Genomic DNA, 72,089 nt, shown 5'->3' with positions numbered 1-72,089 from the left:
ATCACAATCCTCCTCCTCTTCCTCATCCACGCCACTGATGCAGCGCCATCTCCAGATGCTGCACTGCAGCAAGCAGTGCCCCCATGTCCATGACTACAACAATGAGCAGCAGCAATGTTTATGTTTGGGTGTGTTTTTGGGATGTGTGTGGGCCTTTAGTAGTGTCCCTGTATGTATTGGGTGGACCTGGGTGGATTGAGTGCACCTCTGGCCTTATTTCCCCCACCTGGCCCTGTTTTTCAACTGCTACGTGGTGCCGATGTTTCCTGCATGGATTTGCCTGTACTTCTGCCATTTTTCTTCTTGTGTTGCTGGCAGCTCCATGTTCGTAATGTGATTGTGCTTGTGTAGTGAATTACCAGCAGAAGCCAGGGAGGTGCTGTTGCTACAGTTGCTTGTGTTACCAGCACAGGTAGCATAGTGTATGTTGCTGCCGGTGCTGGAGTTACCGACAGCGTGACTCAGGATATGCCTGTCTGGTAATAGTGCCGGCATACAGTGTTATCAACACTTTATTACCCAACCAGCACACCTATAATGTCCCCCTTTGTGTCTTGTTTACAACAGTCTGGAGGTTCAACCTACAGCAGTAGCAGCAGTCAGAATTATAAGCATCTCAAAAAGACCCAGGACTATGAGAGTTATTTGCAGGGTTATGCTCTGGTGAAAGATGCAGAATGCTTGGCTGAATTCCGGGTAAACAATCATCTGAAAGTGCTTTAGTTCTTAGAGTGGAAAAAGCCACAGCAGCCCCCATGCTACCTATTTATTTATTTATTGAATATTTATAGGGCGCTTACACAGCAAGACAGTGTTTCAAAGCGCCACAAGGCAAAAGGAAAGGGAAAAAGGGAGAAAATAAACATTGAATATTGAGAATGAATAAATAGAAACAAAAAAGCGGTCCTACTTGGCCTTTTGACCTTTAGAGCGTGCAAGTGCAGTGAAAAGAAAAAAGGGAGGTGGGTTGGTGGTAAGTGCTATTAGAATCCCCTGGGGGGCAGAGGAAGTGCCTGGGTTGCCTGTTTGGGAGAAAACATGTATGTGCATGGGCAGTAATGTTTCAAGCGAAATGGGGAGGTCTACCGCCCAACAGGTAAGTGCACAGCAGAGGCAAACCACCTGACAGGCGGGTGTCGGCCCAGATGGCAGAGCAAGGGGGAGATGCTGGTGGCGATTGGGCAAGGCCGGATCCTATTGGACACATGAGGGAGCAGGCCACCAATCTCAGTGACAGAGGGGACGGTTAGCACAGGAGTGGGAGGGGGAAGGAGGAGTAGAAGAGATAGGTCTTGAGTTGTTTGTGGATCATGAGATGGTCCGAGTCCAAGACAGAGAGAGACGGGGAGACTGTTCCATAGGAGGGAGCTAGCTGAGTAGAGGGATCTGCCCTCGGCTCTCTGCTTGGAGAAAATTTTGACCAGCAGATTTGGATAGGGAGGATTGAAGGGATCTGGAAGGAGAGTATTTAGTAGGATGGAGCTGCAGATACTGTGGTCCCAGGCCCCAGACATTCTTGTGGATGATGCAAAGGTTCTTGAATTTGATCCTTGACGCAACTGGGAACCAGTGGAGAGATTTTAGAGCTGGAGAGATACAGTCCATGGGCTTGAGGCCAAGCATATGTCTCGCAACCCTATTCTGGATTAGTTAAGGAGGATGGAGTGAAGAAAGAGGCAAGTTGAGGAAGAAGCTGTTACCGTAAACCAGCCCAGAGAGGACCAGAAGGCTGGAGACATTGAGCTTCTTAGGGAATGTGAGGAAAGGGAGAATGTCTCTAAGGAGTTAAAGTTGAAATTGGGTTTTCTTGGCAAAGTCCAAGATGTGAAGAGTAAAGGGGAGGGAGGAGTCAAAGATGACCCCAATGTTTCTGGCTTCAGTGGAAGAAGAGGCAGGTGAGCCCATAGAGGGCGGCAAGAGAGCAAGAGAGAAATGGGAAACAGGTGTCCTGATAGGAAGAATATCGGTCTTACTGGCATTTAGAGAGAGATCATTGGGGGCTCACCAAGATTGAATAGCAGACAGGCACTCAGGGATAATAGAGGAGGAAGAGGAGGAGGACAACAGGAACTTGAAAAAGAGTTGTGTGTCATCTGCGTAACTCTGGAAATGAGGAGAGAAGGCAGAGATCAGGTGAGCAAGAGGTGCAAGGTAGATGTTGAAAAGCCAAGGTGAAAGGATGGAGACCTAGGATAAAAAGTCAGTGTCCCACACATGGACCACATTAGGGATGCACAGAGCATGCATCACAGTTCAATGTATTTTCAATGACTGCCTGTCACACTGACTGTTACAGGATTGGCTAAGCGGCAGGCAAAAAAGTGATCTCTAAGCCCACATATAAGGATATGCTTTCAAATATGACTCCTGAATGGCACAATTATTGCAAAACACATGCTTACTGGTTTCAGTGGTATAACGTCACTGAAAATGACTAATTTGGCTTCTTCTGATGCATGATGCAAGCATTACCAGCTGTCATGCTCTCGCAAAAATATGTAAGAGCTCTGAAGAAGCACACTTTTTTTCTTTGATTTCTGAAAGATTTTCAAATATTTCATTGTCCCTGTATGAACTAAAGGAATTCCATATAAACCAGATAATTTTACACAGAGCAATGTGGACACAACGATCTAGGCTGATTAAGAAGGGGTTATTGCGAGGGTTAAACCAGCAGTTCTATAGAGTGGTTAAGGGGACAATTGACACTCTTACTTAGCAAAAAAGGCCATTGTCTACCTGCTCATTATTGATACCTATGACATTTCTTGTGTTGTTTAAAGGAAATTGCCTAATTTCCTTGGATTTCTTAAATGAAAAAAGTAGCTTCATTTTTCAACAGCATATAAACCCTCCCCCACAATGAAGTCTCCCCATAGAGACTTTATTCTGAAATAAAGTCTACCTGAGAGAATTTATTCTGAAATGGAATCCCCCCAATGAAATAAATTCTTCCCCATGATAAGAAATTAATGTCCTCTCGTTTTGAACCCTTCATCATCTGGCATTTGTTTAAACTGAGTCTTTACTTTTCTAGGATTTGTTTGGGAAAAGTCCAGTCAGGTAAGGGAAGTCTCTGTTTTTAAATATTTTTGAGCCTTCATCTTGACGGGGAGAGACTCTGTAGAAGAATAAACTCTCCCCCTTGAAAGGGGAGAATCTGTAGCAGCATAATCTCCCCCCTTGTAGGCATGAGGGGCTCTGAAGCAGAATAAACTCTCTGCCTTGATTGGAGAGGCTCTCTACCAGAGTCAACTCTACCCTTTAAGGGGAGCCAGAGTATCAGAATAAACTCTACTTCTTGAAGAGGAGAATCTGTAACAGAGTAACCGCCCCCCACCCGCATTGATGGAGGAGACTCTGTAGCAGAATACACTCTCCACTCGAGGCGAGAATCTGTATCAGAATAAACTCTACCTCTTGAAGAGGAGAATCTGTAACAGAGTAACACCCCCCCCCCCTTGATGGAGAGGACTCTGTAGCAGAATACACTGTCCCCCTTGAGGGTAGAATGTGTATCGGAATAAACTGTAGAGAAAGAGCCAAATGCCACCACAGGAAGTCCCACCCCTCTGTTACCTGTGTGCTGGAAACCAGAGGTCGTGCCACGTTTGATACCAGTAACTGTGACTATTCCAAGGAAGGTCTTTGAAACAAGGTATCCATTAAGAAGACCATATACGATGTACCCCCGAAAGAGATGATGATCTAATGGAAGCAGTACCTGAAGGAATATGAAAATAAGGGTGAAAGAGGCTGGTGACGTCACAAGAAATAAGCATGACGCACTGAGAAGAATGGTCGAAGGAGAAGACGTATAGAATATGTGGAAACTGATGTTGAAATAAAGAATCGAATGGGCTTTCATATGTAGAATGAAGATTGCACATGTGAAGCACACTGCAGAAAACACAAGTCAATTTACAATTATACAGATGCAGTAATGCATATAGAAAAAAGTAATCATAAGCCTAGCTACACATAGGGCCTCATTACACGGTAGGCGGTGAGCCATGGCGAAATTAGCGCCATGGCTCATGCCGGTAAAATGCCGGCACCGCCTTGGTGGAAAGGGGATTTACCGCCCCATTCCAAGGTTGGAGGGGCGCTAAATCCCCCTTCCACCATTGCCCTTTCCCATTCCCATTTCTGCCCCATAGGGCTCTATGGGAATGGGGAAGGCGCTAATTACGGCACCGCAATTTTGCGGTGCCGTAATTAGCTCTGAGGTCCCTTTGCGGGTTGGGTTTTAACGCCTGCAAAAAGCAGGCGATAAATCCCCCAACCCGCAAAGGGACCTCGTAGTAAGGCGGTAAGGATTTACCGGTACCGGTATTTTACCGGTACCGGTAAATCCTTACCGCCATCCGTGTAATGAGGCCCATAGTGTATAGACTGCAGGCAGTGCCGACATTGTATATAGAATTTTGGACATTGAAGGTCACAATCTTAGTAAGCTCGACTCCATGAAGAAGAAGGAATGACAGCTGTGCGTGTGTCGCAGAAAATAATAAGTTAGAATTCAAAGCAAGACCAAAAAAGGCTATCTGACTTGGTTTGAAAGACTAGAAGCAGCCAACAATTGGTTATCAGTTCTTGAAGAACAGTGAACGTGAGAACCCGAGGTATCCCTTGTTAAGTTGCAAAGAAGGAACTCCATAGTTGCCAAGTTTGTTCATTTAAGACAATTAAATGCTATAATATGGGCCAATTTTTATGGCAGAAGGCTTGAGCGATGAGAGATATGGGGCTAATTGGGTGGGGAGACATGGTCAAGGATACCCACTGGCACCTGGGGTACCAGCTTATGTGCTATTACTGAATCGAATGTTTCAAAAGGGTACAAGTGTGCCAACCAATTGTAGAAGGCTGTATAATGAAGGGCCTTATAGTTTGAAAGCCAATGATATGTTGTGTATCTTATAACTAATGAAGATGACTTGCACTAGGGGTGGGTATAAATTGTCCACCTGATTATAGAAACACAATCACAATCCATCCCTATATAGAAAGTATCCTTAGATGTTCCCCTTGAACCAATCACAATCCCCTGTAGGTTTTCTTAGTTTGCCAAGTAGTATGACGTCACGTATGACAAGGTTTTGCTATAAAAGTGTTGTTTTTTTCTGTGAAATGCTTTAAGAATGCTGTGCGGTGTCTGTTGTAACTCCCTGTTTTAGATCCGTCAACCTGTAAAATTCCAGAGCTTCGCATAATCGTCCATCCTTCACCATCTAGCCGGAAGATCGTGGGGTTTCCTGTGGAGAGCGGCCGATATAGAATTCTTGCAAGAAAATCGAGACAGTGGGTCCCTCTTTGATGAAATCCCTACCGGGCTTCTGCACGCGCTTTGCAGACGGAAGGCAAAGTGGACGATTTGACTCGAGCGAAACACGCGAATGGTGAGTAGACTAAGGGGAATGGCAAATTGAATGGATGAGATTGTGGTAATTTAGCAAGTAACAGGAAATAATAAACATAATGGGGAAAGTAATGGGAAATACTTAAAGTAACTAGAGATTTCAAAATGATCAAGGTGGGTTTCAGAATGCACAGAACGAGAATCAGAATGTGCAAGAAGGATTTAACCAAGGTAGACTAGTTAGACGGACGCTTCCTATATGTTGGACTTGTGCAAGGGTAGGACACATTGCACGCTCATGCAGGAGTCAAGGGTATTTACAGAATGGGCAATTCTCAAGAGAGGGGACAGCTTATCTTCCATCATATAGCTCACAGGCTAGGAAAGGGTATGACCAAGATCAGGCAGTGGATCAGACACAAGCGCCACAAATGCAACAGACACAGCAGCTGCAGCAAGTACCATTGAAGTACCATTGAATCCACCACAAGGGCAGCCATAGCATGCCCCCAAGCAAATACAGCATAATGCAAACACAGGACAGTTGTTGACACCTAGAATAGGAGGTGTCACTGTAGTGGGAGGGAATCATTTCACAGGTACAGGGGTATGTATGTATCCACAATAGGACAGCTCACAGGGTGACTTGATGTGTAGGGGATCCCCGGCCAAATGTTTGCATGAGAAATGCACAAACCACAAAAGGTTGGTACATTTCTCATGCAAACACACGTTCAAAACCCCTACATACCCACACCCACAACACACCTGCCACCTACACCTTCAACACACACCCAACATAAACATACCCCACTTACCTTCTCTTCACGCTGAGACCCTGTGGTGCCAGTTCCATTTCACTTCCGTGATCGGGAACCAGCAACGCAAGGTCCTTGTTATGCTCACCTGGTCTCTGCGGAGGTGGTGGGGCACAGTTGCAGCCCTCCCTGAACTTGAATCACCCACTTCAGGCCTCTCCCTCAGAAGAAATGCTGTGAGCGGTGGTATGTGGTGATACTGTTCCTGTGTGGAGAAAAGAGTGTGTGAGTGCGCCAATCTGTGATTGATGTACCTCTCAAACCCTTTACCCCAAAGTACGGTTTCTGTGAGCATACGCCGGCCCATAAAGCTCACCTGTGAATGATGGAAGATAAGCTCTCCATCCTGCTACTTCTGGTATGGGCGCGTCAAATGGAATATAGTTCCTTCACTGATCCCTGAAAAGGAATGTTCAAGGTTAATGCATCTGAAGTGCTATGTCCATAATAAAAACTTTCTGATGTTAAATGGATGTCCTTGTTTACATTTGTTCATGACCCTGGTGCCAAAGGCACCAGGACAGTGTCCACCCAGGTCTCCTGTGCATGCGACCCCTGCATGCCTGTGCCCCTGACTTCATGACCATGACAGCCCTTTTCTTCTTTTTATTTATTTATTTTTATTCATTTTTCGGGATCTGCAGGAGTTTGCCCCACAGACCCCGCTCACTATACTCTAAAGTATAGTGAGTGGGGTGTTGCGGTGGATGCCCCCGCAGCCCCTTTTTTTTTTTTTGCTTTTTGTTTTTATTTTTTTTTTTTTCGGGAGCTGCAGTGGTTTCCCCCATAACCCCTGCTCCCTATACTGAAAGTATAGTGAGCAGGGTGTTGTGAGGGACACCCCCGCAGCCTCCACAGTCTTTGTTTTATATACTTACCTGCAATGCTACCACCAAAGGTTCGACTTTTGATGTTCGAACATTTGGTGGTAGCATTTTTCAGACTTTTTGTACGGTTGGACCTTTTTTTTCAGTCCGATCATAGAATTCCTTTCAGTACTATCTGTGACATCAGACCCCCAATAGGAACCAGGGGTCGAAGTGATGATAGGAGGCAAATCTTTTTCATTGCTAGTTGACACTGGAGCTACTGGTTCATGTATACGAGAGGGAAAATATTCAATGTCGGGAATTGCCAAGAATGCTCAAGGGTTCTTTGGAGCTCCAAGTTGAGTTCCTTTTACTGATGAATTACAAGTCTCTGTAGGAGAATGTGACATGTCTGTTCCAATATTGTATTCTCGACAGGTGCCAGTTAATATTTTGGGATGAGACTTAATGACAAAACTTAACATGACAATTTATTTCACTGACAAAGGGATAGTGTGTTCTACTCCTGGCATACATTATTTGAATGTAGGCAAATTAATGTTGTCATTTACAGGCAAATGGCTCTGCGAGGTGTCCCATTGGAAACAGAGGTTTTTCTTTATGGGGTGAGCATTCTTGTAACATGGCTACCTGGGTTAGTAGGAAAAAGGATGAGAATACCTGATGAATTTTTGTTCAGGCCACATATACCGATGGATGAAGAGTGGTGACAGAAAATCCCTCTAGAATTAGATGCAGTCATAGTACGAGGGCAGATGGCAATGCTCGAAGGTACAGATGATGAGAGTAGGCCATGGAGAACAGTAATTGCCATTGGGTAGGGGATAGATTGACGGGCGTCACTGATAATGATATGTTTAGAGATGACCCAACAAATGACGAAGTAGTATTTTTTATGAGCATTACATATTGGATCAGAATAGAAAAAAGGGAGATCCCACTGCATATGACGATACTGCTGCAGTGTCCAACATTTTATAATGAAGACTTGAAGAAAGTACCAAGCACTTTATGGACTACGAGACTTTATGATGTAGTCCTACTGAAAGGAATAGGAGAGCAAAACAGTGCCCAATGTCTTGTGAAACAGGTGAGGGTATTTTTAAGACTGTCTCAGCACTGATGGAACAAGGGATTCTTTTCCCTTCAGAATCATTGTGCAATACTGCAGTGTAATCTATTAAGAAATCAAAGGGAGGGACATGGAGATTCATACAAGATATGAGACTGATTAATCAGATTGTAGATGCAGAATTTCCTTTAGTTCCGAACCCAGCCACGATACTTTGCAGTATCCCAGTAGAAGCGCGATATTTTATGGTGATTGATTTGAAGAATGCGTTTTTCTCAATTCTGTTGCACAAGGACTCACAAGATTTGACTTTGTTTACGTTTCGTCAAATCCATATGAAACACACTTGTTTGCCTCAAGGGTACTGTGAGTCTCCATCGATCTTTAATAGGGGCCTTCATATGGACCTAAGCAACATTGATTTGAAAAACGCAGTGATAGAATACGCAGATGATATTTTAATCTGTAGGTCAACAGAAGATGAGTGCAGACAAGATTCAATTCATTCATGACTATCCTAGCAGACAAAGGATATAAGGTAGACAAGGAGAAGTTACAGTATTGTCAAGAAGAAGTGTTATATATAGGACAACTGATCTCACATGAAGGAAAGAAAGTTACACCTGAAAGAGCTGAGGCGATTCTGAACACTGTAAAACCATACACAGTAAAGCAGATGCAGCCGTTTCTGGGACTATGTAATTATGTAAGAGCCTGGGTGTTTGACAATAGTTCATACACAAAACCGCTTTTGCAGGCTTTGAAGAAAGCACAAGCAGACACAATCAACATAGAATGGACTGCGGAAATGGAGGAGGGATTTGAAGAGTTGAAGAAAGCAATTTGTACATCTTCTGTTTTAGGAATTCCCAGTTATGCAGCCACATTTATTTTGTTTTAAAACACGAATGGGACAGTTATGACTGCAGTGCTTACACAGAGAACTACACTAGGGCATACACCCCTGGCGTATTATAGTGGGATTTTAGACCAAGTTATGAAAGGACACTTTCCCTGCGAACAATCATTGGCAGCCACTACATTCACAATTGAGAAATCTGCAAGTATCATAATGGGCTGCTGTAGGACTCTTTTTGTGGAACATGCTTTGTTTGCTATTTTAGAAAAACCCAAAGGCATTTTGACATCCCAGAGAGCTTCTGCTTATGAAGTAATAATCTCAAACCCTTCGATTAAAATTGTTAGATGTAAGATAGTGAATCCTGCAACATTTGTAGCTGAGCCAATAGCTGAAGGTGAGTGTGTGCATGACTGTGAATTATGAAGAGTTCTAGATGACATACTATGCGTTAAGGAGAAAGCGTTGCCAGGAGGAGAGATTCCCTTTATAGATGGTTCTTTGCAAATTGACCAAACTAGTGTAGAGAGGCATTCTGGCACAGCTGTAATAAGATAAACGAGTGAGTTTGAGGTTGTAGCAAGTGCAAGAGTACTGTCTCACGTTTTGGCACAAGCAGCAGAATTAGTAGCGCTTATTCTAGCGCTCGAGAATCATGCAGAACAGGAGGTGACAGTGTACAGTGACTCCGCCTACGTGACATCAACCTGACACGCAGGACTAGCGAGTTGGAAAAGGAGGGGCTACCTCTTTTCGAACGGCACTCCAGTGCAAAACGCATCCCTATTGGACAAGCTTATTAAGGCACCGCAGCTCCCAGTAGCCATAGCATTCTTGAAATGCGCTGTTCATACTAATCGTACAGATTATATCTCTTGCGGGAATTAAACCGTAGATGTAGAGGCAAAGAGGGTTGCATATTCACCAGATATTTCAAGTTTTGATCCTCCAAATGTTAAAGAAAAGACAGTCATGATTATGATAGTGAATGAAAGATTTAATAATTTGTCCAGAAACCAATTGATGGAAATTCAAGGAAGCGCACCACAGGAAGAGTAGGAATTATGGAAACGATGGGGGTGTTCTTTATCCCCGACTGAAGCATTATGTCGACAAGACAGCACTGGAAAGCCGGTGATGCCAGTAGCATTATGAAGGTAGCACTGAACAGCTGCATTACCCTGTGCCTGTAACTAGGGAAAGTCTTTCTGCAACAATTGCGGAATATTGGTTTACACCAAATTTGTTAGAACATGTTGCATTTTATGTAGTAAATTGCATCATCTGTCAAAAGGTTACTGTTGGGCAAACACTGCAAATGATTAGAGGAGTAATTCCTCATCCAAATGGTCCTTTTCAGCATTTACATATCGATTATTTTGACATGCTGCAAGTGTGTAGTGGGTATAGATATCTGATAGTGGTGGTGTGTCATTTCTCTAGGTGGCTCGAAGCAGGTCTGTGTACACACCCTGATACCACTTTCACAGCAAAGTTTTTAGTACTAGAAGTCTTTCCAAGATGGGGTGTGTGTGAAGTGCTGAGATCCGATAATGGGCCACATTTTGTTGATGAAGTATTTAAGCAAATACGTCTGTTATTGAATATTAAACATACGTTTAATTCTGCTTATCACCCACTAGCAAACAAGTTATGTGAGAGATTAAATGCCCTCCTTAAAGAGAGGATTGCAAAGCTTAAGTTAACATTAAAAAAGGGATGGCTATATTGCCTGCCCATCGCTGTGTATACCTCTGAGAAATCAGCCTGGCTCGGACCACCACCTCAAACCCCATGAGCTAGTGACAGGACGGCAAATGAGAATGCCTTTAACTCCTCCATCGAGGAGTAGAAGTGATGCGCAGAATACTGCAGAAATGTTAGGAAATTAGTTATGTGTGTACTTGACATGTATGACTGCTAGTATCTCTGTCATTTCAGCTCAACTCAAGTGTCAGGGGGGTTGGTCTCAGAACACAGATGAAAGCCATTCAGCAACCAAACCTATCGCACTTCTATTGGTACCAACGTTTTTTGTAGGTGACTCTATCCTAATCACAAACTTTACCAGGAAGTGGCATGAGCCACGCTTCAATGGTTATTACATCGTGGAGAATGCCACTCCTTCAGCAGTAAAAGTCCAAGGCAGACGAGCTTCGATTCATCTCAACAACGTTAAGCTCTACATCGGTGAGACCGCAGTACCCCCAACGGTCGATTTTGAAACAAGACAAGAAGAAGAATTTCAGCATGTGCAGACTCGATCATTGACAAAGAAGGAGGATGATAAAGTTCCAGATAAATAAATGCAGATTTGCATTTGGACTGTGATTCCATGTGGACACTCATTATAGATATTATAGCAGGAGTGAAAATCTTTGACAGGGGTTGCAGAAATCATTTACAGTGAACTTCAGAGAAATGTGGACACGTCATAATTATGCTTTAACGACAGCACTTGATTAAGAACTGGAAGCGTGAGCAGTACCATGGTTCATTTTTTACTGAGTGTTTATTTGGCTAGCTCCATGGTCTTGACCAACGGAGATACCCATAGACTTCTATTTGCTGTCTTCATCTTTATTCTCCAAGTTTATCCTATCCTTGTTAGGCAAAATGTGGACATTCATACTTTCTTACATGATCCTCAAAATGCCCTATGATTAAAAGGTTGCTTGTAGAGATATTAGAAGAAATACTGCAACTACAATTATCTACCGTATTTGTCTGATTTAAATTAGTTTTTCCATGCTTAAAAAAAATACAGCAAATATGAGGAATGCTTACAATGGTACAATTTCAGAAAATGAGCAGGTTCAGGAGATTCTGGAGTGGCACAAGGGGTGGGGAATGATCTGTTGGTTCCTAATATATGCGTTCACGATCATGCTTTGTGTCCTTTTATTTCTCATGATTCACCTTCTTTTTTATTTCTCTGGTTCGAGCTAAGCAGAAGTCGCTTTGATTCTCCCCACTAAAGGAATTACTGTTGATGTACCAATTAATAAAGAGGCAAGACCTTTTGTGTTATCCCCCCAGAACAAGGTTTCTTTACAGTTGTTTCCATGGGTTGTGGATGAATTAAGAGGGAGATACAGGAGGAGTGCAGAGGAAGACAATGAGTGGATAAATAATGATTTGTACAGCACAGCAGATTTGGGTCATAACATGTGGTAGCAGCACATGAAACCGGTAGGAGAGAGAACATCCAAGGAGGGTTGTTACGTGTGTGCTCTCTTACCTTATGCCATGAGTGCTGCCCAAACTTTAATTGCCTTACAAAATCCAGAGTATGATGCCGGATGCCTTTTTCACCTTGCTGCATGTATGACTCGAGGACAGTTCCAAGAAAATTGGGCCACTTTGTGAAGGAGATCGAAGTTGTAATTTCCCTTTCAAGATGATTATATAAAGACTATACAGATGGAGAGGGAGCCTGTGTGGAAAAGCAAGATGCTCACCTATCCTAGGGCAGGACAAGATGAAGTGGTTGTAAAAGACTGTCCGGACAAAATAGAGACACCTTGGGCACCTTGATGTTGGGAACGGTCTCAGATGCTAGTCTGTGGATGAGTGAAAACCAAGAAGGGATGGGAAGAAGGGCTGATGTCATGTGCAGCTCACCAGTTGAAGTTAGACTGCGTGCAAGAAGTACAAAAAGTGAATGGTGAATGTTTAAAGTCATGGGCTGAACACGCCAAGCTGCTGGCATGGGTAGAAGATGAATCAGGTCCACTGATTCTGATCAAATTAAGAAATGCAAAACTGTGCTTCTGGAGAGAGGGAAAGAAGCATGTGGGAACTAATATAGGTTACAAGACCAGATCATGTTTCCAAACTGGGAGCAGGAACAGCTGTCTTGATGTATCCATACTGGGCCTGTGGACCGCAAGCTTACAAGAAGCTGCTTACGGATTGGGGAGGAACTTGTTCTTTAGTGATTATTCATGTTCCATCATTAGTGATGCCTCAAAGTGACCTGAACATTGGTGAATTTCCAAAGTCAAACACCCATCTAAGGAAGAGATCACTCGAGTTTCTCAATCAAACAAGGAGAGAGAACTACTTTTCAGCTAAATCAATAGAAGCCGTTGATGCTGTTCCGTATGAGAGCAGACTGTTCAGCTGAAACTGCTTCATTCTTTACGGGTTATCTTCATGCCTGGGATCCAGATGATGGCAAACGCAAAGTAGTTGCAAATCACTCGCTGGGAGCTCCTGCAAACGATCAATACAATACTACCATAAAGGGATTCAATACTGTCAGAGAACAATTGAGAGCCATAAGACTGATGACTCTCCAGAACAGATATGTCCTTGTTATGATCACTGCGATGGAAGGAGGAGTTTGCACCAAAATCGGGCCATCATATTGCACATTCATACCTTCTCATCATTGGACCTTGACAGAGGCCATAACGTTGCTGACGAACTTGCATAATAAAATGCGAGTTGAGGTAGAAGACATTGCAGACAACAGTTGCTTTGCATCCATTTTTTAATGGATGCCACACTGGATGGCAAGTATCTTCAAGATTCTTGGAGCAATCTTGGTGATGATCATGTTTTGATTCTGTATGATAAGGATAATAATCACACAGTGTAAAAAGGCAACAAAGAAGGCAGTAGGAATGAAGATCATGATCAATGTCGAATCAGGAGTCAGACCCAAGGAATTGACAGATGAAGAAATCCAAGAGTACATAAAGACCAGTATCGTAGGACAAGAGGGAACAAAGTTCCTGCAGCCAAGAAGCCGCAAAAAGTATGTGGGACGATGGGTCTATTGTAATCTGAATGGCCAGTGCAGCTACATGACCTGGAGTATTGATTAGCATGTAAAATCAGCAGGATCCATGAAAGGAGTAGTGAAGATCTGTATCCAAAGAAACACTTCTTCAAGAGAAGATGTCTAGATATGGAGACCGGTGAAGATGTGGTTGATGGATCAACCAGAGTGGGGAGTGTAGAGGAGCCAAATGCCTCCACAGGAAGTCCCACCCTTCTGCTACCCATGTGCTGGAAATCATAGATTGTGCCAAGTTTGATACCAGTAACTGTGACTATTCCGAGGAAGGTCTTTGAAACAAGGTATCCATTAAGAAGACCTTATATGATGTACCCCGAAGAGATGACCATCTAATGGAAGGAGTACCCGAAGGAACATGAAAATAAGAGAGAAAGAGGCTGGTGACATTACAAGAAATAAGCATGACGCACTGAGAAGAATGGTCGAAGGTGAAGACGTATAGACTATTTGGAAACTGATGTCGAAATAAAGAATCAAGTGGGCATTCATATGCAGAATGAAGATTGCATGTGTGAAGAACACTGCCGAAAACACAAGTCATTTTACAATTGTACAGACGCAATAACGCAAGTAGATGAAATAATCATAAGGCTGGCTATCTGTAGTGAATAGACTGCAGGCGGTGCCGTATTTACATAGAGAATTCTGGACATTTGAGTTCACAATTTTAGTAAGCTTGATTCCATGAAGAAAGAAAGATTGGTAGCTGGGTGTGTGTCACAGCAAAGAATAAGCTAGAATTCGAGGCAAGACCGAAAAAGCTATCTGGCTTGGTGTCAAGGGCTAGAAGCAGCTAAGAATTGTCCTTGAAGAACAGAGAACGTGAGAAGCCGAGTAATTCCTTGTTAGGTTGCGAAGAAGGAACACCATGAGTGCCTAGTTTCCTCATTTAATACAATGAAATGCTTTAATATGGTTCGATTCACGGTCTCCAGTCACGTGAGCTGTGGATGAAAATAGATGGAGAGCATGGTGCAGTGCACCAGTCTGAAGATAGCGTATGCTCACACTCCCTTATATTCCCAGAAGCAATTGCAAGGTCGAATTCAAAGACAAGTTCATGGCAGAAGGCATGAGCGATGAGAGATATGGGGCTAATTGGGTTGGGAGACATGGTCAAGTCCACCCACTGGCACCTGGGGTACCAGGTTACGTGCTGGTAGTGAATCGAATGTTCCAGAAGGGTACAGGCGTGCCAACCAATTGTAGAAGGACGTATAATGTAGGGCCTTATAGTCTGAAAGCCAATGATATGTTGTGTATCTTATAACTAATGAAGATGACTTGCACTAGGGTGGGTATAAGTTGTGCACCTGACTATAGTAACCCAATCACAATCCGTCCCTATATAGGAAGCATACTTAGATGTTCCCCTTGAACCAATCGCAATTCCCTGTAGGTTTTCTTAGTTTGCCACGTAGTATGATGTCACGCATGACAAGATTTTGCTATAAAAGTGTTGTTTTTTATGAAATGCATTGAGAACGCTGTGCAACATCTGTTGATGTCTGTTGTAACTCCCTGTTTTAGATAACTGAAAATAAAACAGTCTGATGAAGACCTTTTGCCAACTTCCTGAGTCAGTCTTATTATTTGGTGTCAGAGCTATGCTGCATCCCGCGCATCAATCGACGTGTTCCCTAATTTAAGGATCCCCTGCGTTAAAAAACTCTCCCAAATAAAATCGCCTGGGGAGAGTCTGGGGAGAGTCTGTGCACGGGTGGATTCGGCGCCACATACGCTGTATCTTTGAAAAGTATGTTGTTACTCTCTCTGCATTAAGTTATTTCACTCCGTGTCCTAATTCTGAATGTCAAAAAGAAGCTTTACAAGTTAGTAAATGAAGTTTCCTTAAAATATGACAATTGTAAGAAATCAAAGGGAGAATGCGCACAAGCTCTCCAGTTGTTTACACTGCAAGACAAAAGATAATATAGATCCGGCGTTTGTGGAGATGTAAACATAGGCATCTGTGGGAGGGCCCGCTTGAGCAGGCGGGAGGTCTGTTCTGATGAGAGGGCCACTGTAAATGCAAAGTGCCTGTGTCCCTGGGGGTGGAAATCACTTCATGTCCCTCAGCCACATCATTCCAAAGAGAGGAAAAAACACACAAAAAATCACCCGCATTTACATTTTCATTTTTCTCTCGACAAGACAGCGTGGCATGCTTGAAGGTAATAAAACAGCAAAGCCGGTGTCTTTTGGGTGATTGATTCGTGCGCTATTCTTTATGAGTAACATGATATTTCTGCATGCCAATAAAACATGCCTCCCACTCTTTGAACACACAGAGGCTGTTATTAAAATGCCTTTCAGTTGGAATGAGGAATTCACATTTCACTGCCAGAGGAAAACAGGAAATAAACATGTTGCAAGCGAGGAGGGGAAGAGGATCGCCTGGTTAGAGCGGCAGAAGAAAATCTTACTGTATGTATTTATTTATTTATTTATTTAATGCATTTGTATAGCGCACTAAACCCGAAGGTATCAAGGCGCAAAGTCAAATACCAGATACATGCATAATATCACAGTGTAGTGAGGGGGTGATGTAAAATGACACCGCCCTCTATTGTGACCGACTCTTTGTGACAGACAGTACAAAATAAATTCACATGTATATGACAAATGTTGGGATTACTTACCAGTAATCTTCATTACTCCCGGTCCTAATCTTCCTCGTCCCAGTACCTACCTTTGTAAGGCTCCACCTCCCTCCAGAACCCTTTCCAAGCTTCTTTCTTCTTTGCTCCATCCTCACCCCCCACCCACCCTGGGGAGGTATATCCCATGCGGCTGCGGCTTTTCCTCTGCCCCTCCCAGAACACGCCCGGTGCTGCTGCAGGCACCATATAGATATAATGCAGGTTACAATCGGCAAGGGCGTCAATTCATGCTACTTCCGGCAAGTTCTGTGCACATGTCCCCTGATTCACCATGGGGCGATCCATGCAGGAGGAGGGCCGGGTTCAAACACCGAGAGCTTGCGTCCTGCGTCGGTGTCCGGGAAGTGCCAAATACTTTAATAGGCTGCTGCCCTGGGCCGATTGTGAGTGTGGGCAAAAGTGCTCCCTCACCCACATGGCTGCTGGTGCACATCGCCACTTCCTAAAAGAATATAAGCACAACAAGGGCGTTCTATTTAGGTCACATCGAAGTACTCGTGTCACTTTTCTGAGCGCAAAAACCACATCAAAAATAATGTTCTCATGAAGTTTTCAATTTGGAAGTCAGCACGCGCACACAATATGTGCTCATTTCTCCCTCGCATAGGCTCGTGGCATACACAGGTGCGATAACGAGTTAGTCAATTGGGCCAGAGTTCATTCTTTTTATCCAGTGTGCAATACGCTGAGGACCATACAGAGAGAAAAGGCCATTATCCTAAGCAACAATGAGTCCTTCAGAGTTCCATTATGGATATTGCAGCAATAGCAGTATACATGTTGCAGTGCTGGTTGTGAAATAAAAACAAAAACAAATAGTTTAATAGTGAATAAAGTAAACACACAAAATATGTTCATATATTACACGTTGTTTTATCTGGTGCTATTTAAATAGCAAGATTGTCTTAGAAAGGTAAGCTTTGTAATTGTAAACTCAGTTGAACATGTGCTTCAATGGGTGTAAATTCAACTGTTTGATTTCTCTGTACAAAAGTAAATCATTTTCTATTTGTCAGCTTTAACTATGGTGCTTTCAATTTAAATTAGATTGGTGTAGCCTGTGACAATGAAGGTACAGTGAAAAAAAAGATACTTGCTGAGAGCGGAAATTGCATTGCTGATTCTTTAATGTGGAGACATGTGTTCTGCTGCTTTTGTATTTATGAAACATTGCAAAGCTAAAATAAACATATCATTTAAACATGGTGACCTGCAGCTGCGGACAGACACCCGATTTGCATTTCGGTGATGTTGCTGATAACTTATATTTTCATTGATTCTAAAAGAACACATCAAGGGCAAGATTCTCGAATCTGTGCATGTGTGCAAAAAAGCAAAGCAAATGAATTTAACACCACTATTGCTGCTTAGATAATACGGAATGGAGCAACGCGGGTTAGCTCCTATCAGTATTATCCCAACTAAATGTCATCAGGGCAAATTTGGGGCAGGCCTTTTCATTTATACACACACACACCTGAGCTAGCCACCCTGCCTGGGAACCAAACCAGAGGCCTCCACCATGATAACAACCTGGAAATACTCATGCACAACAGACTCTCACTAGAACCACAAGTCAACGCAATAACACAGAAATGCTTCTACCTCCTGTAACTAACGAGAGTGATACTACACTATCTGCTCAACCGGATCCAAATGCTGCTGCTCGCGCAATATTGCGCCCGCCAGCACGCTCGCGTATGGCCCCCTCTCCTGCGTCAGCTACACTGGCTCCCTATTGAACAACGGATCTTATTTGAATCTATGTTCCTTGTTCACCAGGCCTTCTATAAGGCTGGAGCTGAATATTTGCAGGAGAAGTTTATCCACTATGTACCTAACCGCCCTCTGCGCTCCCAGACTGCGCTACTCCTTCTGGTTCCCCGCGTAAAACGCACTCAAACTGGAGGCCGCGTCTTCGCGGTGGCTGCAGCCAAAGCATGGAACCAACTTCTTTGGGCAGTTCGTACAACTGCTTCATCATCTGGTCTTCAGACATGCTCTGAAGACTCTTCTTTTCTAGTAGTCTAAGAATCTTTTTTTTTTTTCATCTGCTACCCCCTAGTGCCAAGATGCCTTCGGCGTATGCTGTGCTTTATAAATCTACATAACATAACATAACATAACATACTCCCCTTCCTCACCTTCCCACACAGAGCCCTAGCAATCATCTACTTACTATTATAAAGACGTGACTATGCAAACAGCCTCGACCTTGGAATGCCAGACGCCTCACAAAAAAACTCCAACACATCCAAAATACTGCAGCAAGACTACTCCTGGGACTAAACAGAAGAGACCACATCACACCAGCCTGAGAAACCTACACTGGCTTGCAGTTAAAAAAGAAAACATTAATTTCAAAGCCCTTTGCATTCCTCACAAATTACTACATGAACAAGGAGCCAAATTTCTCCATGCCAAAATCAACCGCTACCAACCAGGAAGAAACCGAAGATCGGCAATGACCTCCAAATCGAAACACACGCTACGAGAAAAGGACATTTTGAGGAACTGCATTCTCCCATTTGATAAGCAAACTATGGTACATAATACAAAAAGAAATAAGGATGAGAGAAGATCACTTAACCTTCAGACAAAGACTTAAAACCTGGCTATTCAACTCACTGAGACAGGCAAAAAATGGGGGCACCTCCAGCAACCTTTACCCCAGACCCAAGGGGTAGGGCAGCACAATCCTGGAACCAACAAGAAAACAACAGCACCCTACTAACTAAAAAAAAAACCCTGCTTCTCTCTTTGCAACTGCACACCACCCACATACCACATACGCCATTATGGGCTAACCTTGCTAGACACAAGCCACAAGAAGAAACTGCCGCAAATAAGAGATAATCCGACTGGACGTTGCCCCTTCGGACACAATAACCCCAGTACATACAACCCAAGCACACTCAGAAAGCCGACATGGACAGACGTCAGTCACAACCTGTATCCTATCCCTCTTCCCTCATGAACCTACCCCACCCACTTTCTTGCAGAGCCACGTGAGCACATGGACATCATGTAAAGGACAGCGGTGCACAGTATAAGTCAACATAACATTATGCTTGCTGTGTAACATGAAAAGAAATGTAGTGAGTACATGTCTCTTTATTTTATGCAGCAAACATAATACAAAACAAGTCTGATTAACCTTTGCCCCAGTGCAAACATGTGTATATAATTTAGATTGTGACTATTTCTATTTCTATTTGTTATTTATAAAGTGCCGCACACCCAAAGGCTTCATACCTCTAACATGACTCACAAACCGAGAACACCTAAAAGGGAAGCTGCTATATCAGAGACCATATCAGTCTTTGCCTTCATCAAAAAAAAGTCTTCAGACTTGTTTTAAACTGGATCAGAGAAGTCATTTTCAAGGAGGACGACAGTGCATTCCAAAGTAAAGGAACCCTGCATCAAAGCTGGTAGCTCCAAACTTTTTTAGGGTGAACTAACGCCAGTCCAAAAGGGCATCTTTATTGGAGAGCACAATATGCATAATGGGTGCCTTCTTAATTTGTGAGCTGAGGTAACAGGGGGCATCACCAGACAGACATGTATGAGAGGGAGGGCTTCGCGTTGCACACTCTGTTCCACTCGGAGCCAGTGTAAAGTACGGCGGGCCTCAGAGACATGAGCTCGTCTTCCAAGACCACAGACTGCTTATACAGACCCATTCTGGATTACTTGCCGTTTTTGTATGTTCAAATTTGTGATACCAACAAAGGCTGTTGTAGTGATTAAGTTCAGCATTAATAGGGCAGAAGTCACCAATGCCCTATTCTTCTCTGATAAATAGGAGTAGATTTGCCACAGCAGTCTGATCATCAACCTTAGACTTGTGTCACATCTAGACAGAATTGTGTATGTTAGCATGTGCCACACTTAGATGGAATTCTCAACCTTATGTTTGTGTCACATTTAGACAGGATTGTGAATGTTAGCATGTGCCACACTTAGAATCGACAACATTGGCCTGCACCGTATCTAGACAGGATTGTGAATGTTAGCATGTGCCACACTTAGAATCGACAACATTGGCCTGCACCGTATCTAGACAGGATTGTGAATGTTAGCATGTGCCACACTTAGAATCGACAACATTGGCCTGCACTGTATCTAGACAGGATTGTGAATGTTTGCATGTGCCACACTTAGCTGAAAGTCTTAACCTTAGCTTGTGTCGCATCTAGACAGGATTGTGGATGTTAGCATGTGCCACACTTAGATGAAAGTCTTAACCTTAGATTGCGTCGCATCTAGACAGGATTATGAATCTTAGCATGTGCCACACTTAGACAGAGTAGTGATTGAATGCAGGCACCACACCCAGACATAATTGCAAGCACAGCTATGCCAACTAACCAATCCACTAACAATTTCATCCCTCTGCATACACCTCTCAAATGCTAACAAAACACAACCACCAGCCTTAAACGCAGCAAACCGCACAAACTTCACTACACTGCAACAACAAAACAAACCGCACATAGACTTGCACAACAGCAAACGACGACTACCAACCGTAAAACACCCCAAGCCCAGCCAATGGACCCACCGGGCTGAGGCTGCCAACAACACATCACTGCTATCTTGCACTTTTCCAGCTCATTCCCACTAACTCACCTCCCCACTCTCCCTTTTTCAGATCTGCCGGAGCGCCAGGGGACTACTCCGGTGGTGATAGTGTGCAATACAAATATCCTTTAACATTAATATAACATATACTAACAGGATGAGCTAGGATATGCCACGTGCTTGTTAGATGTAAGGTGAGAGTCCAGGAAGACTCCCAGCGTTATAACATGCTGGGCAGCAGAAATAGCTCCACCAGCTATCATAAAGTGGCTATATTGATACCTAAATTCCTCAGCCTGGCCACGGTTATCAACAGGATGTCTGTGGTCTCAACCTCAAGCCCTTCAATAATAGAAATCCTATCTTCAGCATATTGGTCATAGAGTGGCATTTTAAGAATGATATATTTTATTAAAGGCTTAGATCAGAGTGCATTACCATAATATATATATATATATATATATATATATATATATATATATATATATATATATATATATATATATATATATATAATATATATATATATATATATATATATATATATATATATATATATATATATATATATATATATATATATATTACATGGCCACGTTAGTGGCCATGTAGTTATGGTTAAGTTGGTGTTTCCATAGGAAGAGCACTTTTGGGCGGCTTATAACTTTGCTCCCCCTGGACGAATCCTCACAAAACTTTGCAAAAATAGTATATGGCCCACTCTGAATCACTTTGCAAAGTTTGGTGAGGATTCGTCCAGGGGGGAAAAAGTTATAGGGGGGGTCCCAAAATGTATTTTTTTCCCATAGGCTGAATGGGAAAAAAATTTGCTCGCGCCTACAGCCCAAACCGCTGGACGGATTTTTACCAAATTTGGACCAGGAGCAGTGGCTTGTTCCAAAAGCGTGCTTTTACAGATTTGGTGAAAATCCGTCAAGTAGTTTTTTAAAAAAATTACCAAAAAGTAGGTCATAAAAAAATTAGTGTTATCTGTGTTCGGTCCACGGACACACTTCCCTGTTCGCTCCGCGGACAGTGTCCTGATTGGCTGATCGGCTTACGTCATGTCCACAGACATGCGACGTGTTCGCTGATTGGACGGTGTGGAGCATGAAGTGCGTCAGATTTTGGGTGGCGCCCGCCATCTTGGATTCACGGACGTCCGCGGACAGCGCAGTGAAACTTTGTTCAAAATTTGTATTTAGTAGAGTGTGTTGGTGTGTAGGAGTGTTTGGGGAGGGTGGGAGAGTATGAGATAGGTTGAAAGTTGTGTTTTTTCATGTGGTAGACGTTCTTGTTGTGTTCGATTTGTCTGCAGACATCATGGGTGTTCTGAAATTTTTTAAATAAACTGAATGGGGGGTGTTCTGAGGACTCAATATGTGTCCGTTTTGTTTGGAAGCAAGCTGAAACTGTTCTAAGAACACTTGCGGTGTCCTGAAATTTTTGCAAATAAACAAAATGGGGGTGTCCTGAGGACGCTGTCCGTATTGTTCGTTGTCAAGTTGAAAATGTTCTAAGAACTCTCGCGGTGTCCTCAATTCTTCGTAAATAAACAAAATGGGGGTGTTCTGAGAACGCTGTCCGTATTGTTCATTGTCAAGTTGAAAATGTTCTAAGAACTCTCGCGTTGTCCTGAAATGTTCGTATGGGGTGTCCTGAAGACGCTGTCCATATTGTTCGATGGCAAGTTGAATGTGTTCTAAGAACACTCGCTGTGTTCTGAAATGTTCGCAAATAAACAAAATGGGGGTGTCCTGAGGACGCTGTCCGTATTGTTTGTTGTGAAGTTGAAAGTGTTCTAAGAACTTTCGCGTTGTCCTGAAATGTTCATAGGGGGTGTCCTGAAGACACTGTCCGTATTGTTCGATGGCAAGTTGAATGTGTTCTAAGAACACTCGCGGTGTCCTGAAATGTTCGTAGGGGGTGTTCTGAAGACGCTGTCCGTATTGTTCAATAGCAAGTTGAATGTGTTCTAAGAACACTCATGGTGTCCTGAAATGTTCGTAGGGGGTGTTCTGATGATGCTGTCCGTCCTGAGGACGCTGTCCGTATTGTTCTCTGGCAAGTTGAATGTGTTCTAAGAACACTCGCGGTGTCCTGAAATGTTCGCAAATAAACAAAATGGGGGTGTTCTGAGGACGCTGTCCGTATTGTTCTTTGTCAAGTTTATTGTGTTCTAAGAACACTCTTGGTGTCCTGAAATGTTCGCAAATAAACAAAATGGGGGTGTCCTGAGGATGCTGTCCGTATTGTTCGTTGTGAAGTTGAAAGTGTTCTAAGAACTCTCGCGTTGGCCTGAAATGTTCGTAGGGGGTGTCCTGAAGACGCTGTCCGTATTGTTGGATAGTAAGTTGAATGTGTTCTAAGAACACTCATGGTGTCCTAAAATGTTCGTAGGGGGTATTCTGATAATGCTGTCCATCCTGAGGACGCTGTCCATATTGTTCTCTGACAAGTTCAATGTGTTCTAAGAACACTCGCGGTGTCCTGAAATGTTCGCAAATAAACAAAATGGGGGTGTCCTGAGGACGCTGTCCGTATTGTTTGTTGTGAAGTTGAAAGTGTTCTAAGAACTTTCGCGTTGTCCTGAAATGTTCATAGGGGGTGTCCTGAAGACACTGTCCGTATTGTTCGATGGCAAGTTGAATGTGTTCTAAGAACACTCGCGGTGTCCTGAAATGTTCGTAGGGGGTGTTCTGAAGACGCTGTCCGTATTGTTCAATAGCAAGTTGAATGTGTTCTAAGAACACTCATGGTGTCCTGAAATGTTCGTAGGGGGTGTTCTGATGATGCTGTCCGTCCTGAGGACGCTGTCCGTATTGTTCTCTGGCAAGTTGAATGTGTTCTAAGAACACTCGCGGTGTCCTGAAATGTTCGCAAATAAACAAAATGGGGGTGTTCTGAGGACGCTGTCCGTATTGTTCTTTGTCAAGTTGATTGTGTTCTAAGAACACTCTTGGTGTCCTGAAATGTTTGCAAATAAACAAAATGGGGGTGTTCTGAGGACGCTGTCCGTATTGTTCGATGGTAAGGTGAATGTGTTCTAAGAACACTCGTGGTGTCCTGAAATATTCGTAGGGGGTGTCCTGAAGACGCTATCTGTATTGTTCGTTGTCAAGTTGAAAATGTTCTAAGAATTCTCGCAGTGTCCTGAAATGTTCGTAAATAAACAAAATGGGGGTGTTCTGAGGACGCTGTCCATATTGTTCGTTGTCAAGTTGAAAGTGTTCATTTGGCCATGGACCCAACACTCTATGCCCTGGCCACAACCACCGCAGCATATCACACTTATAGTTGCTTATAACTTTGGGTCAAAAACAAATTCATAAGGAACAAAGTTATGAGATACTATGGGAGTGATATGCTGCGATGGTTGTGGCCAGGGCACAGAGTGTATAATATAATTACTGTTTGGTTTAGTAACTGGAGTACATGTATTTCTTGTTAATTTCTGTGATAAAAGAAAATAGCATGTTAGTATTAGTATTTTGTAATGACTTACCGTATCTTCAAAGGTGATGTGTAACACACGGCTGGCTCTTTGGGCTGGACCTCTGTGCACTGTATGTCTGGCTTGAAGGGTAAGATGTCTGCAGATAGAAAATGTGGGATTAATGAACTGGGTTATTGAATGTCTCTCTCTTCTTCCCTTTCTCTTCTCCTGTAGAACCCCAAAGGTTAACGCTCTCACCTTAGGTAAGTGAACGCCGTGCTCTCCATCTGCCTCGAGGCAGGGTGCTGTAACCAGTTTCTTCACTGGATAAGGGGAGCAGGCCTCTTGACTTCAGAGGACTGCTGTCCGTCGTTTACTGCACGAACGGTAAGTTTCGAGTAATTCTAATGTCTTTAAAGTCTCTAGTAATGATGTCTCTTGTTTTGCAGGGTTCCGGCGATGGCGGATGGCGGGCTGAAGTGAGTTGAAGATGGAGCCCGTGTGATGAATAGAAGCGCCTGGAAGCACGTAAGTAAGCGCTTGTTGCCTGCTTCACGATGCGCTCTAACTGTCTTTTTATTTTGCAGGTACAAGTTCGGGGCGGCTGCAGGGTGCCGGAATACCCACTGGGTTAGATGTGGAAAGGGGTAATGGCACGTAAGTATTAAAGTTCCCCAATGTCTTTAAACGCACCTTGTTTTGTCTTTCAGATGCGGGATGCAGCGCCGAGGGCCTCCGGAGCGTGCGAAGAGTTGGTAAGCTTTTGTCTTTCAGATGCCGGAATGCAGTGTGAAGACTTCCGGAGCGCACGAAGAGTAGGTAAGCCTTTGTCTTTCAGATGCCGGAAAGCAGCGCGAGGCGTTGGTGACAGCCGATGGACCAGGTAAGTGAAGAGCTGTCACTGAAGACCGTAATGCTAACCTGTTCTTTCTTGTCTTTATAGGTGTTGCTGAAGACTGAATTCAGAATGGTAAGCCTTTTTCCTTAGGCCCAGGATCAGATGCAGAAGACACGATGAGCGTTCTGCTGCTGAGGATGCAGAATAACGCAAAGCAAGATTCATCCATCGGGTGTGGTTTAAATAGCCTCCTGTAGTGCTTAGGTGTCTCCTTCCACAGCCACGCCTAGGTAAGAAAAGAGTTCCTGCTTTCCAGAAGAGTTCCAGTGTTCTGAATCTAGGGAGTGGCTCCTGCCCCACCCAACAGGAAAAGTAGTTCCAAACAGAAGAGGATCAGAGACTCAACTGGCAGGCAAGTACGCAGCATGGTCTGCTGCAGGTAAGTCCACCCAAGCATTATGAGCCCGGCGCTTCCAGCGCTGGGACTGGGCATATTTATGAGCCTGGTGCCACTGGCGCCAGGACTGGGTCCAAAAGGTCCCAATTGGGACTGGTTGGCACTCGGAACCTGGGTTATGGATCTGCTTCCAAGGGAGTTGGGAAAACCCTGACCTTTTGGAAGCAGAGATCATGACAGTACCCCCCCTCAAGGCCCCTCCCAAACCGGGCTTCTCCGGGGGTTTTGCCTTGTCAGGAAATGTTTGGTGAAATCTTTTGATTAGGCGAGGAGCGTGGACATATTCAGCAGGTTCCCAGGATCTCTCTTGGGGGCCGTAGCCTTTCCAGTCAATTAGGTAGAATAGTTTAGATTTGGAGATCTTGGAGTCCAGAATGCTTTTGACTTCAAACTCGAGTTCTCCATCAACTAGGATAGGTTTTGGAGATTTGGTTAGTCGGGTTTGAGGTTGCACGGGTTTTAATAGAGAGACGTGGAAGACCGGATGTATCTTCATGTGCGGGGGCAAGTCCAACTTGACCGCTACTGGGTTTACTATGGTAGTGATGGAATAGGGACCAAGGTATCTTGGGTTGAATGTGCGTGGCCCTTTTAGAGGTAGATATTTGGTGGATAACCAGACTTGGTCCCCTACTTGATATTGAGGGGCTTCCTTCCGATGTTGATCTGCTCCTTTCTTGTATTGTTCTTTAGCCCTTTGAAGGTGAGAAACAGCTTCCTTAAAGGCTTGGGTGATTGTAGAATGCAGGTAGTCTACTGCTGGTGTTTCAAGATCTTGGAGGGGATCCAACTCCGAGGTTCGAGGGTGACTGCCGTACAAAAGAAAAAACGGGGTTTTCCCAGTTCCCGAATGGACAGAGTTATTGTAGGCATATTCGGCTATCCAAACGATGTCTTTCCAAGTTTTTTCAGTTTGTTGCAGCATGCAGCGTAAATACTGTTCCAGAGTTTGATTGGTCCTCTCGGTTTGTCCGTCGGTCTGAGGGTGGTGACTGGTCGATAGTCTCACATCAATTTGAGCCGACCGACAGCAACTTCGCCAAAAATGAGAAATAAATTGACTACCTCGATCCGAAATTAGAACCGAAGGAAAACCGTGCAGTCGGACGATGTTTTCGAGAAATTTTCGGGCCAGAGTTGCTGCTGTTGGCAAGCCTTTGAGCGGAATGAAATGCGCCATCTTGGAGAATAAGTCCACGATTACTAGAATCGTATTGTATCCGGAGCATGGAGGTAGATCGGTGCTGAAGTCCATAGAAAGCGTATGCCAAGGGCGAGGTGGGATGTCAATAGGGCGTAAGAGGCCTGCTGGTCTTTCCTTTTGACTCTTGTTTTGGGCGCATACTCCACAGAACATTATAAAGTCTCTGATATCTTTTTTCCAAGACGGCCACCCGAAGTAGCGCTTTATCTTTTCTGAGGTCTTGGCCATACCGGGATGTCCTTCCATTAAAGAATCGTGATAACAAGAGATTACTTTTTTCTGTAAATCTGTGCTGGGTAGGTATAATCGTTCTTGGAAATACAATAAGTTGTCCTTTACTGCAAAGTCCTTTCCCTGCAGATGCCAATTCTGTATGTCTGCTGGAGTTACAAGTTGCCTGGCTTTATCCTTAACTTCCTCTATGGATTCTGTGGCGATTACACCCAGAATTCTTTGTTCGGGAATGATTGGTACAGGTTTAGGGTTGATCAAGTGTTCTTCCACTCCCATCCGAGAAAGGGCATCAGCTTTACCGTTTTTTGTACCAGGTCGATAGGTAATTATGAAGTCAAACTCGGCAAAGAATAATGCCCAACGGAGTTGTCTAGAGGATTGGGCTTTTGCGGTTTTCAAATATTGCAGGTTTCGGTGATCCGTAATCACAGTAACGGTGTGTCGGGCCCCCAGCAGATAATGCCGCCAAGCCTTAAAGGCAGACTTGATAGCCAAAAGTTCCTTGACAGTTATCGTATAATTGATTTCAGGAGGCGAGAATTTGCGGGACCAAAATGCCACGGGATGCAACTGATTGGTTACCGGGTCCTTTTGTGATAGAACTGCCCCCATGGCAAGGCTTGAAGCATCAGTTTCCACGATGTAGGGGAGTTCGGGGCGAGGGTGTTTTAAGATTGGTGCAGAGATAAATTTAGTCTTCAAATCCTGGAAAGCTTGTTCCGCCTCGGTAGACCATTCAAAACGTTTGTTTTTCTTTAACAAGGCAGTGATGGGCTGGACTATTCGAGAGAATTCGGGGATAAACCTGCGGTAAAAGTTAGCGAAGCCTAACATGCTTTGCACACCTTTTACGGAGGATGGTGATGGCCATTTGAGAACTGCATCGACCTTCTTTGAATCCATACGCACTCCACCAGGTGATAGTATGAATCCCAAGAATTCAACTTCAGTCACGTTGAAAACACATTTTTCCAACTTAGCGAAAAGTTTGTGTTGACGCAATCTTTCGAGGACCATTTTCACGTGTTTCCGATGTTCAGATTCCGATGAAGAATAAACGAGGATGTCGTCAATGTAAACAACAACACACACATCTATGAGCTCTCTGAGGACATCGTTCATAAAATATTGAAAGGCGGCCGGGGCATTACAAAGTCCGAAGGGCATGACCTGATATTCAAATAGCCCATACTTGGTGCGGAAGGCTGTCTTCCATTCATCGCCCTCTTTTACTCGTACCAAGTGGTAAGCTCCTCTAAGATCCAGCTTTGTATATATGCATGCTTTTCTGACTTGGTCCAGGAGTTCAGGGATCAAAGGTAACGGATATCTATTCTTAACGGTGATCTGGTTCAGGGAGCGATAATCTATACAAGTTCTAAGGTCTCCTTCCTTTTTTGGAACGAAGAACAAAGCTGAAGAAGCAGGGGACTTGGAAGGACGAATAAACCCATTTGCCAGGTATTGATCCAGGTATTGTCGAAGGTGAAGGTTCTCAGGCTCGGTGAGGGCATATATTCTACTACAAGGAGGAGTAGATCCAGGTATCAGGTCGATCTGGCAGTTATAAGACCTATGAGGAGGTAGAGAGTTAGCCTGATCCTTCCGGAAAACATCTTGGTATTCTAGGTATTCGGGAGGTAACTGGGGAGTCTCTGAAGAAATTGCTGCCAGTGCAACACCAGGTGGAGGGTGACAAGTAGAGACACATTCTGGAAACTGGACCGTTCTTTCTCGCCAATCGATCAGAGGATTGTGTTTCTCTAACCAAGGTATTCCTAGAATAATCTGAAACTGAGGGGCCTTGATCACATCGAACACGATCTTCTCATGGTGTCCATCTTGACTTACTAGCGTCACTTCTTGAGTGGTATGCGTTACTGGCCCGGAGGCTATCTCCGTACCATCCATCGTAGTAATGACGTCCTTTACAGCCTTGGGACAAAGAGTTAGATTCATCCTCAAAACCATTTCATGATCCACATAATTGCCGATGGCACCGCTGTCGACGTAAGCTTCAATTGCATGTAATCGATCTGGATTATCAGGGCTAATGAGGACCATAGGTATCACGAAATGCGAGGTCACAGAACTGGTTTTCACGCTCGGCAAGAGGACCTCTATTCTTGTCGGGCGAGGTCGTTTCCCTGCTCAGAGTTTGTAACTTTGGTAACTGCAGCTCCTACTGCCTTCTTGGCAGGTTTCACCGGACAGTCTCGAAGAAAGTGCCCTGAGTTTCCGCAATAGAGGCATAATTGCAACTGTTTTCTCCTTTCCCGCTCCTTTTGTGTTAGAGGACCTTTCAGACCCCCTATTTGCATGGGTTCCCCGGAGTCTACTCCTTTGGAAGGCGTTGGCGGTTTGGAAAATACTCGAGCATCAAACTTGGAACGATCAGCCTTCCTGTTCTGCAGTCTGTGATCTATTTGAACGACTAAGTCTATATAGTCCAAACAATCTTGTGGGGGATTCACTACTTGGGCTAACACATCTTTGAGCTCTCCGCGTATACCTCTATAAAACAGCGTAATCCTTTTGTCCTCAGGCCAGTGAGTTTCCACTATCAGTCTGTTGAAAGACGCAATATAAGCCAAAAGGTCTTGATTACCTTGTCGCAATGAAAGAAGCTCATTGTCCAAGGCCTGCCCCTGTGAATGTCTTGCGAACAGTTTTTCCATACTGAGCTGAAAAGCTTGAAAATCATGGAGGACCGGATCATCTTGATTTACTAGAGGGATCGACCAGTCTGCCGCATTGCCACTAAGGTACGAAAGCACGAAAGCTACTTTAGCTTGATCAGTTGGAAAGGCTGCTGGCCGGCATAAGAAATGCAACCGGCACTGATTGATAAATACTGCAAACCTCTTTGGGTCACCAGAAAATCGTTCGGGCGGAGCCAGAGGTACATTCCCAGGTAGGTTGATCTGCACTGATTCATAGAGGATGTAGAAGGAAGATTTCCCCCAGATGCGGGTAACGGGATCTGTCCGGCTTGTGACTGTAGCAATTGTCTAGCGAGATCATCTGTTCGCTCCTTGGAAATAATCAGTTCCCTTCTTAGAGCGTTCGTTTCCTGACGGGCTGCATGCACTTCTGCCCTTAGTTCCCCAAGTAACTGGGCTAGCTGGTCGGTATCCGAGGTTTCCATAGCGCCTGGACGGGAGCTTTGTGGTAGGCTTTGCGTTCTGTAACGCTCACCTGATTCCCGTAGAGGCGCCGGTCTTGACTGGGCGTATACCGTATCTTCAAAGGTGATGTGTAACACACGGCTGGCTCTTTGGGCTGGACCTCTGTGCACTGTATGTCTGGCTTGAAGGGTAAGATGTCTGCAGATAGAAAATGTGGGATTAATGAACTGGGTTATTGAATGTCTCTCTCTTCTTCCCTTTCTCTTCTCCTGTAGAACCCCAAAGGTTAACGCTCTCACCTTAGGTAAGTGAACACCGTGCTCTCCATCTGCCTCGAGGCAGGGTGCTGTAACCAGTTTCTTCACTGGATAAGGGGAGCAGGCCTCTTGACTTCAGAGGACTGCTGTCCGTCGTTTACTGCACGAACGGTAAGTTTCGAGTAATTCTAATGTCTTTAAAGTCTTTAGTAATGATGTCTCTTGTTTTGCAGGGTTCCGGCGATGGCGGATGGCGGGCTGAAGTGAGTTGAAGATGGAGCCCGTGTGATGAATAGAAGCGCCTGGAAGCACGTAAGTAAGCGCTTGTTGCCTGCTTCACGATGCGCTCTAACTGTCTTTTTATTTTGCAGGTACAAGTTCGGGGCGGCTGCAGGGTGCCGGAATACCCACTGGGTTAGATGTGGAAAGGGGTAATGGCACGTGAGTATTAAAGTTCCCCAATGTCTTTAAATGCACCTTGTTTTGTCTTTCAGATGCGGGATGCAGCGCCGAGGGCCTCCGGAGCGTGCGAAGAGTTGGTAAGCTTTTGTCTTTCAGATGCCGGAATGCAGTGTGAAGACTTCCGGAGCGCACGAAGAGTAGGTAAGCCTTTGTCTTTCAGATGCCGGAAAGCAGCGCGAGGCGTTGGTGACAGCCGATGGACCAGGTAAGTGAAGAGCTGTCACTGAAGACCGTAATGCTAACCTGTTCTTTCTTGTCTTTATAGGTGTTGCTGAAGACTGAATTCAGAATGGTAAGCCTTTTTCCTTAGGCCCAGGATCAGATCCAGAAGACACGATGAGCGTTCTGCTGCTGAGGATGCAGAATAACGCAAAGCAAGATTCATCCATCGGGTGTGGTTTAAATAGCCTCCTGTAGTGCTTAGGTGTCTCCTTCCACAGCCACGCCTAGGTAAGAAAAGAGTTCCTGCTTTCCAGAAGAGTTCCAGTGTTCTGAATCTAGGGAGTGGCTCCTGCCCCACCCAACAGGAAAAGTAGTTCCAAACAGAAGAGGATCAGAGACTCAACTGGCAGGCAAGTAAGCAGCATGGTCTGCTGCAGGTAAGTCCACCCAAGCATTATGAGCCCGGCGCTTCCAGCGCTGGGACTGGGCATATTTATGAGCCTGGTGCCACTGGCGCCAGGACTGGGTCCAAAAGGTCCCAATTGGGACTGGTTGGCACTCGGAACCTGGGTTATGGATCTGCTTCCAAGGGAGTTGGGAAAACCCTGACCTTTTGGAAGCAGAGATCATGACAAGCATTAGTATTTTGTAATGACTTTTTACATTGTATAATCAACATTTTTTTTTTTGGACCCTCATATTTAGTAGATTACAAACCAGAGTACTGTGCAATTTGCTCAGTTTCTGTGTTCGTTGCTAAAATCATTGGGTCTGTGGGAGAAAAACAAATCCATGTTGGATTAAAAAAAGAAAACTTTTTCTGTTGTGCTACAGTTTATTTGTTTGTTTGTTGTCAGTGTTCACTTGTTGTTTCTGGCTAATGTTTTATACATTGGCTTGTTGCATTTTTTTGGAGCAGTAACATATTATTTATTTGTTTGGATATTTTAAACTTTTGGAGCAGTTAGATCCCAGTAGGTGTATTCTAACTGTCTATTTTTTTTAAATATGTTTTAGTTGTATTGATTTATCTGTTTGGATATTGTAAAATTTTGGGACAGTTAGATACCAATTGGTGTATTCTAACTGTTTATTTTTTTATATATTTTAGTGGTATTGATTTATCTGTTTGGATGTTGTTAAAGTTTGGGACAGTTAGATACCAATTGGCGTATTCTAATTGACTATTTTTTGCTCTAATTTAGTGGTATTCATTTATCTGATTAGTTGTAGAATCTTTGGGCAGTTAGATAGCTTTTGGAACATTCTAACAGTTTACATTTTTTTACTACAAGTTTACTTAGGGTTTAAGTATAGTTTAGTTATCAAATTTTGGTTTTAAGAACATTAAATAAGCGTTTGTAAGATTTGCTGGTAATCTCTGCTTTAGAGTAACGATACAATCATTACATTGAAACCATCCACATTTCTTTTTTATATATGCAGTGTAGTGCCCTGAATTGGTTGTGGCTCCTGCGTGTAGATTATACCTATTGTTGTGAAGGTTTTCTTACCAAGTGATATTTGACCATGTGTGAATCCAGTCAGCTTGCAGTTGTTTTTGGTACCATCTGCATTGTAACGTAGAAGCATTAGTATTACGTATTTACTATGTGTTTGTATTAGTAACGTGGAGCGATTATTCGAATTGCAGGTAGAACATAATCCACCATGGTTTGCATTTTGTACAAGTTGCTGAAATGGAATAGATTCACAATTAGGTATTGATATATATACAAAGAGTTCATTGGGTATTTGTTATTGTGTCACATTGTTGCAGAGAGTGCATGTATGTTTCCACATGTATGAAATCTGGAAGATTTCATTTATAGGTATGTTTTTGTTTTCCAGTACTTGTAGTAAGTACTTTAGACATTCTTGTGGATCTTCCTGTGAGTTTATAGTGAATTTCACCATTCCAGCACAGTAGTCCAATTGTTGTCTTATTCCATAAACACTATCAGGGTAATTCATAGAATTTCGCACAAAAGTGGTGCACGCGGCTGGCGCACAGTGTCCCCATGCGATACACTGTGCCAGCCGCGTGCGATAAAATCCATTTCATCACACAGCGTATTCATGGATTCCAGATTCCAAAACCAGCCGTGGCGCAGAGTGGCGCAGCGACCCTGCAGCAGCGCCAGTAACGCCCCCAAGAACGCCCTCGTGCAAGGAAAAGCCTTCAAAATTCCCAATTCATCGCAAAGGGCTGCGCTAACCCTGGACCAGTTCACAGGGCTGCCAAACAGCAAACGCAGAGCGGGGAACGTGTATTTCAGTGGTTCGCGGGAGGTATCACACGCGATTGTCCTGGGTACGTGTACATCAGGGGTGCGTGTGAAGTAACACACGCGATTCCATCAGGGCACGTGTATACCAGGGGTGCGCGGGAAGTATCACATGCAAAATCAGCAGGGTACGTGTATTTCAGGGGTGCGCGGGAAGTATCACACGCAATTCCATCAGGGTACGTGCATTTCAGGGGTGCACGGGAAGTATCACATGCGATTCCATCAGGGCACGTGTATTCCAGGGGTGCGCGGGAAGTATCACACGCGATTCCATCAGGGCACGTGTATTCCAGGGGTGCGCCGGAAGTATCACACGCAAAATCACCACAGTTACCACCCTTCACCGCTGCCCATGTCCCGCAGGCAGCCCATCCACCATGGCCATGCCCCCCAGCCAAGCCACATGTCACCTTGCACTACTGATCAACAAAGCATGTCTCCCAGCACCCTCACCCCCCAGCACTGTGGGGCACCTGCCAGCAGGCCCCCACACATGTCCAACTCATGTCCCCCTGCACCCCCACCCCCCCAGCACTGTGGGGCACCCTCCACCAGGCCCCCACTCATGTCTCGCAGCACCCCCACCCCCCAGCATCCAGGGGCACCCTCCACCAGGCCCCCACTCATGTCTCCCTGCACCCCCACTCCCCACCAGTCAGGGGCACCCTCCACCAGGCCGCCACTCATGTCTCCCAGCACCCCCACCCCCCTGCATCCAGGGGCACCCTCCACCAGGCCCCCACTCAGGTCTCCCTGCACCCCCACCCCCCCACCAGTCAGGGGCACCCTCCACCAGGCCCCCACTCATGTCTCCCTCCACCCCCACCCCCCAGCACTGTGGGGCACCCTCCACCAGGCCCCCACTCATGTCCAACTCATGTCTCCCTGCACCCCCACCCCCCTGCATCCAGGGGCACCCTCCACGAGGCCCCCACTCATGTCCCCCTGCACCCCCACCCCCCTGCATCCAGGGGCACCCTCCACCAGGCCCCCACTCATGTCTCCCAGCACCACCACCCCCCAGCATCCAGGGGCACCCTCCACCAGGCCCCCACTCCTTCCTACCACCCCCCCACCCCCCAGCAGTGCGATTCGCCTGTGTACGTGTGTATCAGGGTTGCGCGTGTAGTCTGACACGCGATATCAGCAGGGTATGTGTATTACGGGGTTCGCAGGAAGTTCCACACGCGATTGCCCTGGGTACGTGTATTTCGGGGTGCGCGGGAAGTTCCACATGCAATTTCAGCAGGGTACGTGTATTCCAAGGTGCGCGGGAAGTTCCACACACGATTTCAGCACGGTATGTGTATTCCAAGGTGCAAGTGAAATTCCACACGCGAATCCAGCAGCCTACATGGATTCCGGGGGTGCCGGCCAGTCCTACACGTGAATCCGCCATGTGGGTCCACCCAGCTGTTCACTTGACACCCTCCACGACCCCTGCAGGCGGCCCACACCACAGGGGACTACCCTGCACATGTCCCGCAGGCAGCCCATCCACCATGCCCATGCCCCCCAGCCAACCCACATGTCACCTTGCACTACTGCCCACCAACGCATGTCTCCCAGCACCCCCACCCCCCAGCACTGTAGGGCACCCTCCACCAGGTCCCCACTCATGTCCCCCTGCACCCCCACCCCCTACCAGTCAGGGGAACCCTCCACCAGGCCCCCACTCATGTCTCCCAGCACCCCCACCCCCTGCATCCAGGGGCACCCTCCACCAGGCCCCCACTCATGTCTCCCAGCACCCCCACCCCCCTGCATCCAGGGGCACCCTCCACCAGGCCCCCACTCATGTTCCCCTGCACCCCCACCCCCCTGCATCCAGGGGCACCCTCCAACAGGCCCCCACTCCTGTCCCCCTGCACCCCGACCCCCCTGCATCCAGGGGCACCCTCCACCAGGCCCCCACTCCTGTTTCCCATCACCCCCACCCCACTGCATCCAGGGGCACCCTCCACCAGGCCCCCACTCATGTCCCCCTGCACCCCCACCCCCCACCAGTCAGGGGCACCCTCCACCAGGCCCCCACTCATGTCTCCCAGCACCCCCACCCCCCTGCATCCAGGGGCACCCTCCACCAGGCCCCCACTCATGTCTCCCTGGACCCCCACCCCCCAGCACTGTGGGGTACCCTCCACCAGGCCCCCACTCATGTCCAACTCATGTCTCCCTGCACCCCCACCCCCCTGCATCCAGGGGCACCCTCCACGAGGCCCCCACTCATGTCCCCCTGCACCCCCACCCCCCTGCATCCAGGGGCACCCTCCACCAGGCCCCCGCTCATGTCTCCCAGCACCACCACCCCCCAGCATCCAGGGGCACCCTCCACCAGGCCCCCACTCCTTCCTACCACCCCCCCACCCCCCAGCAGTGCGATTCGCCTGTGTACGTGTATATCAGGGTTGCGCGTGTAGTCTGACACGCGATATCAGCAGGGTACGTGTATTACGGGGTTCGCAGGAAGTTCCACACGCGATTGCCCTGGGTACGTGTATTTCGGGGTGCGCGGGAAGTTCCACATGCAATTTCAGCAGGGTACGTGTATTCCAAGGTGCGGGGGAAGTTCCACACGCGATTTCAGCAGGGTATGTGTATTCCAAGGTGCAAGTGAAATTCCACACGCGAATCCAGCAGCCTACATAGATTCCGGGGGTGCCGGCCAGTCCTACACGTGAATCCGCCATGTGGGTCCTCCCAGCTGTTTACTCGACACCCTCCACGGCCCCTGCAGGCGGCCCACACCACAGAGGACTACCCTGCACATGTCTCGCAGGCAGCCCATCCACCATGCCCATGCCCCCCAGCCAACCCACATGTCACCTTGCACTACTGCCCACCAACGCATGTCTCCCAGCACCCCCACCCCCCAGCACTGTAGGGCACCCTCCACCAGGTCCCCACTCATGTCCCCCTGCACCCCCACCCCCTACCAGTCAGGGGAACCCTCCACCAGGCCCCCACTCATGTCTCCCAGCACCCCCACCCCCTGCATCCAGGGGCACCCTCCACCAGGCCCCCACTCATATCTCCCAGCACCCCCACCCCCCTGCATCCAGGGGCACCCTCCACCAGGCCCCCACTCATGTTCCCCTGCACCCCCACCCCCCTGCATCCAGGGGCACCCTCCAACAGGCCCCCACTCCTGTCCCCCTGCACCCCGACCCCCCTGCATCCAGGGGCACCCTCCACCAGGCCCCCACTCCTGTTTCCCATCACCCCCACCCCCCTGCATCCAGGGGCACCCTCCACCAGGCCCCCACTCATGTCCCTTGCACCCCCACCCCCCACCAGTCAGGGGCACCCTCCACCAGGCCCCCACTCATGTCTCCCAGCACCCCCACCCCCCTGCATCCAGGGGCACCCTCCACCAGGCCCCCACTCATGTCTCCCTGGACCCCCACCCCCCAGCACTGTGGGGTACCCTCCACCAGGCCCCCACTCATGTCCAACTCATGTCTCCCTGCACCCCCACCCCCCTGCATCCAGGGGCACCCTCCACGAGGCCCCCACTCATGTCCCCCTGCACCCCCACCCCCCTGCATCCAGGGGCACCCTCCACCAGGCCCCCGCTCATGTCTCCCAGCACCACCACCCCCCAGCATCCAGGGGCACCCTCCACCAGGCCCCCACTCCTTCCTACCACCCCCCCACCCCCCAGCAGTGCGATTCGCCTGTGTACGTGTATATCAGGGTTGCGCGTGTAGTCTGACACGCGATATCAGCAGGGTACGTGTATTACGGGGTTCGCAGGAAGTTCCACACGCGATTGCCCTGGGTATGTGTATTTCGGGGTGCGCGGGAAGTTCCACATGCAATTTCAGCAGGGTACGTGTATTCCAAGGTGCGCGGGAAGTTCCACACGCGATTTCAGCAGGGTATGTGTATTCCAAGGTGCAAGTGAAATTCCACACGCGAATCCAGCAGCCTACATGGATTCCGGGGGTGCCGGCCAGTCCTACACGTGAATCCGCCATGTGGGTCCTCCCAGCTGTTTACTCGACACCCTCCACGGCCCCTGCAGGCGGCCCACACCACAGAGGACTACCCTGCACATGTCCCGCAGGCAGCCCATCCACCATGCCCATGCCCCCCAGCCAACCCACATGTCACCTTGCACTACTGCCCACCAGCGCATGTCTCCCAGCACCCCCACCCCCCAGCACTGTAGGGCACCCTCCACCAGGCCCCACTCATGTCCCCCTGCACCCCCACCCCCTACCAGTCAGGGTCACCCTCCACCAGGCTCCCACTCATGTCTCCCATCGCCCCCACCCCCCTGCATCCAGGGGCACCCTCCACCAGGCCCCCACTCATGTCTCCCAGCACCCCCACCCCCCTGCATCCAGGGGCACCCTCCACCAGGCCCCCACTCATGTCCCCCTGCACCCCCACCCCCCTGCATCCAGGGGCACCCTCCAACAGGCCCCCACTCCTGTCCCCCTGCACCCCCACCCCCTGCATCCAGGGGCACCCTCCACCAGGCCCCCACTCATGTCCCCATGCACCCCCACCCCCCACCAGTCAGGGCACCCTCCACCAGGCCCCCACTCATGTCTCCCAGCACCCCCACCCCCCTGCATCCAGGGGCACCCTCCACCAGGCCCCCACTCATGTCTCCCAGCACCCCCACCCCCCAGCATCCAGGGGGACCCTCCACAAGGCCCCCACTGATGTCCCCCTGCACCCCCACCCACTTGCATCCAGGGGCACCCTCCACCAGGCCCCCACACATGTCCCCCAGCAAACATGTCATCACAATCTAGATCCCTGGCCCTTATGGTCAGCCTCCAAATGCCAAACACCCACCCGAGTATTGCATCCACCCACTTAGAAATGGCAATTACATGATAGAACCCCAATTGCAAGTTTGTAAATGAACACATGTCCCTCACATACACACAATGGGTGTCAGTGAATGTCAAAACCCATATCATGATATGCATGAAACCAATGAGATGATACTACACATTGAAGTTTGAAGAAAAAATATGTATTAAAAGCAACATAAATTGAATCAAAAATAAACCAACAAAAATGGGATTTTTTTTTAAAAAAAGCAGCATGTCCGTGAAATAATATAAAACCACAAATCATAATCCAAAGGAAAGGTATCCAAAGTCACAGTTCACAAAAGTAAATCCAACGGAAAATTTAAATCGAAAACCATTGCTCCATGGGTAAATCATAAAAAAAAATGAAAATCCAACAGTCAACTATATACAGATAAACAATCCAGGGTCCATGATCCCAACAGAAGAAATGAAACCTATCTAATAACACTACCTAATAAAAAAAACTATATACAAAAATTTGGCCCATTGTCCAAAAGGTCCAAAAAAAAAATGCAAAACCAAAGGAAACCTAACACTAACTACAGAACTATTTACAAGGGCAGCGGGTTAGTCCGGCGGCTCACTCCGGGATGTTCCAGGCCGGGGCATCATTGAACTCCTGCTCAATGTCCCGGAGGCGGTCTTCCTCCATGGCCCCGAGGGTCCGCAGTGCTGTCGACATGTTCACCTCCAACTCCCTGCGGATTGCCTCGATGTACTCGGCCCGCCTCAGGGCCCTCCGCATGGAGTTCTCCGCCCTGACCATCGTGAGCTGTGCCTCTTCCGCCCGCTGCAGCTCCGCATCTATGGCGTGGCCCAACCGCTGCCACATGGAAGACACTTCCCGTCCTGGGTCCTCCTGCCCTCCGGCCGATGCCTGCCCCTCCGATGTCGAAGGCCCCGAGCCATCATGGCTCCCACCTCGTTGCTGCTGCTGCTGTGCCTCTGCCCGTGCCCTGCCTCCTGCTGCCTGCACATCCTCCACTGGCTGGGGTGCAGTCGTTGATGTGGCCACCCCTGCTGGACGTCCGACTCCCGACTGTGGCAGGGATGCCTCCTCCACCAGCCTGGCCGCACCGTCAGAGGCAGCTCCACAGGGCACCCAGATGACTAATGGGTGGGAAGATGACATGGAGGACGACTGGCGCATAGGGGGTTCAGTTGAGGAGGGGGTCTGAGCAAGCCCCATCAAAAGGAGGAATCCGGCCTGGGTAACCTGTCCCAGTAGGCCGACGCGGTCAACGAGCCATTCGAGATGACGTGCAGTCTCCTCATGAAAAGACTGCAGGTCACCTCGCATGGCCCGTTGACGCAACGCCACACCAGTCAGGACAGGCTCAACCCGGACCCGGATAGCCACGTCTGCAGGCAGAGGAAGGCCAGTTGTTGTGAGCTCATCCCCTGCCTGAAAACGGGTCTGGACGTAGGCATCCCTGCTGGTGCAAGATGATGCAGTGACAGGATCAGGGACAGGAATGCACACAGGCACCTCCGCGGCAGCCTGTGCTGCCTCCTGTCCCTGGTCCTGCACTGCACCACTAGCACCAGTGGAATCCTCACCTGCAGACCCCGTCTCTGTTGCTTGCACGGCCTCCTCCTCCACCAAACCCCCCACCAACCTGGATGACTCCGTGCCATCTTCCCCCGTTGGGCTCTGTGGGGTCCCAGCTGCCCCTTCTGCTGCCGAGGAGTCCAACTCCGACCTCCGCCTCTTGGACCTCCCCCCGGCGCCTGCGGCCTGGGACGCGGCACCGGACTCCTCACTCCCCGACGAGATCACAACCTGGGAGGGGAGCTGGGCCTTGCGTCTCCGGCTGGCGGTGCGATCCCCGCCGCTGTGCTCCACAGCACCTTCTCCGCCCTCTTCATCAGTTGACGCTGCAGACAGGCAGAAATAAAACACAGGCATCAGGGCACTGTACAATGGACACATACAAACATGACAGTTGTACATGAGTGGCATTGGCAAACCTCAGACATGGCATCACAATCGCCAACACACATGTCATTTCAACTTGCACACATGAGCCATACCACAGCCATATCACAACTGCCAACACCATCCATACACATACAACAGCATGAACAGGCAAAGGTGAGCCAGACATCACATGCAAAACAGGAAGTGCACTACACATGCACACACACCACCACACTTGCATGCATGTGTACACCTCTGCCAACTGTTGCAGTGTTCAGATGGGCATCCATGTCACATCTGCCAATCAGGCTTCCACATCCCGCTGTCACATGCATCCATGTTGCATCACTGTTGCACCCTTGTCAAATACACACACATGCACATGTACACAGTGCTGATACATGCAGCTGAAACCTACATCCATGTGTAACATCACGAACATGCCTACTTACATACACATTCATCCAAACATGTGTGCCCACACAACTGCATTTGGCATGCAAGCCTACACACACACAAGCACCATCCATGTCTCACACATGACAGCCCTCGCATGTGTTAGCCTCACGGCCCTGTACACCCCCTCCCATACTTGGCCCCATACAAACAGATGTGCAACCTGCACACTACTGGCACATCACCACATGCACAGCTTACAATCATGATGCATGTACACTTACCGCTCGACTCCAGACGGGTCTGCCTCTCAAGGACCTGGACGTGGAGCGCTGGGGATATGCGTTCCAGGACCCTCATCTGATCGTCCAACAAGTGTCCCCAGCGCCTCTTAGCATCCGCTGCCTTCAAGAGGCGCCGGGCCTTGTTGAGGGTCCTGGACCTGACGTCCTCCCAGCGCTTCTTGACATGTTGGAAGTCGCGGACTGCCACCCCCTCCGCGTTGATGGCAGTCACGATGTCCGTCCAGATCCGAGTCCGTCCTTCCTTGTCGGCGCCAAACTTCCGAAGAGGGCATCATACTGCCCCAGGACTTGCTCCACCAGGACACCAACTTCGATGGCAGTGAAGCTGGTGCCCCTCTGCCTCTCTGGCTGGGGGTTGTCAGTGGTTCCAGATGTTGCAGTGCCCGACATGACAACCCCAGAGGCAGGAGTGGGTGGGCAACTGGGTCCTGGGGCTGGGCTGTGGAGCGATGGAATCCCAGTCGGGAGTCTTCGGTTCCAGCAGGGGTGGTCACAGCAACAGCACCCCTGGCTGATGTGCAGGCAGCAAATGGCAGGGCACGTGGGCAGCAGGCAATCAGGCAGCAGCAGATGGCAGGTGGGAGCGTGCTCTGGGCTCTGGGGGGCAGTAATTCGGCCTTCTAGGCAGGAGCGTGGTCTTCTGTGTGCTTACACGTGGCCAGCTTGATACGGAGTGATTTGGCACATGAAAATCCAGCACGTGTTCGTGTAATTCGAGGAAAGGGCCTTAGCGCGTATGCACGTCAGCACACGTACGCGAATTCATTGGCCCAAAGGCCAACAGCGCGTATGCGTGTCTGTGACGTGCGTGCGCTGGTGTTTCCCTGTACATGGGTGCATGTTACACGTCCAATGACTGCACGTCAGAGTGTCAGCGCGTGTAATTGGAGGATGGGGCCTTAGCGCGTACACGCGGAAGTGACGCTGGACGTGTGGGCATGTTTAAAAGGTACGTGTAGAACGCCATTTCCTTGTACGTGCTTTTCGTGGAGAGCGAGTGGGTGAAATCTGTACTTCTTGTCAGTTCACACGCGATTTACTTTACGGCGTTCCAAGTTTGTGCTCCCTGTTACCTATGACAGCTTTTTTTCTTCTTGTCTTTTTCCTGGGCCTGTTTCCTCAAATAGCGTTCACTTCTCCTGTTGTCCTGTCTCCTCAGACAGCGTACAATTCTTCTTTTGGCGGGGGTGTTGCCAATGTGCACATGCGCGTATTTTACGCGTGATTTTTCCTGGCAGACGGTGAGTCACGCACGTATTTGACATCTGTGCTTGCCCCGTGTGTTGCCTACCCCTTCAGAGGTCAGTCTAGGCTGCGTGTGACATGCATATGTTCATTTTTGTATTTCTGGGTGCCACAGCGTAGTGCAGGTTTTTTTTTCCACGCACATGGTCTAGGAGGGGTTGCGTGCACATTATCTCCCTTTTTCGGGGTGCCTGTGCATTGCGTGACCCGTCATCTTCCCCCATGGGTCACATACAGTCTTGCTAGAGCACTAGGGTACGAATTCCATCTAGTACCCTACCCCTTTGACCCCCAATTGCCCAGGACAATAGTTTACTTCAACTCCCATACGCACAACTACATCAGTGCCATGGTTGGGAGGCGAGCACGCGGTAAGGGTGGCAAAGGTGGGCGAGCCACAAGAGGTGGCCATGGTGGATACGGTAGGGGTCGTGGCCAGGACTTGCAGGGTGCCCCTAGCCCCCCATGTGTGGGTGACCAGTCAGGGACACCCATGCCCCCCCCCCTGGTTGAGGGTAACGTGGCTGACACCATCCCTCCTCAGCCCTTGTTGGACCAGCCCATTTTGGCACCAGACCTGGCACTGGGTGACTCTATGGCTGACTTCCAGGTCAGCAGGTCTAGGCCACGTGTGGCGGTGCACGTTGGTGTCACCAGCCCACGTGGATCAGGGGCAGCTATGTCATCTGCTGCCCCGAGTAGGCAGGGTGGGGAGGCTGCAGGGGCAGCTGCGGCTCCATCCACCCCAGCTCTGAGTGCCCCAGCCAGGACAGTGTTGGTCCTAGTCCATCCTGCTGACGTTCCCCCTGACTACATCACACTTCAGCTAATGCCTGCACCAAGTCCCATGGTGAGTGTTCATTCCCACACTCCTAGTCCACAGTCCACCGGGGCTCCTGCCCCTAGTGTCCAGAGCGGCGTAGGACACTCAGTATCACCACCACCTTCCAAGCAGAAGAGGAAGAGTGCTCGTCCAGTACAGGCTGATGCCCCAGACACGGCTACACAGTCCGGCCCACCAAGGAAGCCCAGCTTCAATCGGGTCGAACTTGATGCAGTTGTGGAGTATGTGTCCGCACATGACAGCGAAATGGTGATTACTGCAGGATGCAAGACCACACCTGCACAACGTCAGGCACACTGGCAGACCATTGCGGAACTCATAAGTGCCCTTGGATTCGTGAGGTGCACAGCTAATGATTGCTACAAGCGCTGGAATGACCTTAAGCGCAGGGCAAAGAAAAAGCTGGCCTCAAGTAATGCTGCGACTCTAGTGACTGAAGGTGGGTCTCCGGCTGAGGACATAGAACTCACTCCACATGAGTATGTTGCTGGGACCTATGTCACGGAGGAACTGATCCAAGGCGTGGGAGACCTGCCAGATTACGAGGGATTGTCCGGTGAGTGCACATGCATGTGTGTGGCATCCATGTGCATGGCATGTGTGTGAGTGCTTCTGATTGAGTGCCAGATGAGGGGGTGTGTGCCTGAGTGGTTTGGGTCACCCATGTGCTTCATCTAATACATTCTGCGCACCAGGATTTGGGTGTTGCAGTATCCCTTCTGGCAACAGTAGACATTCAGCCCAACCTCACGCCAGTTGCCCTTGAATTGTCATCTTGCCACAACATAGTTGCATGTTATTCTGTGTTCATTCAGGCTGATTGTCTGCATTCCACCACTTTCACTAGGCATTTCTCAGTCCTATTGTCACATGTGTGACATGGCTAGGGTACATGCCATCTGTGTGATGGCATGTGTCATGTATGTGTATTGGACATGCCAATCACAGGCCAATGTGTGATGGCACTGCTAGGCAGCATGCAGCAAATTTGTTGGTCTTCCATCTTGGTGTCATCAATGTGTGCCATTTGCCTCCCCTTCATACGCAGTGACAGTGCATGCATTAAAGGGGTTTTAGTCATGTGGTACATGTGTCAATGAAGCACTGTTTCTGTTGCTTCTCATCCCTAATTGTGTTCCATGTTGCTAATGCCTGTTTCCATTTCTTTTCTTTCATGTCTTTGCAGGGGATGACACACTTGATACTGCTGGGGTTGTGGAGATGGTGCAGACCCAGGAGGGGTCTCAGGCCCGACCGGGCACCAGTGAGGGATGTGGTGTGGTGGTGGGTGAGAACCCACAGTTGCTGCAGGCCGTCATCTCAAAGGGTGTCTCTGGGTGCACCTCCACCAAGCTCTATTCAGGTGTCGATTCGGATGATGAGACCTATGTTGCGTCGCAGGTAAGTGTCTCTGGAAGGGATTCTGTACTGTCCATCCCACCTGCACCAGGGGTAGAACCCTCAATGGGGATGTCAGTGTTGGTAGGTCAGCCTTTGGTTGTTACGGATGCAGGGTCACACTCCGCAACATCTGATCATGTTCCTGGGCCAGCAGATCATAGGGGGAATGCTGTCCTGCAGCCTCAGGCAGTGCCGGCACAGCAAGGCACAGTTCGCCTTGCCTCAGACAGGTGTGGTGCCCGCCGACACAGTGGCCGTACGCCACCTGGCAATACCGCATGGGAGCAATCCATATACGGTATGGCAAACCAACAGGCAGCATCAACTGAGATGATGGCTCAGGCCATGGATAGGGTGGCCACTTCCATTGTCCCCCAAGAAAGGCTAATTGAACAACTACAGCAGGCAACAGACTCCATTAGCCAGTCACACAGGGAGGACAAGTTGGCGTCCAACAGGGACAGGCGGGCGGCACTGGAGACTCTGCGGGAAGCCATTTCCATTGAGTCCCAGGGCCACAGGGAAGCCCTGAGGGTGGAACTCGGTCAGCTCAGGGCAACTCTGGTTGAGCTTGAGGCTTCAGCTAACACGAGTTCAGAACAGCAGCTGGAGCGGCTCACACGTACGCTCTCAGCTGAGATGCAGGCAACTAGGTTGGAGGTCCGGGCATCCCGTGAGTTGTTGCATGGGGACCTACGCACAATTATCCTCCAGAATCAGGCCTTCCACACCCGCATGCTTGCTGCCATGGAGGACCAGACTAGGGCTTTGCGTGGGCTGCCTCCCATAGTGCCACCACCTCCTGATGCAGCTGCAGAGGGTGAGGAGAGCAACAGCAGCGATTCTCCCACAATAGGGTAGCCGTGCAGGCCATGAGCCCATGGAGGTGTTTTTTTTTCGCAAGATCCACACAGGTGGGTTTTGTTGTGCACCCTGTCCTCGGACCTCCTGGGTGGCCTCCCCCACCCCACCGGTCCCATTAATGGCCATTTTCGATTTATTTATTTATTTATTTTTTTTATTTTTTATTTTTGATTTTTTGGACAGTGTGTTGCCTTGTGTGGCTCCCATGGTCATACACTGTATTGTGGCTGGACACATGCAGGCTTGTCCTGATTTTGGGTCAGATGCTTGGGTTTGTGTGACACACACCCCTCCTGCATCCCGTTTCCATGGGCTTGCAAACGGTGTGCCCAAGTGACATTGACTTACACGGTGACGTTAGACTCCCATTTGATGTGTGGGCAGTCTGTAGTCAATACTGTGTATACATTCCTAGTGCATATTGTTGTTGTATTGTACACTGCATGGTGTATTGATATGTGCCTCTGCATCCATCTCATCCTCCTAATTTGCAGGTCCATTTCTCATGTCTTCACAAGGCGGTCTACTTTGGGACTGGAGTCTATGTTGTAAGCAGTGCACCTACACTCTTGCGTGGCACTAACACTGTATACTTGGAAGTGTTCGAAGTGATGCCATTATCAGGTAGTGATGCTACCAATTTTTTAAGTCCGTACTGTCATGTTTATGGTAGGTTGGAGGTTGTGTAGGTGATTGGTATTCTTGGTAAGTATTTGGTAATGTGTGTTGTTGGTCCTGCATTACTGTGAGCATTTCATGTGTGGCCAGTTTCCATTAGGGACAGTGTAGTTGGTGACACTTGGGGCATGTTGTGGGGATTAATTTGTTTGCTCTCACATTGCATGACATGCCATGGTGTGTTGTCTGGCCGTGCCGGGGAGGTGTTGGGTGACATGGCACTGTTCTCTTGTTGTATTTTGCAAGTGGGTATTCATTTTTGCTGCATGGAAGTGTGTCTTTTGATGACACTGCATTGGTGGTGTTTGTGTAGGTAGGGATGCACACATTGTGACACTTCCAGATGAACAATTTCAGGCTGCTATGGTTCTGACAGTTGACTGTCCCTTTGTTCATCATAATTGTCAGATTGAGTCATCATTGATTGTCAGATGGTATGTGCCAGGGCTGTGTGCACTCCACAGGGGTGTGCTTTCTATGTGAAGTAATTAGCCACCAGCTGCGTACAGGCTGCCTCACCCCGTGCCCTTTCCCCTCTCATGCGCAGCGGGCGTGCATGTGGTTGGGGATGTGGGGGCACCACCATGTCCACAGCCAGGCCCCGGCGTGTTGCAACATTGTGCAGGACACATGCTGCCACTATGATCCTGCACACTACTGGGGGAGCGTATAACAGCTGCCTGCCAGAACGGTGAAGGGAGCGAAAGCGTGACTTGAGCACTCCGAATGTGCGCTCCACTATGCCTCGGGTTGCAATATGGGCTGTGTTGTATCTTACCTCGGGAGGCCTGATGGGGTTCCGAATTGGAGTCAACATGTGTGTGCTCAGAGGGTAGGCACTGTCCCCTGGGGAGGTGGTGATGGGGATCATTAGTGGGGTATTGGCATTACTCTGTATCTGTCATGCATGCGTGTGCTGTGGCATTTCTACTCACCAAGCAGCCATGCATCGCCATGCCGCCCAGCTTCCATGTCCCGGTTTAGAGTTGACATCCTGTAAATGAAGCTGTCGTGGGTGGACCCTGGATAGTTGGCATATACTGAGGTGATGATTCCCTTGGCATTACATACTACCTGGACATTGATGGAATGCCAGTGCTTGCGGTTTCTATAGATGTGCTCAGATGCCCTGGGGGGACGTAGAGCCACATGGGTGCAATCAATGGCACCTAGCACTTTGGGGAATTGTGCCACCCTGTAGAAATCCTGGCTGACAGCCTGCCTTTCTGCAGGTGTTCTGGGCAGGTATATGTGCCTGCGGACGATGATGGCCAAAACCTGGTGTAGACACCGTGACTGCATGGCCTGTGATACCCCCCCCACTATGGCACTTGTCCGCTGAAATGATCCGGTAGCCAAGAAGTGCAGTACATTGAGGACCTTCTCCAGGGGGCTGAGTGCTTGGGAGCACAGGGTGGGTGATGTGAGGTCATCCTCCCACTCACTCACCAGGTCCAGTATTATGTGTGGTGGAAACCTGTACCTCCCATACACCTGGTCATCTGGCATACCAAATAGGCTGGTTCTGGGTGTGAAGATTCTGGCCCTGGCTATCCTTCTCCTCCTCCTGCGGTATCCCACGGCCACTGCTGCTAGGAACGGTATATTCATCCTGGCGTCTGAGCTTGTTTGTTGTTTGAGCACTCTTTTATGCTGTGCGGGACGTGCGACTGCTTCATGCTGGCGTACGTGTTTCAGGATTGGTCCTTTTATTTTTTGGCGCGTTGTAGGCGAGCGTGTAAATCTTCCCACCCACCCCAGGAATACACGTAACATGCTCTCCCAGGCCCAGTCGTGAGTAAATAATCCCGCCCACCCCTGGAATACACGTACCCCACTCTCACAGGCACAGTCGCGTGTGGAACTTCACGTGCACACACCGAAATACACGTACCCTGCAAATTCACGTGTGAAACTTCCCACGCACCCCGAAATAGACGTACCCTGCTGGTATCGCGTGTGGAAGTTCACGCGGACCCATGATACACGTACCCTGATGGAATTGCGTGTGAGACTACCAGCACACCCATGGAGTACATGTACCCAGGCAAATCGCACGGCTGGGGGGTGGGGGTGCTGGGAGACATGAGTGGGGGCCTGGTGGAGGGTGCCCCTGGATGCTGGGGGGTGGGGGTGCAGGGAGACATGAGTTGGATATGAGTGGGGGCCTGGTGGAGGGTGCCCCTGGATGCTGGGGGGTGGGGGTGCAGGGAGACATGAGTTGGACATGAGTGGGGGCCTGGTGGAGGGTGCCCCTGGATGCATGGGGGTGGAGGTGCAGGGGGACATGAGTGGGGGCCTGGTAGAGGGTGCCCCTGACTGGTGGGGGGTGGAGATGCAGGGGGACATGAGTGGGGGCCTGGTGGAGGGTGCCCCTGGATGCTGGGAGGTGGGGGTGCTGGGAGACATGAGTGGGGGCCTGGTGGAGGGTGCCCCACAAAGGTGGGGGGTGGGGGAGCAGGGAGACATGAGTGGGGGCCTGGTAGAGGGTGCCCCTGGATGCTGGGGGGGTGGGGGTGCTGGGAGACATGAGTGGGGGCCTGGTGGAGGGTGCCCCTGGATGCTGGGGGGTGGGGGTGCTGGGAGGCATGAGTGGGGGCCTGGTGGAGGGTGCCCCACAGTGGTGGGGGGTGGGGATGCAGCGAGACATGAGTGGGGGCCTGGTGGAGGGTGCCCCTTGATGCAGGGGGGTAGGGGTGCAGGTGGACATGAGTGGGGGCCTGGTGGAGGGTGCCCCTGGATGCTGGGGGGTGGGGGTGCTGGGAGACATGAGTGGGGGCCTGGTGGAGGGTGCCCCTGGATGCAGGGGGGTGGGTGTGCAGGGGGACATGAGTGGGGACCTGGTGGAGGGTGCCCCTTACTGGTGGGGATGCAGGGGGACATGAGTGGGGGCCTGGTGGAGGGTGCCCCTGGATGCAGGGGGTGGGGGTGCAGGGGGACATGAGTGGGGGCCTGGTGGAGGGTGCCCCTGACTGGTGGGGGGTGGGTGTGCAGGGAGACATGAGTTGGACATGAGTGGGGGCCTGGTGGAGGGTGCCCCTGGATGCAGGGGGTGGGGGTGCAGGGGGACATGAGTGGGGGCCTGGTGGTGGGTGCCCCTGACTGGTGGGGGGTGGGGGTGCAGGGAGACATGAGTTGGACATGAGTGGGGGCCTGGTGGAGGGTGCCCCTGGATCCTGGGGGGTAGGGGTGCAGGGAGACATGAGTGGGGGCCTGGTGGAGGGTGCCCCTGACTGGTGGTGGGCGGGGATGCAGGGGGCATGAGTGGGGGCCTGGTGGAGGGTGCCCCTGGATGCAGGGGGTTAGGGTGTAGGGGGACATGAGTGGGGGCCTGGTGGAGGATGCCCCACAGTGCTGGGGGGTGGGGGTGCAGGGAGACAGGAGTGGGGGCCTGGTGGAGGGTGCCCATGGATGCTGGGGGGTGGGGGTGCTGGGAGACATGAGTGGGGGCATGGTGGAGGGTGCCCCTGGATGGTGGGGGGTGGGGGTGCTGGGAGACATGAGTGGGGGCCTGGTGGAGGGTGCCCCACAGTGGTGGGGGGTGGGGATGCAGGGAGACATGAGTGGGGGTCTGGTGGATGGTGCCCCACAGTGGTGGGGGTGAGGATGCAGGGAGACATGAGTGGGGGCCTGGTGGAGGGTGCCCCTGGATGCAGGGGGGTGGGGGTGCAGGGGGACATGAGTGGGGGCCTGGTGGAGGGTGCCCCTGACTGGTGGGGGTGGGGGAGCAGGGAGACATGAGTTGGACATGAGTGGGGGCCTGGTGGAGGGTGCCCCTGGTTGCTGGGGGGTGGGGGTGCAGGGAGACATGAGTTGGACATGAGTGGGGGCCTGGTGGAGGGTGCCCCTGGATGCAGGGGGGTGGGGGTGCAGGGGGACATGAGTGGGGGCCTGGTCGAGGGTTCCCCTGACTGGTGGGGGGTGGGGATGCATGGGGACATGAGTGGGGGCCTGGTGGAGGGTGCCCCTAGATGCTGGGAGGTGGGTCAGTGCTGGGAGACATGAGTGGGGGCCTGGTGGAGGGTGCCCCACAGTGGTGGGGGGTGGGGGTGCAGGGACACATGAGTGAGGGCCTGGTGGAGGGTGCCCCTGGATGCTGGGGGGTGGGGGTGCTGGGAGACATGAGTGGGGGCCTGGTGGAGGGTGCCCCTGGATGCTGGGGGGTGGTGGTGCTGGTAGACATGAGTGGGGGCCTGGTGGAGGGTGCCCACAGTGGTGGGGCTGCGGATGCAGCGAGACATGAGTGGGGGCCTGGTGGAGGGTGCCCCTGGATGCAGGGGGGTAGGGGTGCAGGTGGACATGAGTGGGGGCCTGGTAGAGGGTGCCCCTGGATGCTTGGGGGTGGGGGTGCTGGGAGACATGAGTGGGGGCCTGGTAGAGGGTTCCCCTGGATGCAGGGGGGTGAGGGTGCAGGGGGACATGAGTGGGGGCCTGGTGGACGGTGCCCCTGACTGGTGGGGGGTGGGGATGCAGGGGGACATGAGTGGGGGCCTGGTGGAGGGTGCCCCTGGATGCAGGGGGGTGGTGGTGCAGGGGGACATGAGTGGGGGCCTGGTTGAGGGTGCCCCTGACTGGTGGGGGGTGGGGATGCAGGGGGACATGAGTGGGGGCCTGGTGGAGGGTGCCCCTGGATGCTTGGGGGTGGGGGTGCAGGGAGACATGAGTGGGGGCCTGGTGGAGGGTGCCCCTGGATGCAGGGGGGTGGGGGTGCAGGGGGACATGAGTGGGGGCCTGGTGGAGGGTGCCCCTGACTGGTGGGGGGTGGGGGTGCAGGGAGACATGAGTTGGACATGAGTGGGGGCCTGGTGGAGGGTGCCCCTGGATGCTGGGGGGTGGGGGTGCAGGGAGACATGAGTTGGACATGAGTGGGGGCCTGGTGGAGGGTGCCCCTGGATGCAGTGGGGTGGGGGTGCAGGGGGACATGAGTGGGGGCCTGGTCGAGGGTGCCCCTGACTGGTGGGGGGTGGGGATGCAGGGGGACATGAGTGGGGGCCTGGTGGAGGGTGCCCCTAGATGCTGGGAGGTGGGTCGGTGCTGGGAGACATGAGTGGGGGCCTGGTGGAGGGTGCCCCACAGTGGTGGGGGGTGGGGGTGCAGGGAGACATGAGTGGGGGCCTGGTGGAGGGTGCCCCTGGATGCTGGGGGGTGGGGGTGCTGGGAGACATGAGTGGGGGCCTGGTGGAGGGTGCCCAAGGATGCTGGGGGGTGCGGATGCAGCGAGACATGAGTGGGGGCCTGGTGGAGGGTGCCCCTCGATGCAGGGGGGTAGGGGTGCAGGTGGACATGAGCGGGGGGGGGCCTGGTGGAGGGTGCCCCTGGATGCTGGGGGGTGGGGGTGCTGGGAGACATGAGTGTGGGCCTGGTGGAGGGTTCCCCTGGATGCAGGGGGGTGGGGGTGCAGGGGGACATGAGTGGGGGCCTGGTGGAGGGTGCCCCTGACTGGTGGGGGGTGGGGATGCAGGGGGGCATGAGTGGGGGCCTGGTGGAGGGTGCCCCTGGATGCAGGGGGGTGGGGTGGAGGGGGACATGAGTGGGGGCCTGGTCGAGGGTGCCCCTGACTGGTGGGGGGTGGGGATACAGGGGGACATGAGTGGGGGCCTGGTGGAGGGTGCCCCTGGATGCTGGGGGGTGGGGATGCAGGGGGACATGAGTGGGGGCCTGGTGGAGGGAGCCCCTGGATGCTGGGGGGTGGGGGTGCTGGGAGACATGAGTGGGGGCCTGGTGGAGGGTGCCCCACAGTGGTGGGGGGTGGGGGTGCAGGGATACATGAGTGGGGGCCTGGTGGAGGGTGCCCCTGGATGCTGGGGGATGGGGGTGCTGGGAGACATGAGTGGGGGCCTGGTGGACGGTGCCCCTGGATGCGGGGGGTGGGGGTGCAGGTGGACATGAGTGGGGGCCTGTTGGAGGGTGCCCCTGACTGGTAGGGGGTGGGGGTGCAGGGAGACATGAGTTGGACATGAGTGGCGGCCTGGTGGAGGGTGCCCCTGGATGCTGGGAGGTGGGGGTGCAGGGAGACATGAGTTGGACATGAGTGGGGGCCTGGTGGAGGGTGCCCCTGGATGCATGGGGGTGGGGGCCGCAGGGGGACATGAGTGGGGGCCTGGTGGAGGGTGCCCCTGACTGGTGGGGGGTGGGGATGCAGGGGGACATGAGTGGGGGCCTGGTGGAGGTTGCCCCTGGATGCTGGTAGGTGGGTCGGTGCTGGGAGACATGAGTGGGGGCCTGGTGGAGGGTGCCCCACAGTGGTGGGGGGTGGGGGTGCAGGGAGACGTGTGGGGGCCTGGTGGAGGGTGCCCCTGGATGCTGGGGGGTGGGGGTGCTGGGAGACATGAGTGGAGGCCTGGTGGAGGGTGCCCCTGGATGCTGGGGGGTGGGGGTGCTGGGAGACATGAGTGGGGGGCCTGGTGGAGGGTGCCCCACAGTGGTGGGGGTGCGGATGCAGCGAGACATGAGTGGGGGCCTGGTGGAGGGTGCCCCTGGATGCAGGGGGGTAGGGGTGCAGGTGGACATGAGTGGGGGCCTGGTGGAGGGTGCCCCTGGATTCTGGGGGGTGGGGGTGCTGGGAGACATGAGTGGGGCCTGGTGGAGGGTGCCCCTGGATGCAGGGGGGTGGGGGTGCAGGGGGACATGAGTGGGGGCCTGGTGGAGGGTGCCCCTGACTGGTGGAGTTGCAGGGGGACATGAATGGGGGCCTGGTGGAGGGTGCCCCTGGATGCAGGGGGGTGGGGGTGCAGGCAGGGGGACATGAGTGGGGGCCTGGTGGAGGGTGCCCCTGACTGGTGGGGGGTGGGGGTGCAGGGAGACATGAGTTGGACATGAGTGGGGGCCTGGTGGAGGGGGCCCTGGATGCAGGGGGTGGGGGTGCAGGGGGACATGAGTGGGGGCCTGGTGGTGGGTGCCCCTGACTGGTGGGGGGTGGGGGTGCAGGGAGACATGAGTTGGACATGAGTGAGGGCCTGGTGGAGGGTGCCCCTGGATGCTGGGGGGTAGGGGTGCAGGGAGACATGAGTTGGACATGAGTGGGGGCCTGGTGGAGGGTGCCCCTGACTGGTGGGGGGTGGGGATGCAGGGGGACATGAGTGGGGGCCTGTTGGAGGGTGCCCCTGGATGCAGGGGGGTGGAGGTGCAGGGGGACATGAGTGGGGGCCTGGTGGAGTGTGCCCCACAGTGCTGGGGGGTGGGGTGCAGGGAGACATGAGTGGTGGCCTGGTGGAGGGTGCCCCTGGATGCTGGGGGGTGGGGGTGCTGGGAAACATGAGTGGGGGCCTGGTGGAGGGTGCCCCACAGTGGTGGGGGGTGGGGATGCAGCGAGACATGAGTGGGGGCCTGGTGGAGGGTGCCCCTGGATACAGGGGGTAGGGGTGCAGGTGGACATGAGTGGGGGCCTGGTGGAGGGTGCCCCTGGATGCTGGCGGGTGGGGGTGCTGGGAGACATGAGTGGGGGCCTGGTAGAGGGTTCCCCTGGATGCAGGGGGGTGGGGGTGCAGGGGGACATGAGAGGGGGCCTGGTGGAAGGTGCCCCTGACTGGTGGGGGGTGGGGATGCAGGGGGACATGAGTGGGGGCCTGGTGGAGGGTGCCCTTGGATGCAGGGGGGTGGGGGTGCAGGGGGACATGAGTGGGGGCCTGGTGGAGGTTGCCCCTGACTGTTGGGGGGTGGGGGTGCAGGGAGACATGAGTTGGACATGAGTGGGGGCCTGGTGGGGGTGCCCCTGGATGCAGGGGGTGGGGGTGCAGGGGGACATGAGTGGGGGCCTGGTGGTGGGTGCCCCTGACTGGTGGGGGGTGGGGGTGCAGGGAGACATGAGTTGGACATGAGTGGGGGCCTGGTGGAGGGTGCACCTGGATGCTGGGTGGTGGGGGTGCTGGGATACATGAGTGTGGGCCTGGTGGAGGGTGCCCCTGGATGCTGGGGGGTGGGGGTGCTGGGAGACATGAGTGGGGGCCTGGTGGAGGGTGCCCCTGGATGCAGGGGGGTGGGGGTGCAGGGGGACATGAGTGGGGGCCTGGTGGAGGGTGCCCCTGGATGCTGGGGGGTGGGGGTGCAGGGAGACATGAGTTGGACATGAATGCGGGCCTGGTGGAGGGTGCCCCTGGATGCTGGGGGGTTGGGGTGCAGGGGGACATGAGTGGGGGCCTGGTGGAGGGTGCCCCTGACTGGTGGGGGGTGGGGATGCAGGGGGACATGAGTGGGGCCTGGTGGAGGGTGCCCCTGGATGCTGGGGGGTGGGGGTGCTGGGAGACATAAGTGGGGGCCTGGTGGAGGGTGCCCCACAGTGGTGGGGGTTGGGGGTGCAGGGAGACCTGATTGGGGGCCTGGTGGAGGGTGCCCCTGGATGCTGGGGGGTGGGGGTGCTGGGAGACATGAGTGGGGGCCTGGTGGAGGGTGCCCCTGGATGCAGGGGGGTGGAGGTGCAGGTGGACATGAGTGGGGGCCTGTTGGAGGGTGCCGCTGACTGGTAGGGGGTGGGGGTGCAGGGAGACATGAGTTGGACATGAGTGGGGGCCTGGTGGAGGGTGCCCCTGGATGCTGGGGGGTGCAGGGAGACATGAGTTGGACATGAGTGGGGGCCTGGTGAAGGGTGCCCCTGGGTGCATGGGGGTGGGTGTGCAGGGGGACATGAGTGGGGGCCTGGTGGAGGGTGCCCCTGGATGCTGGGGGGTGGGGGTGCTGGGAGACATGAGTGGGGGCCTGGTGGAGGGTGCCCCTGGATGCTGGGGGGTGGGGGTGCTGGGAGACATGAGTGGGGGCCTGGTGGAGGGTGCCCCACAGTGGTGGGGGTGCGGATGCAGCGAGACATGAGTGGGGGCCTGATGGAGGGTGCCCCTGGATGCAGGGGGGGTAGGGGTGCAGTTGGACATGAGTGGGGGCCTGGTGGAGGGTGCCCCTGGATGCTGGGGGTTGGGGGTGCTGGGAGACATGAGTGGGGGCCTGGTGGAGGGTACCCCTGGATGCAGGGGGGTGTGGGTGCAGGGGGACATGAGTGGGGGCCTGGGGGATGTTGCCCCTGACTGGTGGGGGGTGGGGATGCAGGGGGACATGAGTGGGGGCCTTGTGGAGGGTGCCCCTGGATGCAGGGGGGTGGGGGTGCAGGGGAACATGAGTGGGGGCCTGGTGAGGGTGCCCCTGACTGGTGGGAGTGGGGGTGCAGGGAGACATGAGTTGGACATGAGTGGGGGCCTGGTGGAGGGTGCCCCTGGATGCAGGGGGTGGGGGTGCAGGGGGACATGAGTGGGGGCCTGGTGGAGGGTGCCCCTGGATGCTGGGGGGTATGGGTGCAGGGGGACATGAGTTGGACATGAGTGGGGGCCTGGTGGAGGGTGCCCCTGACTGGCGGGGGGTGGGGATGCAGGGGGACATGAGTGGGGGCCTGGTGGAGGGTGCCCCTGGATGCAGGGGGGTGGGGGTGCAGGGGGACATGAGTGGGGGCCTGGTGGAGTGTGCCCCACAGTGCTGGGGGATGGGGTGCAGGGAGACATGAGTGGGGGCCTGGTGGAGGGTGCCCCTGGATCCTGGGGGGTGGGGGTGCTGGGAGACATAAGTGGGGGCATGGTGGAGGGTGCCCCTGGATGCTGGGGGGTGGGGGTGCTGGGAGACATGAGTGGGGGCCTGGTGGAGGGTGCCCCACAGTGGTGGGGGGTGGGGATGCAGCGAGACATGAGTGGGGGCCTGGTGGAGGGTGCCTCTGGATGCAGGGGGGTAGGGGTGCAGGTGGACATGAGTGGGGGCCTGGTGGAGGGTGCCCCTGGATGCTGGGGGGTGGGGGTGCTGGGAGACATGAGTGGGGGCCTGGTAGAGGGTGCCCCTGGATGTAGGGGGGTGGGGGTGCAGGGGGACATGAGTGGGGGCCTGGTGGAGGGTGCCCCTGACTGGTGGGGAGTGGGGATGCAGGGGGACATGAGTGGGGGCCTGGTGGAAGGTGCCCTTGGATGCAGGGGGGTGGGGGTGCAGGGGGACATGATTGGGGGCCTGGTGGAGGGTGCCCCTGACTGGTGGGGGGTGGGGGTGCAGGGAGACATGAGTTGGACATGAGTGGGGGCCTAGTGGAGGGTGCCCCTGGATGCAGGGGGTGGGGGTGCAGGGGGACATGAGTGGGGGCCTGGTGGTGGGTGCCCCTGACTGGTGGGGGGTGGGGGTGCAGGGAGACATGAGTTGGACATGAGTGGGGCCTGGTGTAGGGTGCCCCTGGATGCTGGGGGGTAGGGGTGCAGGGAGACATGAGTTGGGCAGGAGTGGGGGCCTGGTGGAGGGTGCCCCTGACTGGTGGGGGGTGGGGATGCAGGGGGACATGAGTGGGGGCCTGGTGGATGGTGCCCCTGGATGCAGGGGGGTGGGGGTGCAGGGGGACATGAGTGGGGTTCTGGTGGAGGGTGCCCCACAGTGCTGGGGGGTGGGGGTGCAGGGAGACATGAGTGGGGGCCTGGTGGAGGGTGCCCCTGGATGCTGGGGGGTGGGGGTGCTGGGATACATGAGTGGGGGCCTGGTGGAGGGTGCCCCTGGATGCTGGGGGGTGGGGGTGCTGGGAGACATGAGTGGGGGCCTGGTGGAGGTTGCCCCACAGTGGTGGGGGGTGGGGATGCAGGGAGACATGAGTGGGGGCCTGATGGAGGGTGCCCCTATATGCAGGGGGGTGGGGGTGCAGGGGGACATGAGTGGGGGCCTGGTGGAGGGTGCCCCTGACTGGTGGGGGGTGGGGGTGCAGGGAGACATGAGTTGGACATGAGTGAGGGCCTGGTGGAGGGTGCCCCTGGATGCTGGGGGGTGGGGTTGCAGGGAGACATGAGTTGGACATGAGTGGGGGCCTGGTGTAGGGTGCCCCTGGATGCAGGATGGTGGGGGTGCAGGGGGACATGAGTGGGGGCCTGGTGGAGGGTGCCCCTGACTGGTGGGGGGTGGGGTGCTGGGAGACATGCGTTGGTGGGCAGTAGTGCAAGGTGACATGTGGGTTGGCTGGGGGGCATGGCCATGGTGTATGGGCTGCCAGCGGGACATGTGCAGGGGTATAGGGTAGTCCCCTGTGGTTTGGGCCGCCTGCAGGGGCCGTGAAGGGTGCAGAGGGAACAGCTGGGAGGACCCACACGGCCAATTCACGTGTTTGACTCCCCGGCACCACCGAAATACTCGTAGGCTGCTGGATTCGCGTGTGGAATTTGCCGCGCACTCGGAGTACATGTACCCTGCTGAAATTGCGTGTGGAACTTCACACGCACACCGAAATACACGTACCCTGCTAATTCACGTTTGAAACTTCCCCCGCACACCGAAATACACGTACCCTGCTAATTCGCGTGTGAATCTTCCCGTGCACCCCGAAATACACGGACCCAGGGCAATCGCGTGTGGAACTTCCCGCGAACCCCGTAATACACGTACCCTGCTAATTTGCGTGGGAAACTTCATGCGCACCGCGGAATACACGTGCCCAGGCCAGTCGCTTGTGGAACTTCCCGCGAACCCCGTAATACACGCACACGCTATTTTTCACACAGCGGGTGTCCGTGTTTGTCGGTACCCCTTTGCACCGCATTTGTCCTAGAGGGCCACTGTATGGACCATTCATCATAGCTGTATATGGGTGCTTTTTGTTAGCGCACATTTTGGCGCACATTTATTTCAGGCGCAGGGACGCTACCGCCTTCTTTCTTGTGGCGTACTTGTTTGGCCCTGTGCGTGTCTTTCACCGTGCGCTGGTTTGCCCTATTCGATTCCATGAATACGAGTTGTAGGTGAGCATGTGGGCATTCCGCGCACTTGCCTCCTGTACTTCCCCCATGACGCCCATATTTTCACGCGTTGTTCCCCATTCCGAGTGTTACGCCCCGTGGTACGCCTACTTTTGTGATGTGTGCCGTGCTATGTGCGATTTCGCAGCGGCCGTGGTGCATGCCGTTGGATGACCTGTGCGCCGGCGTGCGCCGCGCACTTTTTCAGCGCACATCCAATGTTTTTCTCACACACGGACTTCCATGAATCGATGTGCGCTGGTTTCCCTGCGATTTTCGCAGTTGCACTGCAGATTTCGCACTTTTACTGCGAATCGCACGTTTTGGCACCTCTGCGCAGGAATTTTCAGCGCACATTAATTCCATGAATCGGCCTGTATATGTGTTATCAGGATTGTTTGCTGCATTTTTGTGAAGTACTAACATTTGCAAACACAGTGGGTCTGTATTGTGTAAGTAAATGTTGTCAACAATTGGTGGTAATTGAAATAGAATATTCATTGCTACATTTGCGTAGCAACTCACACCAACTATATTTGAGAGTTTAAATGGACCAGGTAGTTCTGTATCTGACTGCTTTTCTTGGAGTTTGTCTTCCTTCTTTGAAGAAGTACCAGGTTTACTTTCCCTAATTGATTCTTTTTTGCTTGTGGTACTTGATGAAGTATTAGTTTCTTTTACTCTATTTGAAGGATTTGCAGTGACATCCTTTTGCATTTCTGTTTGATTTATTTTTCTTTTATAACATTTTACTTTTTGTGGAAAAGAATATGTGTTTAGATGGGGGTGTATAGTGAACGAAGTCTATTGTATTCTAAAATGCAAGGAATATCAGAGTTTACTTTACTTGCATCAAAGTTGATTAGAAATAGACCGTCAAGTGTACGTAAGCGTGATAGTGCTACGTAGCTCATGCCTTCTTTAAAGATTGTGTTACCAATATCTATCATTGCTTTGTCTAGGGTAAGACCTTGTTATTTATGAATTGTGACTGCGTATGCAAGAGTTAAAGAAAATTGTTCTTTGCGTACATACATGTCTTTAAGAGAAGGAATCAAGCTGTTGAGCGTCCTATCCTTTTTACTTCTGAAAGTTTGTCAAAGAGAATATTGACAAACTGAATTTTGTTGTCACGTGGGTATGTTTGAAAACCAATAACTGTACCCAGTGCTCCATTAACAAGTCCTTGGTCCACGTCAAGGTTACGTTTAAGCATTACTCTGCAATTTAAGGATAATATTCATATCTTTTCTAAGCCTGCTGTGTTTGAGACTGATTTTTCTAAACTATTTAGTCTTGTTGTGGCTTGGTCACACATAGGTAGTGTCATACCATGTACATCTAGTTTGTCTGTGGCGCTAATTTCAATTATTGGTTGCATTTCTTTACTTAACATTATTTCATTGAATTTGAAACAACTTGGAGGAGTTGGCGTTAAGGCCATACAATTACCATTTTTGTGGGCTAATTGTTCCATAACATCTGTAGCACATGCATTATCACCATAAAATGCATTAATGTGCCGGGTTTTCAATATTGCTTCTGCTTCTTTAGAAAGTATACCAACTCTGATACTTTTTAAGATGTTGGCATAAGTGAGATCTGCAGATTGCCACATGTTTTCTGTTAATTCTCTGTATTGGAAATGTTGCCAAAGGTTGACATTTCCAATGCTGCCAAGAGTTTTACGGCAGAGATTGTGTCCTAATGTTTTAAAAATAGGTTCACCTTTTACTGGTGTCAATTGAAGAAGATCTCCTAAAACAATAATGTGTTTTCCTGCAAAGAGCTCTTCATAGTTTATTTTGAGTACTTCATGTAATCTGAGGTGAATGAAAGCCAACATTAGGTTGGAGACCATGCTCACTTCATCTATTAGTAGCATTTTCATTTGTTTCAATACTCTGCGTAGTTCTATTGCAGCTTCTGCAGAAAGTTTGTAATAGTCTAATTTCTTCTGGTGTTCTACTTGCAATAGTAATTGGTGTAACGTGACACCACCTATGTTGTAGGCAGCTAAACCTGTGGGGGCAGTGACAACAGCTGAAAGTTTGTTGTTTGTCAATTGTAGAAGGAATTTACTGATGATTTTGATTAGGAATGTTTTGCCAGAACAAGCTTCACCACTGACGTACAATAGTATAGGTTTATTATTATGGCAGGAACATTCTTTATTTTCATGTTGTACACCATGTGCAATTTGTTTTGTTACTTCTTGAAAAATGCTACGTTGCTCATTGTTTAGTTTTGATTGTGGTATAGTTAAGTCTTCTTTATCTTCATACTGACACATGGTGTATTCTACTTCTGTCATAGCTAATTCTGTCTCATTTATTATTAGTGGTTCTCCCAGTGGTTCTTGGCTTCCTGTTACAGAAGGTTGACTACTGTCATGAGTTTCTTTATCTAATTGGGCCTGGAGTTCTTCTTCGTGTTGTTGTTCATTGTGCAACATTGTTTTGTACTGTGTAAAGTTTACATCAGTTATATTGCTTTCATTTGCTTTGAAAGCATCTTCATATGAGTCATAGTTATCTAGTATTTCTTCTTCTTTTCTCCATGGTTTAAAGAGTTCTAGCAGGGACATGTAATATACTGCTATATGTTGAGGAGTCTTTAATGACAATTTGATATGATTAATTAAATGTGGTTTAGTGAGTTTAACTAAGCTGCCTTCACAGTTTGTCACTCTGTATTTACCTTTTTTTCATCAGGTTTTATATTATTTTTGTATGTGTAGTTTTGGGCTATGTGGTATAGACACATGGTTTCCAAAGTATTACTTCTGTTTGGGTAGTAAGTGTCCAATAAATTGTTTTTTAAAATGTCTTGGCTGTTGGGATCAAGTTTGGCTATTGTTTCTATATCTTCGTAGGATTTTAGAACTCTTTTTCTAGATTTAGCTGGACCAAGACTTAGCCATACTATATTTTCAGATTTACCATACAATGCAGTACCAGTTAAACGATCAGCTGCTTCATATGATCCACATTCTCTATGGGAGAGCATTTTTATGCCCAAGCTCTATAATTTCTGAGACACTGTTTTATCTGATGACAGGTCATTCCAGAGGTCTTGGAGCTCTGTCTTTTCTGCTTTGGTTAAGTATGCTGTGACATATCGTGCAACTGCAGTAGCATTGTCTGCAATTTACTGCACATTTAAGTGGGCAATGATTGCATTATAATCATTGATATATTTTTCTTGTTCTTTTCATGTAATATGTATTTTTAGGTGACTTACCTTTAACACTATGTCTAACTGAAGACATGAGGTCGTTCACTTGAACTTTATTTGTGACAGGTCTAGGAAAACCAAATCGGCATTTGGTGTAGTATTTCCCTTTGTTTTTGTATTTGCGATGACAATATTTTCCACATTTGTGTCTTTGAAATTGTAAAATTTGTGCATGAAGATCACTATTTGTTGCTTCTAATGGAATTTCACAAGTGACATATTTTTCAATAAACTGTAAAACAGTGGCATCACTGTCTTGACCAAATTTAGGAGCATCTTTAATCCATAAAAGCATGTGGATATGTGGTGCTCCTCCTGCTTGGTATTCTTTTCTCCAAAAGAAGTGTTGCACTTCTTCAAGGGGAGGAACAGTTTTATTACAAATAAAATGTAGCATAGAAATGAAGCGATGGTGAAAATATATTGAAACATTAACAGGATCCAAAGAACAAAGTTCTCCAGGTGTTAGTATATCTATGTTTGTTTTGTTTTTGTTTGAAATGCATAGAAAATCATGTAAATCTTCCCATGCATATTCTGCACAACTTAATGTAACAAACCAAGTGGGTGGGCCAAGGATTCTGATCATACAACATACATCTCCATGACGTCGAAACCAGTACTCTTTAGTACCACGCATATTTGCTAATAGATTTGTAATATTTGATTGTAAAACCTCATCCTTTTGTTGCACTTTTTGTAATAATTGTGTAGCTGTCATATTTTGAAAGTGTGATCCTGATTTTAATATGTGTGGTGCAACTCCGTAACATAAAGTTGCTAGTTCACTTTCAAAGAGTAGGTGGAATCTGTATTCCACATTTTGTCTAAATCTGGGATCTTCAGAATACATCCGTAATGAGCGGTATTCTGAAGCTGATATTTGAATAGGTCTATCATCGTACCTTCCTCCTTTGCCAGTAGGAAAGAGTAGAGGAAAAGCACGTGCTTCTATACTTTTTTCCCATGTGCTGATTGGTGATCCTTTTGTTTGACGCATTTGGTATGTTTCCAGTGCATCTTCTATGGTGTCATTAGAGTGCAAAGGATAAATTGTATAATGGTCTAAAGTATTTGATATTGAAGCAAGATCTAGGAGCTCAAATTGAGCAGCTTCTTGTTTTTTTGAATTATTTCAGTTGTATCCTTCAAGTTTTCTTCAATATTAATTTCTTTGTAATATTCATTTTTCTCCTTAAGATATTGCAAGGCTTGTCTAACTTTATGTGATTCTACCAGCTGTTGCCATATTTTTTTGTCTTTTGTGAGTACTCCATTTACTAAGATAATTAAAGATTGCTGCATTGGACGTTCCACTCCTAGAGTATGCACATTTTCTTTTAAATCTAATGGTAAATAAACTACTTTTCCACGAATGCCTTTTACCAATTCAGAGGGAGGTAATTTTGCTGCTTTTGGTTGAAGGTGTATTATTGCTTGAAATGGGTGCACTGTTTGAATTATGATGCTCTCATATAAATTAAGTTGGGGGTTTTGGTAGTGGGCATAATTCCAAATTATTTGTGATAGCACGTGAAGGAGTTTGGTTGTTGTCAAGTTTTGTAGTGCAGGTACTGCAAAGTTTAAAGGGGTCAGTTATTTCGTATTTGATTTCTGCTACAAGGTAGAGAGCTAATTCAAACCATTTAGAATCTTCATTGTCTTCTATTTTGTATGATGGGTCTACAGTTTTTGTGTTACTTTTATAAAAAAGGTCTGCGGCATCATACACACACATGGTTTGGTACTTCAGCTGATGTACTTATAAATTTTAGTATTTCTTTTTGGTATGTGTTTAGTAAAATGTTGCCATGTGTAGAATTGTTGCTAATTTGGTTTAAAGCTATTTCATTCTGCAAGTGGCTTTTACTTCCAAAATATGTTTTCTGGATGTAGTCAATTTCTTCAAGTAGGTCTTTTGCTGTGCCATGTAGAAGAATGTTATTTAAATTTGCTAGTGCTAAAGCAGGACTTTTAGCATAGTACAGTTTATAGACTAGATTTCTTATAGTTGAATGATGTGTTGATATCTTTTTGATATCATGGAAGTTGGTTTTACAAGTAGGCCCTTTAATGCAGGCCAATGAATGTCGTTGTAGTCCTGTGTACTTGCGCACTGGACAGGTATCCATATTTTGCAGTAGTTTAATTTTGATTTTGTCTTCGCTTTTTACATATTGATTGAAGAATTGGCGTAAAGACTTGAAAAATTGTTTGGGAAAGTTACACATTGACGTGCATGGCAATTTTTACACTAGATTTTCTGATTCATTTGAATGGAGGGGTAATTCTAATTTTTCAGGGCATATTTTTGTAAGGAGTACTTCCTGTTCCATTATGGTATTATTCACTTTTTCATAACCTCAACCACTGCTATGTATGGCAATTGTATTTGTTTGCTTTTTTTTGTACTCTTCTTCATTAAAGTATGGTTCTGTGTCCGTAGTGTAATTCCATTCACCTCCGCAGATACTTAAGAAGTTCTTTCTGTTGTCATTTCGGGGCCGATTCATGGAACAAACGTGCGCCGAAAATATACGCGCAAGCAGGCGCAAGCAGGCGCAAGCGGAAAAAAACAGGCGCACGCGTGCGATTCATGGAAGTCCCTGCGCGTGTCTTCCTCGGGATGTGCGCCAAACCCGTGCATGGCGCACACGTCACTGCAACATCCCGAAAGACGTGTGCGACGCGCACAGTGAAAGCGCACAACCTCTGCGCATACACTAGAAAGTGGGCGGAACACGGGACGTAACGCGCGGAATGGGGAACAACTCGTGAAAACAAGGGCGTAACTGGAGATGTACTGCAGGGAAGCAGACGGAACGCCCACACGCACCCGAACCACACGTATTCATGGAATCGAATAGGGCAAAGCCATGCACAGCGAAAGACACGCACAAGCCCAAACACGTCCGCCATGAGAAGGCAGGCGGTAGCGTCCGTGCGCATTACAAAAGTGGCAACATACAGCAATAGTGCCTGTGCGAGCAGGGTACGCGTATCTCAGGGGTGCGCGGGAAGTTCCACACGCGATTCCATCAGGGTACGTGTATTTCGGGGTGCGCGTGAAGTTCCACACGCGATACCATCAGGGTACGTGTGTTTCGGGGTGCGCGTGAAGTTCCACACGCGATTCCATCAGGGTACGTGTATTTCGGGGTGCGCGTGAAGTTCCACACCCGATATCAGCAGGGTACGTGTATTTCAGGGTGCAGGGGAAGTTACACACGCGATTCCAGCAGGGTACGTGTATTTCAGGGGTGCGCGGGAATTTCCACACGCGATTGGGCCTGTGCGAGCAGGGTACGCGTATCTCAGGGGTACGCGGGAAGTTCCACACGCGATTCCATCAGGGTACGTGTATTTAGGGGTGCGCGTGAAGTTCCACACGCGATTCCATCAGGGTACGTGTATTTCGGGGTGCGCGTGAAGTTCCACACGCGATTCCATCAGGGTACGTGTATTTCGGGGTGCGCGTGAAGTTCCACACGCGATATCAGCAGGGTACGTGTATTTCAGGGGTGCGCGTGAAGTTCCACACGCGATTAGCCTGGGTACGTGTGTTCCAGGGTGCCGGGAACTTTCACACGCGATTGGTGGTAATCCACGTGTGTTCTGTCATCACATGCAATGAGTGAAACACCTGCGCGCGTCACGTCACAGACGCGCTCACGCGCTAAGGGCCTTTGGTCCAATGAAATCGCATATGCGTGCTGCCGTGCATACGCAATAAGGCCCTTTCCTCGTATTACACGCGGACGTGCAGTTTTTCACGCGCGCTGAAATGCGCATGCACGTCTGTACGCGTCACGTCACAGGGGCGCTTGCGCTTGAGGGGCCTTCTGTCCAATGAAAATGCGTATGCGTGCAGACGCGCTTACGCGCTAAGGGCCTTTCCTCGAATTACACGCTGACGTGCAGATTTTTCACGTGCCAAATCACTCCGTATCAAGCTGGCCACGCGTATGCACACGGAAGACCACGCTCCTGCCCAGAAGGACGAACTACTGCCCCCCAGAGCCCCGAGCACGCTCCCACCTGCCATCTGCTGCTGCCTGACTGCCTGCTGCCCACGTGCACTGCCATTTTCTGCCTGCACATCAGCCAGGGGTGCTGTTGCTGTGACCACCCCTGCTGGTACCGAAGACTCCCGACTGGGATTCCATCGCTCCACAGCCCAGCCCCAGGACCCAGTTGCCCACCCACTCCTGCCTCTGGGGTTGTCATGTCGGGGCAAACACCATTTGTGACCACTGACAACCCCCGGACAGAGAGGCAGAGGGGCACCAGCTTCAGTGCCACCGAAGTTGGTGTCCTGGTGGAGCAAGTCCTGGGGCAGTATGATGCCCTCTTCGGAAGTTCCCGCGCCGACAAGGAAGGACGGACTCAGATCTGGACTGACATCGTGACTGCCATCAACGCGGAGGGGGTGGCAGTCCGCGACTTACAACATGTCAGGAAGCGCTGGGAGGACTTCAGGTCCAGGACCCTGAACAAGGCCCGGCGCCTCTTGAAGGCAGCGGATGCCAAGGGGCGCCGGGGCCACTTGTCGGAAGAACAGATGAGGGTCCTGGATCGCATATCCCCAGCGCTCCACGTCCAGGTCCTAGAGAAGCAGACCCGTCTGGAGTCGAGCGGTGAGTATACATGCATCCTGATTGTGAGCAGTGCGTGTGGTGATTATTCAGTATTGTGCAGGTTGCACATCTGTTTGTATTGTATGGGGTCGAGTATGGGTGGGGGTGTACAAGGCCGTGGGGCTGACACATGCGAGGGCTGTGATGTGTGAGGCATGGATGGTGCTTGTGTGTGTAGGCTTGCATGCCAAATGCATTTGTGTGGGTACACATGTTTGGATGAATGTGTATGTAAGTAGACATGTCCGTGATGTCACGCATGTATGTTGTTTTCGGCTGCATGTATCAGCACTGTGTACATGTGCATGTGTGTGTATTTGACAAGGGTGCAACAGTGATGCAACATGGATGCATGTGACAGCGGTATGTGGAAGCCTGATTGGCAGATGTTACATGGATGCCCGTCTGAACAGTGCGACACTTGGCAGAGGTGTACACATGCATGCAAGTGTGGTGGTGTGTGTACATGTGTGGTGCACTTCCTGTGTTGCATGTGATGTCTGGCTCACCTTTGCCTGCTCATGCTGTTGTATGTGTATGGATGGTGGTGGCAGTTGCGATATGGCTGTGGTATGGCTCATGTGTGCGAGTTGCAATGACATGTGTGTTGGGGATTGTGATGACATGTCTGAGGTTTGCCAATGCCACTCATGTACAACTGTCATGTGTGTATGTGTCCATTGTACAGTGCCCTGATGCCTGTGTTTTGTTTCTCCCTGTCTGCAGCGTCAACTGATGAAGAGGGCGGGGAAGGTGCTGTGGAGTACAGCAGCGGGGATCCGACCGCCAGCCGGAGACGCAAGGCCCGGCTCCCCTCCCAGGTTGTCATCTCGTCGGGGAGTGAGGAGTCCGGTGCCGCGTCCCAGGCCGCAGCTGCCGGGGGGAGGTCCAAGAGGCGGAGGTTGGAGTTGGACTCCTCGGCAGCAGAAGGGGCAGCTGGGACCCCACAGGGCCCAACAGGGGAAGATGGCACGGAGTCATCCAGGTTGGTGGGGGGTTTGGTGTAGGAGGAGGCCGTGCAAGCACCAGAGACGGGGTCTGGAGGTGGGGATCCCACTGGTGCTAGTGGTGCAGTGCAGGACCAGGGACAGGAGGCAGCACTGGCCGACGCGGAGGTGCCTGTGTGCAATCCTGTCCCCGATCCTGTCCCTGCATCATCTTGCACCAGCAGGGATGCCTACATCCAGACCCGTTTTCAGGCAGGGGATGAGCTGACGTCAACTGGCCTTCCTCTGCCTGCGGACGTGGCTATCCAGGTCCGGGTTGAGCCTGTCCTGGCTGGTGTGGCGTTGCGTCAACGGGCCATGCGAGGTGACCTGCAGTCTTTTCATGGAGAGACTGCACGTCATCTCGAATGGCTCGTTGACCACGTCAGCCTGCTGGGACAGGTCACCCAGGCCGGATTCCTCCGTCTGATGGGGCTTGCTCCGACCCCCTCCTCAACTGCACCCCCTACGCGCCAGTCGTCCTCTGTGCCATCTTCCCACCCATCAGTCACCTGGGTGCCCTGTGGTGCTGCCTCTGACGGTGCGGCCAGGCTGGTGGAGGAGGCATCCCTGCCACAGTCGGGAGTCGGACGTCCAGCAGGGGTGGCCACATCTACGACTGCACCCCAGCCGGCGGAGGATGTGCAGGCAGCAGGAGGCAGTGCACGGGCAGAGTCAGAGCAGCAGCAGCAACATGGTGGGAGCCATGAAGGCTCGGGGCCTTCGACATCGGAGGGGCAGGCATCGGCCGGAGGGCAGGAGGACCCAGGACAGAGAGTGTCTTCCGTGTGGCAGCGGTTGGGCCACACCATAGATGCGGAACGGCAGCGGGCGGAAGAGGCACGGCTCACAATGGTCAGGGCGGAGAACTCCATGCGGAGGGCCCTGAGGCGGGCCGAGTGCCTCGAGGCAATCCGCAGGGGTTTGGAGGTGGACACGGCGATGGCCCTGCGGACCCTCGGGGCCATGGAGGAGGACCGCCTCCGGGACATTGAGGAGGAGTTCGATGATGCCCTGGCCCGTAACATCCACAAGTGAGCCGTGAAACTAGCCCGCTGCCCTTGTACATAGTTTCTAGGTAGTGTTAGGTTTCATTTTTGTTTTTATTTTATTTGGACCTTTCGGACATTGGCCACATTTTTTTATATAGTTTTTTTTATTAGTTAGTGTAGTTAGATAGGTTTCCTTTATTTTGTTGGGATAATGGACCCTGGATTGTTCCCATGTACATAGTTGACAGTTGGTTTGTATTTTATTTTTCTATTTTTGACCATGGAGCAATCGCTTTCTTTTTCATTTCCCATTGGATTTTGTTTTGTGGACATCGACTTTGGACATTACTTTGGATTTTTATTTTTGGTTTTGGTTTTTTTGACGGACATGCTTCTTTTCATTTTTGTACATTCACGTTTCTGTTTCTTCTTTTTTTATTCTACTGATGTTTCCTTTAATACATATTATTTTTGGTGAACTTCAATGTGTGGTATCTCATTGGTTTCATGCTTTTCATGATATGTGTTTTGAGATTCACTGACACCCATTGGGTGTATGTGAGGGAAATGTGTTTGTTTCGGAACTTGCAATCGGTGTTCTGTGATGTAATTGCAAATTATGAGTGGGTGGATGCAATACTCGGGTGGGTGTTTTGCATTTGGAGTCTGACCATAGGGACCAGGGATCTCGATTGTGATAACATGTTGGCTGGGGAACATGAGTTGCACATGGGTGGGGGCCTGCTGGCAGGTGCCCCACAGTTCTGGGGGGTGGGGGTGGTGGGGAACATGAGTTGGACATGGGTGGGGGCCTGCTGGCAGGTGCCCCACAGTGCTGGGGGGTGGGGGTGGTGGGGAACATGAGTTGGACATGGGTGGGGGCCTGCTGGCAGGTGCCGCTGGTGACTGGGGGGTGGGGGTGGTGGGATACATGGGTGGGGGCCTGGTGGAGGCTGCCCCTGGTGGCTGGGGGGTGGGGGTGGAGGGAGACATGGGTGGGGGCCTGGTGGAGGCTGCCCGTGGTGGCTGGGGGGTGGGTGTGGTGGGAGACATGGGTGGGGGCCTGCTGGCAGGTGCCCCACAGTGCTGGGGGGTGGGGGTGGTGGGGAACATGAGTTGGACATGGGTGGGGGCCTGCTGGCAGGTGCCACTGGTGACTGGGGGGTGGGGGTGGTGGGAGACATGGGTGGGGGCCTGGTGGAGGCTGCCCCTGGTGGCTGGGGGGTGGGGGTGGTGGGAGACATGGGTGGGGCCTGGTGGTGGGTGCCCCTGCACTGCTGGGGGGGTGGGGGTGGTGTGAGACATGGGTGGGTGCCTGGTGGAAGCTGCCCCTGGTGGCTGGGGGGTGGGGGTGGTGGGGAACATGAGTTGGACATGGGTGGGGGCCTGCTGGCAGGTGCCCCACAGTGCTGGGGGGTGGGGGTGGTGGGGAACATGAGTTGGACATGGGTGGGGGCCTGCTGGCAGGTGCCCCACAGTGCTGGGGGGTGGGGGTGGTGGGGAACATGAGTTGGACATGGGTGGGGGCCTGCTGGCTGGTGCCCCACAGTGCTGGGGGGTGGGGGTGGTGGGGAACATGAGTTGGACATGGGTGGGGGTCTGCTGGCAGGTGCCCCTGGTGACTGGGGGGTGGGGGTGGTGGGAGACATGGGTGGGGGCCTGGTGGAGGCTGCCCCTGGTGGCTGGGGGGTGGGGGTGGTGGGAGACATGGGTGGGGGCCTGGTGGTGGGTGCCCCTGCACTGCTGGGGGGGTGGGGGTGGTGTGAGACATGGGTGGGTGCCTGGTGGAGGCTGCCCCTGGTGGCTGGGGTGTGGGGGTGGTGGGGAACATGAGTTGGACATGGGTGGGGGCCTGCTGGCAGGTGCCCCACAGTGCTGGGGGGTGGGGGTGCAGGGGTACATGAGTTGGACATGAGTGGGGGCCTGCTGGCAGGTGCCCCACAGTGCTGGGGGGTGGGGGTGGTGGGGAACATGAGTTGGACATGGGTGGGGGCCTGCTGGCAGGTGCCCCACAGTGCTGGGGGGTGGGGGTGGTGGGGAACATGAGTTGGACATGGATGGGGGCCTGCTGGCAGGTGCCCCACAGTGCTGGGGGTGGGGGTGGTGGGGAACATGAGTTGGACATGGGTGGGGGCCTGGTGGAGGCTGCCCCTGGTGGCTGGGGGTGCAGGGGGACATGCGTTGGTGGGCAGTAGTGTAAGTTGACATGTGGGTTGGCTGGGGGGCATGGCCATGGTGGGTGGGGTGCCTGTAGGACATGTGCAGGGTAGGCCCCTGTGGTGTGAGCCACCTGCAGGGGCCGTGGAGGGTGTAGAGGGAACACCTGGGAGGGCCCACACGTGCAATTCACGTGTGGTGCTCCCCGCGCACCCCTGTAATACACGTACCCTGCTGTAATCGCGTGTGTAACTTCCCATGCACCCTGAAATACACGTACCCTGCTGATATCGCGTGTGGAACTTCACGCGCACCCCTGAAATACACGTTCCCTGCGGAAATCGCGTGTGTAACTTCCCCTGCACCCTGAAATACACGTACCCTGCTGATATCGCGTGTGGAACTTCTTGCACACCCCTGAAATACACGTTCCCTGCGGAAATCGCGTGTGTAACTTCCCCTGCACCCTGAAATACACGTACCCTGCTGATATCGCGTGTGGAACTTCACGCGCACCCCGAAATACACGTACCCTGATGGAATCGCGTGTGGAACTTCCCGCGCACCCCTGAGTACGCGTACCCTGCTCGCATGGGCCCAATCGCGTGTGGAACTTCCCGCGCACCCCTGAAATACACGTACCCTGCTGGAATCGCGTGTGTAACTTCCCATGCACCCTGAAATACACGTACCCTGCTGATATCGCGTGTGGAACTTCACGCGCACCCCGAAATACACGTACCCTGATGGAATCGCGTGTGGAACTTCCCGCGCACCCCTGAGTACGCGTACCCTGCTCGCATGGGCCCAATCGCGTGTGGAACTTCACGCGCACCCCGAAATACACGTACCCTGATGGAATCGCGTGTGGAACTTCCCGCGCACCCCTGAGTACGCGTACCCTGCTCGCATGGGCCCAATCGCGTGTGGAACTTCACGCGCACCCCTGGAATACACGTTCCCTGCGGAAATCGCGTGTGTAACTTCCCCTGCACCCTGAAATACACGTGCCCTGCTGATATCGCGTGTGTAACTTCCCGCGCACCCCTGAGATACGCGTACCCTGCTCGCACGGGCCCAATCGCGTGTGGAAATTCCCGCGCACCCCTGAAATACACGTACCCTGCGGAAATCGCGTGTGTAACTTCCCCTGCACCCTGAAATACACGTACCCTGATGGAATCGCGTGTGGAACTTCCCGCGCACCCCTGAGATACACGTACCCAGCTCGCACGGGCCCAATCGCGTGTGGAAATTCCCACGCACCCCTGAAATACACGTACCATGATGAAATCGCGTGTGGAACTTCCAGCGCACCCCTGAAATACTTGTACCCTGCTCGCATGGGGCCAATCGCGTGAGGTACTTCCCGCGCACCCCAGTGATACACGTAGCCCGCTTGCTGTGCTGGTACAGGGTTAGCGCAGCCCTTTGCGCTGGATTGGGTATATTGATACCTTTTCCCTGCGCGGGAGGCGTTCTTGGGGGCGTAACTGGCGCTGCTGCACGGTCGCTGCTCCACTGTGCGCCACGGCTGGATTTGGTGGCTGGAATCCATGAATACCCTGTGCGCGGAAATGGATTTCGGCGCACGCGGCTGGCGCAGGGATTCGCACACGCACACTGTGCGCCACTTGTGCGCTGAATTCTATGAATTACCCCCTTCGTGTATTGAGACGTTTTTTTTGTAATTTAGTTATTAGTTTTGTTAGTGGTTTCATTTTGTTTAACACAAAAATAAATAACTTTCTTTTGAGAAGAATTGCACTATCAACGTTTCTAAGATTAATTTCCTACGATAGGTTTTAAGCATTGAACCTGATTTCTCTCCTGTTTTTATAAGATTTTGAAGGACTTTGTGACGGTACATTTTGGCTAAAATACTTTTATTGGTATGCTTACTTTGCACTATATCAAAATTTAAACAAGCAGTTTTATCTGTAGTGATAGCTGATTTTCTGTTAATTGGTTTTTGGTTTGTTTTACATTTTGATAGAGGAGGCAAAGTTTTTGTACTTTCAACTTCTTGTGTTTCACTAAATGACTGTATTAGCTGTTTTGTTTCAACTTTTTTTTACAAATTCTTCTAGTGATGGATGCTTATGTTGGACACTTTTATTTTCATTTGCTCTACTTTCGTGTTGCTTTTTATGGACTTGACTTTTGGTAGGCATTCTTTAGGGTCTGTGAAAAAAATAAAGAAGGTATGGGTTGGGGTGTTCTGTAATGTATGTGTGCTTTGTGCATGAGTGTTTGAGTAAGATGATAAAGATGTATGTAATGGTGTGTGATTGTGCATTGGGAACTACAACTAGTAGGGATGGGTATTCTAGAATTTATGTGCTACTAAACTGGGGTTTAGATGACAGAAAAGAGTAAGCTAGTGGTGTGGAGA

The sequence above is a fragment of the Ambystoma mexicanum genome, chromosome 14 (assembly GCF_040938575.1).
Source record: "Ambystoma mexicanum isolate Mex_15411 chromosome 14, UKY_AmexF1_1, whole genome shotgun sequence".
NCBI classification, from domain to species: Eukaryota; Metazoa; Chordata; class Amphibia; order Caudata; family Ambystomatidae; genus Ambystoma; species Ambystoma mexicanum.
This window is presented reverse-complemented; position numbering follows the sequence as displayed.